This window comes from Gossypium hirsutum, chromosome D02 (genome assembly GCF_007990345.1).
Source record: "Gossypium hirsutum isolate 1008001.06 chromosome D02, Gossypium_hirsutum_v2.1, whole genome shotgun sequence".
Taxonomy (NCBI): domain Eukaryota; kingdom Viridiplantae; phylum Streptophyta; class Magnoliopsida; order Malvales; family Malvaceae; genus Gossypium; species Gossypium hirsutum.
This window is the reverse complement of record NC_053438.1, coordinates 8,950,323-9,018,517: the sequence shown is the minus strand read 5'-3', so window position 1 is coordinate 9,018,517 and position 68,195 is coordinate 8,950,323. Positions and strand designations below refer to the sequence as shown.

General features: G+C 34.1%; 3 protein-coding genes, 1 long non-coding RNA gene and 1 pseudogene across 6 annotated transcripts; 4 read left to right on the top strand and 1 right to left on the bottom strand.

The window, feature by feature from the left end:
- Window positions 1-14,480: 14,480 nt before the first annotated feature.
- LOC107910518 (uncharacterized) lies at window positions 14,481-17,575 on the top strand. Of its 2 annotated transcripts, none has more exons than XM_016838373.2 (3): window positions 14,481-14,621; window positions 14,787-15,157; window positions 15,362-17,575. In XM_016838373.2, the coding sequence occupies exons 2-3, from the start codon at window positions 14,808-14,810 to the stop codon at window positions 17,235-17,237; spliced, it is 2,226 nt and encodes a 741-aa protein (XP_016693862.2). In that variant the 5' UTR covers window positions 14,481-14,621; window positions 14,787-14,807; the 3' UTR covers window positions 17,238-17,575. The 2 variants fall into 2 exon arrangements, with proteins under 2 accessions (XP_016693862.2, XP_016693863.2); XM_016838374.2 differs by having other exon boundaries at window positions 14,784-15,157.
- Window positions 17,576-23,835: 6,260 nt separating this feature from the next.
- LOC107910519 (late embryogenesis abundant protein D-29-like) lies at window positions 23,836-25,189 on the top strand (annotated as a pseudogene).
- A 1,684-nt stretch (window positions 25,190-26,873) lies between these two features.
- Window positions 26,874-32,847, bottom strand: LOC121214499 (uncharacterized). 2 transcript variants are annotated; one of them, XR_005910117.1, is made up of 7 exons: window positions 32,566-32,847; window positions 32,342-32,472; window positions 32,159-32,204; window positions 31,975-32,060; window positions 28,792-29,224; window positions 28,617-28,640; window positions 26,874-26,920 (listed from the first exon to the last, which is right to left on the bottom strand). It is a non-coding gene; the product is annotated as an uncharacterized lncRNA (long non-coding RNA). The 2 variants fall into 2 exon arrangements; XR_005910116.1 differs by lacking the exon at window positions 26,874-26,920 and adding an exon at window positions 26,990-27,406.
- Window positions 32,848-60,838: 27,991 nt separating this feature from the next.
- On the top strand, window positions 60,839-64,277 carry LOC107910520 (50S ribosomal protein L3-2, mitochondrial). The gene is made up of 5 exons (XM_041088248.1): window positions 60,839-61,486; window positions 61,598-61,807; window positions 62,285-62,389; window positions 63,508-63,621; window positions 63,862-64,277. Exons 1-5 carry the CDS (start codon window positions 61,121-61,123, stop codon window positions 64,033-64,035), a joined length of 969 nt encoding a protein of 322 aa, XP_040944182.1. The 5' UTR covers window positions 60,839-61,120; the 3' UTR covers window positions 64,036-64,277.
- Window positions 64,278-64,836: 559 nt separating this feature from the next.
- LOC107910521 (uncharacterized) lies at window positions 64,837-66,234 on the top strand. The gene has a single exon (XM_016838375.2). The coding sequence runs from the start codon at window positions 65,226-65,228 to the stop codon at window positions 66,015-66,017; it is 792 nt and encodes a 263-aa protein (XP_016693864.1). The 5' UTR covers window positions 64,837-65,225; the 3' UTR covers window positions 66,018-66,234.
- The last annotated feature ends 1,961 nt before the right edge of the window (window positions 66,235-68,195 follow it).

Genomic DNA, 68,195 nt, shown 5'->3' with positions numbered 1-68,195 from the left:
TTCAATTTTAAGGATAGCTTACTATATTCCTCGGGTGACGATGAATATGAATTTCCTAAAAGGTTTAAGTATTTGAACCTTGACTATCTTTGTGGTTATTTGAATGATAATCTTGCAGAAAGCCTAAGCTCTAGGATGCAAAAGTCCCATAAGGATTTTCAGCAGATGGAATCTATTAACCTAGACTTTCAAGAAATTTTGTATGAGTAGTTGACGGTGTGCGGATTTGGTCAATTCAGATCCTCTCCTGCACTTTTTATTCTCTTCAATAACATTAGCTTACCAACAAGTATATGCGGAGGTGCTTCGAGCTAAATGTGGGCAACCTTCCCTTGGAAACTTTTATTACTAGCTTTCTCTAACTATCCTAAGCCACTTGATGTGCCCTTCGATGACATGACCATGCCTCTAGAATTTTCAGTTGTTCCAGACCTACCTCAGTTGCCTCTATTCTATTAGGGAAGCCTTCATGCAGCAACACTAAGTGGTCGCATAAAATGCAACCTAATGATTCACTTGTGGGTCATGTTCTTCCTCTCCCCATTTTACTTGCACTTCACGAGTTTTGTAATGGCTATCCTGATTTAGAGAAAATGTATGGATTTTCATTAGACGTGGAGTTTGGCTTTAGGTTCAATGAAGTCATGCGGGTTACTACAGAAATGGTTGTATCAGATTTTTGCTTGCTTAACAATGATGAAACTGTTTCTCTTACTTATGACAAGGACGAGATGTGGGCTAACTCTCAAAGGCCAAAACAATTCCTTTTATATCATCTAGTTGTAGGCGAGGCACGTGGAAACCGAATTTATAACGATATGAAATTTACTACCATGATTACCAAAGTGCACAAGGTTACTGATCCAAATGACACAATGGACAGTAGTGTTGGGTTAGAACTTTTTGATGATATATGTCCCATTGAATTCAAGTTTGATGTTCCTGTCATGAACTTTGTGTTGACGGATGCCTTATGCTCCATTAGTTATGGTTATCCTATTGAAAATTCAGGCACTTTTCCTCACTTTGATCCTTGAGGACAATGATTATTTTGAGGTAGAGGTATTTGATATGAGCCAAAATGAATACCAAGTAAAACGATGTGTTTTGCTTTAGTGATACGGCTCGTAGAAGACTCGATGATACGGAATGTTTCATCCAACAAATTTTTTTTTGCCATTATCTTCTCTTATATATGTTGTTTTGCTTTTGGCTGAGGTCATTGAGTGGTTAATGAAAAGTGTTGAGGAATTATTCTCTCTATTAGAAATAATTTGAGCAAGATTTGAATTTTTTATTTTTATGTATTATATATCTTTTAAATTTTTATCTATTTTATTTAATGTATATATTATTTTTTTGCATATATTTAAACTTGATGTATTTATTGATTTTTATATATTATTTTATTATAATTTCATTACCTTTTTATAATCTTCTAATTTTTTAAAAGAATTTTATTTTATAATTTTTATATAAAGTCAAGTGGAACTTGACAAAAAGTATAAAAATTAAGGATTAAATTTAAAATATATTTTGTAAATGTTTGGGACTAAGTTTATTAAAATTTTTAGAATTTGTACTAAAATGACAAATTCTTTAAACATTGACAGCTAAACTTATTATTAGACCAATAAAAATGCCCATGTCTCACTTCCTTTCACTCACCTAAGGACAAGCTAAAATATTTGATTTCAAAAAGTTTAGTAACTAAACCGAAAAAATTTAGAAATTTAATTGATTTTTTGAGTTTTTTAAAAGCTTTTTATGCTATTTTTTTTAAAAATATCACGTGCCTCAGTTTAATTAAAATTTTTTATGGAATCATCAATACAACATTCCAATTTCAATTGTTAATTTAAAGGGACAAAATTTAAAATAACATATAAACTTTAATTTAATATTTAAGTTGATACTTGAATGTTAATTTTGTGTAATTATATATATGATATTTAGTCATATACATAACTTTTTTAATTTGGTTCAATTTTATACATTTAAAAAAATACATTAATTTTTTTATTTATTAAATAAATATAATTATTTTGTATGTGGTAGGTAAACATAAAATGGTTCTATATTGATGATTATGTTAGTGATCTAAGAAAATTTAATCAAATGAAAATTTCATGTACAAAATTACACAAAATCAAAGTCTATGCATTGCACGTTTAATCAAAACTCCTATATAATTTTGAGATTTGTCTCTATATTTTTTATACATTAACCAAAGAACAAAGAGAAAAGTAAAAAAATAAAAACAAAGACATTACCATTGTAATACTCAATTTTAGCCCGGGCTCACGTATGGAAACATAATTTTTGAGGATATGCAATCTTAGATATGATATGTAACCTTAGACATTTAATTTGTAGATATCCTTTAATCTCGGCCGTTGATGTAACTGATCTGTACCGTTGGATTTGGGGAGGCTCAGCTATAAATAGAGGCCTCTCCTTTTATTGTAGAAAAAAAAAAGAGAAAAGGGAGGGAGGAGAAATAAAAAAAAAGAGAACGATTGGCAGTTTTTTAAAGGTGGCTTACTATTTTTTTCGTTCGATTATTTTTTACTTATTTACGATTTTTAAAAAAAAGGAGAAGGTGATACCACTGCGAATTTTATTTATATATTTTAATTTAGCCCCTCCGCCTTTTAATGTTTTTGTAATTAAGTTTTTTTATTATTTTAATTTACCCTTTTATTTATTTTAAATTCCAATTTAATCCTTTTGAACAGCGCCGTTTTAGAGGAGAAGGGAAAATTTTCCTTCCAGCCCCTCTATGTAACTCGCACGTTCAAATTAGTCCTTTTACTTTTATTTATTTGTGGATTTACCCCAGATTTTTTAATTGCAATTCAATTTAGTTTTTTATGTTCTTTTTATTTATTTTATTAATTAATAGTGTAATTATTATTTTTATTCTAATTTTTTTATTTATATATATTCCTTTTATATGTACACATATATATATTTTTTAAAAACGAATATTTTCCTTTTTTTTAAATGAATATTTTCATATATATATGTATATATTTACGTTTTTAAGTGATTAAATACTCACCTTTTTTTCCTTTTTTAAAATATACTTATTTTTTTCCTTATTTTCATAATTATATTATGTGTTGTATTTATATATAAATTCTATAACCTAAAATTTTATTTGTAAATTATATGTATATTTTTAATCTTCATAATTTCTATGTGTACATCTTTTGATCATTATTTATTTGTTTGCTATCCCATCCATTGTATAATTGTGTTTACATTTAATATTTTGCATGTCATGGATTACCCTTTTTTTTATTTCGTTTTATTCATTTGCTTATATTATTTTTATGTCGATGATGTATTTATTATTGTTATTATTATAGCATTTGGATGTATAAAATCACGTTACATCATTTTTTACTCAAATTTAAAGATAGAATTTTTTTTAAAATTGAGATAATGCTCGTATTTAGAATTTTCAAGGGAATTGAGCCCTAACGTATTGGGTTCCGATTTTCTTCGTTAAATCCGACAATCGAGCATTTCTCTTCAATAAAAAAAAAATAAAAACTCATTATTGGGAATTCAACACGTTGTGTCCTAACGTATTGGATGTGACGCATTGATTTCTCGAAATGAAGATTTTTTTTAAAAATAATAAAGGAAATATTCCGAGTTTGGGATTTTAAAAGAATTGTGCCCTAACGTATTGGGTGTGATTTCTTAAATCTTGGATAAGTGGATGTTCTTTTAAAGTAAAGGAAATATTCCGAGTTTGGGATTCTAGAGGAATCATGCCCTAACGTATTGGGTGTGATTTCTTAAATCTTGAATGAGTGGATGTTCTTTTAAAGTTTTATTGTACAAATATTTTGGCCCAATTCATTTTGGGGAAAATTAGAATGCTGTGCCCTAACGCATTGGGTGTGGTATCTTCTTTCTCTGAAATAATAAGGGTCTTAATACGTAGCCTTTTAAGTTTTGCTAAGGATTACGTTTTTTCCAAATTCTCGACCTTAAGATACTAATTAATTAACTAGGTACCAATTTTGGGCGTTACGAGGGTGCTAATCCTTCCTCGTACGTAACTGACTTCCGGATCCGTTTTTCTAAAACTCGTAGACCAAAGCCGTTTTTTAGGTGATCCAATCACACCTCAATAAAAGATTGGTGGCGACTCCCAAATTTTCATTTTTTTTAGAGTCGACAACCTAAATTTTTTGTTTTCAAAAAATGGTTTCGACAGCTTGGCGACTCCACTGGGGAAATTTTTTTTTAAAAAGAAGAGAGTCGAGCCACAAAGTTGATTAATTTTTGTCTTACGGTCGAGAAAAATATTTTTTTTAAAAAAAATCATAACATCCTTTCACGTTCATTATCTTATTCCTTAAATATTGTTTGCATTATACATTTCATGAGTTGAACATTTTTACCCTTTTAAGTGGGAGTGAGAAGCTATGCCTTCGTGAGGTTTTCACCTCCGTGTAGGGTAGTGGATTGTTTCCGGGATACATCCGTACTTATGTCTTCGTGAGATTTTCATCTCCGTGCAGCCATAGGGAAATGTATTCCCTTGAACCGAACTCGATCCATATGAGCCTATAATGGGTGAGGATGGAGGAATCAGCTGGTTCGGGTACCTTTACCCTAGAAGCCAAACTTCATATAATGAACCTTAGGAATCCACCCTAGGTAGAACTATACTGAACCCTAGTAGACATCCGATTAGGTGTTTTACTGTTTCTTGATTATATTTTATATTATTATATGACACTGACCTTTTGTGTTTTATTTTGTTTGCATGACATGGCATTTCATTTCATCATAAAAGGCGTCAGTTCAGATTCGGTTGCTAGATAGAAAGCTTGACATGGAAAAAGGGTTTCTTGATAAAGTGGAGGACAATGCGGCTGTCCGAACTTGGTCTAAAAAAACGTAGCAAGAAAAGGGTGATAGCCTGGCCGATGGGTATGTATCAGAATTATGGGATTTTACTCGCATCAGTGTAACTCAAAACAATTTGCAGGAGTTGAAAGAAATTTGGAATCAATGGAATAATGAGGCTAGGCAATTATTTTACGACAATTATGGGGACTTGCCTTATTTGCTTGATGTGAAGGTAGACAAACATTTGTTTCGAGCCCTCGCCCAGTTTTGGAATCCTGCTTACAGTTGCTTCACATTTGGGAATGTCGATTTGGTACCTACGATAGAAAAATATGTGGCTTTACTCCGATGTTCAAAGTTTCAAGTGGATAAAGTTTACTCGAGAACGGTAAATGTGCCAACCTTTTCAAAGAAGCTAATAGGTATAACAGGGATGAGTGAGTAGTGGGTCGCTGCACGAGTTAAGCAAAAGAGGGACAGCAAGTGCATTCCTTGGAAGAGCTAGAAACGGTGCTGCAAAATTGTGAGATCCAGATCAAGCACTTGAACGCAAACGAAAGTAGTAATAATGAACAGCTCCACCACTTTCAGAGTCAAGTTAGGAGCAGAGATCATCTTATGAAGGAAGTTGTGGTCTAGATTCGAAAAGTAGCTGATTACATACAGATTTTAGCAGTACAGGCTGACATGTTGAGTATGAAGTATGAATTAGAATCGGATCGGGGGCAAGAATTAGTTTTGTTACTTAGGAAGATCAGAGTTCTGGGTACTAGGGCAAAGTCTTACTTGTAATTCGCTTTATGTAAAGAAATTTACTTTCTAGTAAGGTTTTCTTATATGGAATTGAATCAAAATTGACGTCTTTTTGCATTCATGCATTGTATTACTTCATATGCATTTAAAAACATTAAAAGATTCTAATTAATTTACATCATTCCTCAGTTAATCTGGAAACCAACCAATCAACCGAACACCGTTATAGTACCCGAGTAAAGTCAGGAGGCATGGACCAAAGATTGGAGAGAATAGAGCAAATGCAAATACAGATGCAAAAGCAATTGATTGAATTTCAACAAGAAATGAGGAATCAGATGCTAGAATTCCAAATAAATATGAGCCAGCTAACCCAGTTATTGGGTAAAGGGAAAAGCCCAGAGGCTCACTTTGGGGATGATAATGAGGACCCTATATATTCTCCAGATTTTACCTTGATAAGTGTCCAGGCCCAACCAGACGCATGTCCACAAGAGGCACTCTTTACTATCAGATCTCGACAATATCTAACTGGTACATCGACACCAGTATATCGCCTGACAAACTCAAAATCCAATCCTGTTGCCATTGACAATTCATCAGAAATAAAATAGGTGAAGGTAGAGCACCCAGATACTATAAAAGCCTCAAGGAAGAAAGGGAATAAGGGGAAAAATGAAGGTAGATATAACAAGGGCCACTTAAGACCAATCGCTGTGGGCCGGTTAAAGACAGAAATCACCAGCCATCAGGTTCCTTTAAAGCAAGAATCATATGTGAAGCCAGGTACTGAAAAGCTCCAGTTCACGCCAATTTCAATGTCGTACAAAGAGCTGTATCAAAGCTTATTCAATACGCATGTTGTTACTCCTTTACATGTGAAACCTCCACAACCCCCGTATCCCAAATGGTACGACACAGGTGCACAATGCAATTATCATGCGGGAATTACGGGGCACTCAATAAAGAATTGCATTGCCTTCAAAAAGCTAGTTGAAAAATTCATCAACATGGGTATTGTCAAGTTGGATGACTCATCTAATGCATGAAATTCACTACCCAATCATGATTGATAATGGTATGAATGCAATATATGAAGAGGTGTTGAGAAGTGTTCACATACGGAGACACAATTGAAAAGGGACCTTGTTAGATGTCTGCCCTTATAAAATTTGGGAGTGTTCTAAGTAATTGGATTGCAGAAGAAATCTCTGTAGTCTTTAGAGCTTGTTTAGAGTAATGTTCAGAACATTCTTGTTGCTTTTAGCCTAAAAACGATAGGAATTCCTTTGTGAAATAGGCTCATGTCTGAACATCATTATTCTAATAACATACATCTTTGCATTTGAGCGAATATTTTTTCGTTCTTTGTGAGTAATTATTCTTTCATTCTTTTAGATTTTCTTCCACATAATTCTTTCGTTCATAATTATATTGTATAAATAATCATTCGTAAATTCACACATTCTTTTGTATATTCTTTTGCAATTACTATGGGTCCTCAGATATCAATGACATGAGTGACGCTGCTACTGACTCAGAATCTCCTTCTGAGCGAGACATGTGTTTAGAGGGATCTCATAACTTTGAAGATGTCATAGATCGTAGCCTATTTCTAGACCTGTTAAGGATGGTAGAACAAGTCGGAAAATGGATCTCACCCTACAAAGAATTATCAGGGTACATGACTTCTCCTTATGTGGGGCATGGAGGTTATTTGGTCGATCTCGCCAAAAGAGTCTGACAGTCATCAATTCATCTTTGTGATCGTCAATTACTTTACTAAATGTGTGGAAGCTGCTTCGTATGTCAATTCTTGAAGAATCATATAGAACGCCAAAAGGATCATATCTGACAATGTACTAAATTTGAACAACAACACAATATCAAAAGTTTGCAGTCTGTTCACGATTAATGCTATATTGCCCAAAGAAAAGATGGCAAAAAAAAAGAACTCTGCCGGGGCAATGACTTTCTCTTGGGCCTATCGTGGTTTTGCCTATTGAAGGCAAGATTCTTTCACTCTGAGTTTTAAGATCTAATTGAAGAGGAATGTTCAAAGTTATCCATCATGGTCAAATGCGCCAAAAGAAAATGATGTGAGCTCACAAAAAATGGTCCGTATTAGAGAACTCCTTGAGAGGGACCTGGTATTAAAGAGGATCTTTCCCGTACAAAAAGAATTTTAACCAAGTTGAGAAGGACCTTATATTGAGGGCCTTATCTGGAAAAGCGTCGATCAGAAGGGATAACAAGGACATGCCTAATCCTATGAGTTCAGATTCAATCAAAAAATATTTCAAAAAAAAAGAGGAAAAAGAAAAGGAAAAAGGAAAAAAGAAAAAGAAAAAGTAAAAGGAGAGGCCAATGTGAAAATCTGCAAAGGACGCCTTGAGACCAAAGGGGATTTGAGTTGAAAACCCGAAAAAGGGCGGCTCAAATATTGATCAAAATGGGGCATGAGGTGATTAGAGCGGTTCAAATTTTGATCAGATTGGGGCATATGATGATCTTGCTATACTTGAATCAACAGGAAAGGGTAGACGACATCTTGAGGCATCGACAGAGTGCTGTAGATCTCTCAAACACATGTTAAACTCAGGAGGGTCTTCAGAAAGTTTGTACAGAGAAGTTCAAGCTGCGATATTTGGGGCATCCAATTTTTTTATATTGAATTTGTTATTCTTGGAATACTTCATTCTTTTCCAAGATACACATTCCCAATCAATTTCTTTGCTATCCTTATCTACTTTTGTTGATAATTTATTCCTTTCGAGCTATGCTCAGAACCAATTGTATTCGCATCCATTGTTATACCCTTTTAGCAAACATGTTGCATTGGAATAATGATTAATGGACTAATAAAACTTTCACAAGGGAGGTTTTGCATATTACTTTAGAAGTTTCTAAATAATACAGGAACCTGAAACAGGACTATTGTTTAGAACGCACCAAGTTTTAAAAAGGTTAGAAATCTGATAAGGAAGAGTCTAAATGAAGACTATCTCTTTGGATTTTGTTGTCAAAAAACATTGATCGAACAAAATGAAAAGACGTCAGGTGGGTGACAAAGTAATGATCATCGGGCAATAGAAAGAGGTTACCTCAGGGAAGAGAGCCTTCATTTGCCCATGAGCCTTTGGTACGACACCCTGGGAATGGTGTAATAGACCAGAAAGATTTAGATCCTGTATCCTTGAGTTGTGATAGGAGAGGATTGAAGAAAAGCCACATACCCTTGGGTTACAGTAAGAGAACAATGGTATGAATTTTTGCGCCCCAATGGATTAAACTTTGAGGTTTACAGTGGGGCAACCTGACTAAATATTTCTTCAGAAAATCCAGCCAAGCAAGAAAGCGTTGTAGCACGTCAGTGTTAAAGCCTTAATAACCTTCGAACAATGACAACCCATGTGGGATCATTCTCTTAAAAAAAACATTCATGCAAACATCATTCGCACATGTCTAGTTAGGAGCATTTGACGCATTTGGATCATGCCTTCCTAATCTTAGGCATAATATAGGTTCATTATACAGGTCATGTTCCCCAGAGAACAGATCAGTGAAAATTGTAGATCTTATCTCCCTAAACAGTAGTGGAGCATATCGAAGACGGCGAATCTTATCTTTCCAAGATAGTGGGAAGCAGATTTAAGCCACCAAGCCTTGTCTCCTTGAGCAGCAGCGGAGAAGGTTGAAAATTGTAGATCTTATCTCCCTAAGCAGTAGTGGAGTAGATCGAAGACGGCGAATCTTATATTTCTAAGATAGTGGGAAGCAAATTTAAGCCACCAAGCCTTGTCTTCCTAAGCAGCAGCGGAGAAGGTTGAAAATTGTAGATCTTATCTCCCTAAGCAGTAGTGGAACAGATCGAAGATGACAAATCTTATCTTTCCAAGATAGTGGGAAGCAGATTTAAGCCACCAAACCTTGTTTCCCTGAGCAGCAGCGGAGTAGGTTGAAGATTGTAGATCTTATCTCCCTAAGCAGTAGTGGAGCAGATCGAAGACGACAAATCATATCTTTCCAAGATAGTGGGAAGCAGATTAAAGTCGACAATCCTATCTCCCTGAAGTTGCAGTGAAGCGGATTAAAATCACAAATCTTATCCCTCTGAAGTTGCAGAGAGAAGATCGCATCTAGTCTTATCTCCCTGAAGTTGTAGTGGAGCAGACTAAGTAAGCAAGTCTCATCCTTCTAAAGTTACAGTGAGGCAGACTGAAGATGGCAAATCTTATCTTCCTGAAGTTGCAGTGGAGCAGATTAAAGCCGACAATCCTATCTCCCTGAAGTTGCAGTGGAGCGGATTAAAATTACAGATCTTATCTCTCTGAAGTTACAGAGAGCAGATCGCATCTAGTCTTATCTCCCTGAAGTTGCGGTGGACAAGACTAAGTAAGCAAGTCTTCTCCTCCTGAAGTTACAGTGAGGTAGACTGAAGATGGCAAATCTTATCTTCCTGAAGTTGCAGTGGAGCATATTAAAGCCGACAATCCTATCTCCCTGAAGTTACAGTAGAGCGGATTAAAATTACAGATCTTATCTCTCTGAAGTTACAGAGAGCAGATCGCATCTAGTCTTATCTCCCTGAAGTTGCGGTGGACAAGACTAAGTAAGCAAGTCTTATCCTCCTGAAGTTACAGTGAGGCAGACTGAAGATGGCAAATATTATCTCCCTGAAGTTCCAGTGGAGCAGATTAAAGCTGATAATCCTATCTCCCTGAAGTTGCAGTAGAGCGGATTAAAATCATATATCTTATCTCTCTGAAGTTGCAGAGAGCAGATCGCATCTAGTCTTATCTCCCTGAAGTTGCAGTGGAGTAGACTAAGGAAGCAAGTCTTATCCTCCTGAAGTTGCAGTGAGGCAGATTGAAGATGGCAAGTCTTATCTCCCTGAAGTTGCAGTGGAGTAGATTGAAACACTAATTCCTATACCTCTGAAGATGCAGTAGGAAGGAATAAGGCTACTTAAAGAAGAAGAGTACTAAGATCCAGCAGGACCGGAAAAAATGAGGCATTTTTAAAGTCTTTGCTTCATTCCTGTTACACAAGAACGAGTAAAGAGGGGCAACTGTAATACCCAATTTTAGCCCAGGCTCACATATGGAAACATAATTTTTGAGGATATGCAATCTTAGATATGATATGCAATCCAAGATATGATATATGCAATCTTAGATATGATATGCAATCTTAGAGATGATATATAATCTTAGATATGATATGCAATCTTAGAATATATGATTTTGTAATCTTAGAGATTTAATTTGTAGATACCCTTTAATCTCAGCCGTTGATTTAACTGGTCTGTACCGTTGGATTTGGGGAGGCTCAGCTATAAATAGAGGCCTCTCCCTTCATTGTAGAAAAAAAAAGAGAAAAGGGAGGGAGGAGAAATAAAAAAAAAGAGAGAACGATTGGCAGTTTTTTAAAGGTGGCTTACTATTTTTTTCGTTCGATTATTTTTTACTTATTTACGATTTTAAAAAAAAGGAGAAGGTGATACCACTGCGAATTTTATTTATCTATTTTTATTTAGCCCCCCGCCTTTTAATGTTTTTGTAATTAAGTTTTTTTTAATTTACCCTTTTATTTATTTTAAATTCCAATTTAATCCTTTTGAATGACGCCGTTTTAGAGGAGAAGGGAAAATTTCCCTTCCAGCCCCTCTATGTAACTCGCGCGTTCAAATTAGTCCTTTTACTTTTATTTATTTGTGGATTTACCCCAGATTTTTTAATTGCAATTCAATTTAGTTTTTTATGTTCTTTTTATTTATTTTATTAATTAATAGTGTAATTATTATTTTTATTCTAATTTTTTTATTTATATATATTCCTTTTATATGTACACATATTTTTTTTTTAAAAAACGAATATTTTCCTTTTTTTAAATGAATATTTTCATATATATATGTATATATTTACGTTTTTAAGTGATTAAATACTCACCTTTTTTTTCCTTTTTTAAAATATACTTATTTTTTCTTTATTTTCATAATTATATTATGTGTTGTATTTATATATAAATTCTATAACCTAAAATTTTATTTGTAAATTATATGTATATTTTTAATCTTCATAATTTCCATGTGTACATCTTTTGATCATTATTTATTTGTTTGCTATCCCATCCATTGTATAATTGTGTTTACATTTAATATTTTGCATGTCATGGATTACCCTTTTTTTATTTCGTTTTATTCATTTGCTTATATTATTTTTATGTCGATAATGTATTTATTATTGTTATTATTATTATAGCATTTGTATGTATAAAATCACGTTACATCATTTTTTACTCAAATTTAAAGATAGAATTTTTTTTTAAAATTGAGATAATGTTCGTATTTAGGATTTTCAAGGGAATTAAGCCCTAACGTATTGGGTTCCGATTTTCTTCGTTAAATCCGACAATCGAACATTTCTCTTCAATAAAAAAAATAAAAACTCATTATTGGGAATTCAACACGTTGTGTCCTAACGTATTGGATGTGACGTATTGATTTCTCGAAATGAAGATTTTTTCTAAAAATAATAAAGGAAATATTCCGAGTTTGGGATTTTAAAGGAATTGTGCCCTAACGTATTGGGTGTGATTTCTTAAATCTTGGATAAGTGGATGTTCTTTTAAAGTAAAGGAAATATTCCGAGTTTGGGATTCTAGAGGAATCGTGCCCTAACGTATTGGGTGTGATTTCTTAAATCTTAGATGAGTGGATGTTCTTTTAAAGTTTTATTGTACAAATATTTTGGCCCAATTCATTTTGGGGAAAATTAGAATGCTGTGCCCTAACGCATTGGGTGTGGTATCTTCTTTCTCTGAAATAATAAGGGTCTTAATACGTAGCCTTTTAAGTTTTGCTAAGGATTACGTTTTTTCCGAATTCTCGACCTTAAGATACTAATTAATTAACTAGGTACCAATTTTGGGCGTTACGAGGGTGCTAATCCTTCATCGTACGTAACTGACTCCCGGATCCGTTTTTCTAAAACTCGTAGACCAAAGTTGTTTTTTTAAGTGATCCAATCACACCTCAATAAAAGATTGGTGGCGATTCCCAAATTTTCATTTTTTTTAGAGTCGACAACCTAAATTTTTTGTTTTCAAAAAATGGTTTCGACAACCATAATTGGGATCGTTTGGCTCTCCTTTTCGTCCACTTTAGCCTGTCATCTTCCTTGTTGGACTATGTTGTGATATTTGTTAACAGATATGACAAGGGCAGCCCTTAGCACTAACAATTTCCATACTATACCATTGTTATGTCGAATTCTTCCTTCATGCGTCTTGACAGATCTTCCATATGGGTCTCTAATGTGAAGTACCCATGCAAGTACTTCATTTTTTTTTTCTCTATAGCATCCTACTATGATGCGATAAAAGTGAGTATCCGTTGCCCCACCCTTCAATCCTTTGATATTTTTCCTTCTTGGATTGGATTAATCCCATTCCATTTAAGCTTTCCCTATTATTTTGATGTACTTCTCCACTTCCTTAATGATCGTCAACAGTTTCAGGTTGATTCCTTCATAAATAACTTTGTTTCTATGTCCCCAAATTTTCCGTAAGGTGATGACCAAAATCTCATATTTCAAGACGTGATCCCCTTCTCTAGCTACTTCTAGCATTTGTATGATCCAACCTCTCATAGATATTAAATTAGTGCTTCCCTTACAAAGGCCAAATCTCTACCCAAATTACACTGCTCCAGCCAAATCACACTGTCAGAACAGATGATTTGTTCTCCTCTTCTCCTTGGCATATAACATACCCCGAATTAATAGCGTGAATTCTCCTTTTTAACTTTGGTTCACAAGGAAGGGCATTGTTAAGGAGTTTCCGTAGAAAGATAGTCACCTTAAAATGGACTTTCAACATTCATATAAAGTTCCATATTCTCTTCAAAACATTGAGGCCATGTATCCTCAAACCTACAGAATGTGTGTTATTCAAAAGTTGAGAGTAATTTTTCCTAACCGAGAAATTCCCATGTCACTTGTGTAACTAGACCCTCGACAAAGATTTACTACTGATCAACTCAAAGATTTACTACTGATCAACTCCTGATCGCCTACTTATCCGATTTTGCCTCTAATAATACATTGAACCTGTGACTTAGTAATTTTTTGTGAACTCCATCTGTTGTCGATTTGCCAAGCGATATTATTTTCATCCACTTCCTTGCCTATTAAAATGCTCTTCCAGGTCCATGAATCTCCTTTTTTTGGCTGACATTAAAGGATGTTATCTTCGGTACAATATTTTTTTATTATAGTTTTTTTCAGAAGTTAGCTTTCCTCGTTGACTAATCTCCATGTCCGTTTAGCTAACAATGCTTCATTCATTGTTTACATCTTTCTTATGCCAAGTCCTATTGAGGATTTGCTTGAGCACACCTGATCATAGTTAACGAGATGTTTTTTTCTTTTTATTATTGTTCTCTCCCCACCAAAATTTTCTCATAAGTTGATTCATCTTATCACAAATGTATTTTGATGCTTGGAAACAAGAAAATTGATAAATGAGTAAGTTTATCAACATCAATTTAATTCGTGTAAGCCTACCTCATTTGTGTAACAATTTGACCTTCCAAAAAGGAGTTTGGATTCGAATTTATTCAAAATGGGTTGAAAAAACTTACCTCTCTTGTTTAAATGTCCAAGCTCCATCCCCAAAGTATTTACAACTTTCCTATTGATCCTATATTAAATGATAAAGAATAAAGAATTGAAATTAAACGCAGAGAGATTAATTTTAAAGATGTGAAAAGTACAGGGATCGAGAGAAAAATTAGACCTAAGATTTATGATTCTCTCACTAATGTACGAATGAATAACATAAGATCCTAAAAAGAACATTAAAAAGAAAAAATCCCTAATTCATGAATCAGTCCGTACTGTGCCTAATGTAATTCTCTTCCAAATCGATGCACTCCGAATTTTGCCCTAGAAGAGAAACCGGATTCTTGATTGACCCTTAATCAACTGGTTCTACTTCTCCCTTATTCTTCTTCCTTTAAATTTCAATTCTTTTTTTTTTCTGGTTTTAAATGTATCTATTTTCTGCAGAAACGTTATCTGGGAGTTCATGCATTATTATCATTTATAGGGTACATTGATTGATTAAAGACTAGTTTGCTTCATGTGCAGCAGGTTTCAGTTATTATAATTGCAATGGCTAATGGAAAGCTGATCGTTGTATGTCAGTCCGGTGGGAAGTTCACCACCAACGGTGACGGCACCCTTTCCTACTCCGGTGGGGATGCCCACGCTACCAGTCTCACCCTCAACACAAAATTTGATGATTTCAAGTCTGAGATTTCTGATATGTGGAAGTATGACCTGCAGTCTCTCACCATTAAGTACTTGCTCCCCAACAATAAGCGCACCCTTATCACCATTTCCACTGACAGAGACATACTCCGTTTCCTTGAATTCCATGAAGACTCTGCTTCCGCTGATGTTTATGTCATGACCCCCTCGCCTCCTTCTCCTAGCGATGCTACCTCCTTGCCTTGCAGCAGGTCAATACATCTTTGCATACCCCTTTTTATTTTTTTGTCAAGTGCTAATAATTTCTGTATTTTTCATCACTTTTGGCATCAGGTTTATTACAAAATTTATGAGGAATATAACATGGAACTTAACAGATGTTAGTGTTTGCAGTTTTGGGTATTTGATGTTTTGACAATTTGGTTCCTTAAATGGCATGATACTTGCCTGTGCAGGTCCAGTCATACAATGCCCAATGGACCTGTTTCTCCCATTGATGCTCCTACGGATTATCTTCCCGATGAGCCTATTTTTCCCGTTGATGCTCCTATGGATTTTCTTCCTGATTCAGAAGATGCTGGGAAGCAAAAAACACCTCAAATTTCATCATGGAAGAGTTGCATTACAGGCGTAGGTCAGACTTTTAATACTCGACATGAACTTCACGAGGCTTTGGACAAGTTTTCTTTAGCACACGGTTTCCATTATACTCTTAAAAATAGCGATGGCAGGCGTTTTTGCGCGAGGTGTAAAGCGGAAGGGTGTCCTTGGTTCTTTATAGCACCAAAATTGTCTACCACCAAGTTGTTCAGGATTAAGAAGATGAATGATACCCATACCTGTGGTGTAGGATCAATACGTGCAACTGCCTCAAGGAAATTGGTCGCAAGTATTGTAAAGGAAAAGTTGCGAGATACCCCTACTTACAAGCCGCAAGAAATCATTGATGATATTCGACGAGATTTGGGGATTGAACTGAATTATGCACAGGCTTATGGGGGGATAGCAGCTGCATTAGAGGAACTTCAAGGTTCACATAGAACAGCATACAATCAGTTGCCTTTGCTGTGTGAGAAAATATTGGAGACAAATCCTGGCAGTGCTGCCATTCTCAACACCAAAGAAGACTTGAACTTTCACCGAATATTCGTTGCTTTCCATGCATCGCTCTACGGATTCCAGAATGGTTGCCGCCCACTACTTTTTCTGGACTGCACATCTTTGAAGTCAAAATACAGGGGAGAACTGTTTACTGCCACTGCTTTGGATGGAAATGATGGTAATTTTCTTGTAGCTTTTGCAATTGTAGATGTACTAAGTGATGATAATTGGCATTGGTTTCTGGAGCAGCTGAAGACTGTGCTCTCCATGTCTCCTGAGATAACATTTGTGGCAGACATGAAAAAGGAGATGAGTGAATCCCTTAGCTTGGTATTTCCAAATTGTTTCCATGGTTATTGCCTGCATCAGCTAACAGAAAGCTTGAAAAGAAAGTTTAAGGGATCATTAACTCTAGAGGTAGTTCGTGTGCTAATTTCTGAATTTCATAGTGCTGCCTATGCACCAACTGCTGAAGGGTTCAAGAAGTGCATTGAGACCATAAAAAACATATCACCTGAGGCTTACGAATGGGTCCTGCAAACTGAACCTGAGCACTGGGCAAATGCATTTTTCAAGGGTGCTAGGTACAATCATCTTAAATCTAGTGTTACAGAATCATTTTGCGATTGGGTTTCTGATTTACCTGCAATGCCAATAACACAAGTAATTGAAACGATACGCCGTAAATTGATGGAATTCATCTATACACGCAAGATGGATTCGGATCAATGGTCATCAAACCTTACTCCATCTGCAGAGGAAAACCTCCAAAGAAGTCTTGTCAATTCACGTTCTCTTGAAGTAGTACTTTCACACAGTAGTTGTTTCAAGGTTCGGGATACTTTAGACATGATAAACGTTGTTAACCTTGAAAATTGGGATTGTAGTTGCAGGGAATGGCAGATCAACGGATTGCCATGTTTACATGCAGTGGCAGCAATTGAGCACGTTGGCAAGAATGTGTATGATTACTGCTACAGATATTTTACTACTGAGGCTTTTAAAGTTACATATTCAGAGTCTATAAACCCAATACCGCCGTTAGACAGGTGCATGAAAAGAGAATCATCGCTGGTGCTTGTGCATCCTCCTTGCGTGACCCGTCCGGTAGGGCGGCCCAAGGAAAGAAAATACGCACTTAAATCCAATCAAGCTGTTAAGAGAACACTTCAGTGCAGCAAGTGCAAAAAGCTTGGGCACAACAAAAGGAAATGCAAGCAATCTGCTTAGGGAGTAAAAGTTGTAGTTTATTGTATTTAGGTTGGTTGAAAGAAAGCTTGTGACGATGCAGACCTGGATGAGACATGGTGAGATATTGGGATCCTGTATGTGGATTGATTTGTCTGGAATTACAAGCTGGATGGCTGTACTGTACAGTGATATTCTCTTGGTGTAGGAAACTGGTCTGACGTTAGGTTTCCATTTTCACTAACAGGGAAAGTAAAGGCCATTCCTGCTAACATGTTGAACGAGTAACAAACATGTGGTGAATGTCTTGTTGCGTTCCTCATCCATTATTCCATTGCCAGTTGATATAATTACAGAAAAAAAGAAAGAGATTTTGATGACTTTTGCATATGTATATATATCTTTTTCCCTTTTAAGTCAACTACACTATTGACCCAACTATCAAAATTTTTTATTTTAGGCATCTAAAAAACTTGCACATATTAGATAATTCATTCATTTTGATCACTCCGATAAAATACTCTATCGAGAATCATTCATTTTGATCACTCTTAATAAAAATTTCTACCGAAAATTTCATTGGCGGCGGCATAATTTACCATATAATTGTTTATTTTAAAAGATTAAATTATGATTTGCCTAATATTAATTATTAGCTAAAATAAAAGAAAAAACAACAATTAAATAGTTGAAAAAAAAACCCAGAAATCTAAACCTTTCCTTTTACAAAAATTTTAACTTTGTAAAGTTATATGTTTTGACCCTCTTCGTTCTGCATCTTGGCGGATTGCTTAAAGGAACTAACATGAAGCTTAATTTGACGACAGTTTATGTTCATAAAAAACATGTAACAAAAGAAAAAAATCTAACCAGTTTTTAAATTGAATCCTCTCGCCAGATAAAATTCTAATTCAAATACTAAAAAGACTCAAACAAACATGTAGAAAAGCCAAATCCTGATACAATCTTGATTAATTGACTTAGAAATACAAATATCAAAGAAGAAAGAGAGGCGTAACTTGTAGAGGAAAAAGAGGGTCGTAATTGCGCTTGGGTTTAAAATTTGAGAAGAAGAGACGTTTAGATTTTTGGTTTTCTTTTCCAACTATTTAATTATTATTATTTTATTTTGGTTAATAATTAGTATTAGATAAATAATATTGTAATATTTTAAAGTAATGTGTCATATACTCATATTTATGTGGCAGATTCTGTCATATGGCATCTAATGATTAGTCTATATGTAAAAAAATTGCCATCTCATCTTCCCTAGAGCAAACTGTTTATTTTTGTTGCTATCCGTTTTGTTTACCCAAAGAAAACATCATTGTAAAAGTCTCAGTCCCAGACAAACGAAAGCCATATAGTTTTGTAGTTTGCTACTGGCTCTTAAAGTAAACAACTTGCAAAATTTTAGATGGGAAATCCTCCAATACTGTAGGACGCAACTGTGTAACATCTAGATGCCCCTTGAATTCAATGTTTAGATTAAAGGGAAACAACATAACGATATGGAAATGGAAATGGGCATAGGCTGCCCATTGTGAGTGCATGTTCTGTTAGGGACCCAAATACACTGACTGTTGGAGATGATTCAAAGTTTATTTTGTTTTCTAAATTTAGATTTGGTTGAGTTGTGTTAGTTTGTTTCCTTTATTTTTTCTGTTTTTGTTATGATTTTCTGTTGGGATATGATTTCCTATTGAGATATGATTTTCTATTAAGATTTGTTGCTCTGTAAAGCCTATATAAGAGGCTGATCTTTAGTTGAATAATGTAGCATCAGTTTTTCCAAATATACTCTTAGAAATCTTTTACCATCTCTTATTTTTAAAAGGCTATTTTGAGTTCCTTTTTCCCTTGTGCAGCTGTCCTCTTCAACATTCTTTGGTACCAGCGCTAGGTTCGATTGTTATTAGGTGCATTTCTCATGGCGACAAACAACAATACCGTGAGTGTTTCTCAATCGGCAATTCCCGTTTTCAATGGCGACAACTATGAGTTTTGGAGCATCAAAATGAAGACACTGTTTAAATCTCAAGAATTGTGGGACTTAGTTGAGAATGGGTATCTTGATGACGATGGGGAGACTAAGTTGAGAGAAAACCAGAAAAGAGACAACAAAGCATTATTCTTCATTCAGCAAGCTGTTCACGAGTCGATTTTTTCAAAAATTGCAGGAGCAGAAACTGCAAAAGAAGCTTGGACAACATTGCACATGGCGTATCAAGGCACTTCGAAAGTTGTTACAGTGAAGCTTCAGACTCTTCGTCGTGACTTTGAGACATTGCAAATGAAAAGTGGAGAATCAGTGCAAGATTATCTTACAAGGGCAGCAGTGGTTGTCAATCAAATGAAGTCCTATGGAGAGCAAGTTACGGATCAAACTACTGTCGAAAAAGTGTTGCAGAGTTTGACTCCAAAGTTTGATCATGTCGTTGCAGCTATTGAAGAGTCTAAAGACTTAGCTACTTACTCATTTGATGAACTACAGGGATCTTTGCAGTCCCACGAAGCAAGATTGAACCGCACAAATGAGAAGTCAGACGAAAAGGCATTCCAAGTGATAGGGGAGCCTTCCAAGCAGCAAGACGATTCAAGAAAGGCCACATACAGAAGAGGTTATCGTGGCAGAGGTGGTTATCGTGGTAGAGGAGGTCGTGGCAGAGGTAGAAGTGCTGGACATGATGAACAAAGGCAGATGACAGAAAAACAAAAGCAATACAGGAGCAATGTTCAATGCTATTATTGTAAGAAATATGGGCATGTGATGGCAGATTGCTAGAAAAGGAAAAGACAAGCCAACTATGCAGAAGGTGACGAAGAGATTAAGTTATTCATGGCTTATCAAGATGATGTTATAGCTTCGAAAGGCATATGGTTTTTAGACAGCGGTTGTTCAAATCATATGACGGGGATAAAATATTTGTTCAATGAGCTGGATGAGTCATACAAGGTGAAGGTGAGACTTGGTGATGACAAGCAGATGCAAGTTAAGGGCAAAGGCACTGTGGCGATAAGCAATAATCATGGTAACATAAAGCTCCTTTATAATGTCTATTTTGTTCCTACTTTATCTCAAAATTTGTTGAGCATTGGGCAGCTTATGGGTAGTGGATATCTTGTCATGTTTGATGACATGTCTTGTGTGATTAGAGACAAAAAAATAGAAAAAATTATTGTTGATGTTCAGATGGCACCAAACAAGCTCTTTCCTCTTAGAAGTCTCTAATGTAGAAAGTCAGGCTCTTGTTGTTAAAGAGAATAATAAATCTAAGTTGTGGCATTTACGGTATGGGCACTTGAATGTAAAGGGTCTAAAATTGTTGAGTCAGAAGGAAATGGTGTTCAGGCTGCCAAAAATTGAGTCTTTAGATTTGTGCGAAGGGTGTATATTTGGGAAACAATGTAAAAAACCATTTCCTGTAGGAAACTCTAGAAGGGCGTCTGAGTGTCTTGGGCTTGTGCATGCTGACATTTGTGGACCTATGAAAACTGAATCCTTGGGTGGAAGTCGCTATTTTTTGTTATTTACAGATGATTGCAGCCGCATGAGTTGGGTGTATTTTCTTTACTCCAAATCAGAAGCATTTGAGATTTTTAAGAAGTTCAAGGCGCTCATTGAAAAGCAAAGTGGAAGAAATATCAAGGCTTTGCGCATTGATCGAGGAGGAGAATTTTTGTCTAATGACTTTAACCAGTTTTGTGAAGAGCAGGGCATACATAGAGAGTTGAAAACACTTTATACACCGCAGCAAAACGGTGTGGCTGAACGTAAGAACCGAACGGTTGTTGAAATGGCAAGAAGTTTGCTAAGATCTAAGGGGCTACTAGATAAGTTTTGGGCTGAAAGTGTTGCTGTTGCTGTTGCTGTTTATTTACTGAATTTGTCTCCAACAAGGGCGGTTCTCAACCGAACACCTTATGAAGCATGGAGTGCAAGGAGACCTTCGGTAAGCCACTTGAAAATATTTGGTTGTATTGCCTATTCTTTGATAGATTCACACAATCGAAGCAAGCTTGATGAAAAGTCTATGAAATGCATCTTTGTTGGTTATTGCTCTCAATCCAAAGCATATAGGCTTTACAATCCTTTGAGTGGCAAGGTGATTATTAGCAGGAATGTTGTTTTTTGACGAAAATGCAAGCTGGGATTGGAATGAAGAGCAGGTACATCAGCAAATCTCTATGCCCATTGAGGTTTCACAAGATGAAAGACAAGAGTTAAATTCAGCAAGTTCACCTCTTAACTCACCAAGAGCTACAATTCCTGAAGAGCCTTTAACTGAGCAACTCCCGCTTAGAAGATTGGCAAGGGCCAGAAAGCCGAATCCAAAATATGCTAATAACACTTATGAATCTTGTCAGTTTGCTCTTGCTGTTTCAGATCCTATATACTATGAAGAGGCTGCTGAAAGGGAAGAGTGGCAGAAGGCAATGGAGGAAGAGATGAAAGCTATTGAGAAGAATGGAACATGGGAAATGGTAGACTTACCGGAAGACAAAAGTGCAATTGGCTTGAAGTGGGTGTTCAAAACAAAGTTTGCTGCTGATGGAAGCTTACAGAAACACAAAGCTTGTCTTGTAGCAAAAGGTTATGCACAATAATATGGTGTTGATTTCGAAGAAACTTTCTCTCCGGTAGCTCGGTTTGAAACAGTGAGGCTTGTCCTAGCATTGGCTGCACAATTGCAATGGCCTGTTTATCAATTTGATGTCAAGTTAGCATTCCTTAATGGAGATCTACAAGAAGAGGTGTATGTAGTACAGCCGGAAGGTTTCGTAAAGAAAGGCAATGAAACAAAGGTGTACAAGCTTAAAAAGGCATTATACGGACTGAAGCAATCCCCTCGAGCATGGTACAGCAAGATTGATGGGTATTTTCAGGAAAAAGGATAAGTGAGAAGTGAGAACGAGCCTACCTTATATGTGAAAAAGGAAGGTAATGATTTCATCATTGTCTGTCTTAATGTTGATGATATCATTTATACTAGTTCTTCTACTTTTCTTGTGGATGAGTTTAAATCTCAAATGATGAATGAATTTGAGATGTCGGATATGGGTTTACTGCATTATTTCCTTGGTCTTGAAGTTTATCAGGCTGAAGATGGTATTTTTATCTCACAAAGAAAATATGCCAATGATCTTCTCAGTAAGTTTGGCATGCTTAATTGTAAACCTGCAATTACACCCATGAACATCAATGAGAAATTACAGCAAGAAGATGGAGGAGAAATGGCAGATGCAAAAAGGTTCAGAAGCTTGGTAGGTGGTTTAATTTACTTGACGCACACCAGGCCCGATATTGCATTTCCTGTTGGTGTTATTTCGAGGTTCATGCAACAACCTTCAACAGTTCATTATGGAGCAACAAAAAGAGTCTTGCGTTATATTGCAGGAACTTTGGGGTATGGTGTTTGGTACTCCAAAAATTCAAATTTCAGACTGTGTGGGTTCACAGACAGTGACTGGGCAAGTTCGTTGGATGATAGACGAAGTGTTTCAGCAAATGTTTTCACTCTAGGTTCGGGAGTGATCACTTGGAGTTCGAAAAAGCAAGCTACAGCAGCACTGTCAACTTCAGAAGCTGAGTATATAGCAGCAACCTCAGTAGCTTGTCAAGCCATTTGGCTAAGAAGGGTGTTAGTAGATCTTCAACATGAGCAAAAGGAAGCAACGGAAATATTTTGTGACAACCAAGCAACTATTACCATGACAAAAAATCCAACATTCCATGGCAGAACGAAACATATAGACATTCGCTATCATTTTATATGCAATCTGGTTGCAAAGAAGGAGATAACATTGGAATATTGCAACACTTAAGATCAGCTGGCAAATATGCTGACCAAATCATTGTCGAAAGAGAAGTTTTGTTATCTTAGAGCCTTACTTGGTGTGTGCAAGTTTGAATCAAGGGGGAGTGTTGCAGAATGATTCAAAGTTTATTTTGTTTTCTAAATTTAGATTTGGTTGAGTTGTGTTAGTTTGTTTCCTTTATTTTTTCTGTTTTTGTTATGATTTTCTGTTGGGATATGATTTTCTATTGAGATATGATTTTCTATTAAGATTTGTTGCTCTGTAAAGTCTATATAAGAGGTTGATCTTTAGTTGAATAATGTAGCATCAGTTTTTCTAAATATACTCTTAAAAATCTTTTACCATCTCTTATTTTTAAAAGGCTATTTTGAGTTCCTTTTTACCTTGTGCAGCTGTACTCTTCAACACTTACTGCTAAAATTTGGCAAAGCGAGCAAAGTTTGGATAACAAACGAAACAAGTCAAAAAGGGGACATAAATTTGGAATTGGAAACTTCTAACATGTTCTACTTTAACCTGCTTTATGAGTTGTATGATTAAGAATGATAATGCCTTCTAGAGTTTTGCAGTTTATTTTCCTGATAAGCCACTTTGAAGATTGGCATGGGACATAGGGGATCGTGGCTATAACCTAACTCAACTCCTTGGAGACACGTACGAAGCTTTTACAGTAAACAGCTAGGGAGCTGACACTTGGAATGCTGAAGATGACACATAGCAACCTCAAACGATTCCCAGTTTGCCACGTTGCATGACAGCCACCCCATCACCTCCTCTCCCCCCTTAAATATAACACCCCCCAAGGTTCATGGACTTCATCAACTTTCTTCCCCCTACACTTGCTATCTTCAAAACAAGTTCAATTTCCTTCATTCCTTGAAGAAAAAACACTTTGTGGATACAATTTGTTGCTGTACTTTTTAACCATATATTCATGGCTTCAAGTTGGTTTTTCATTGTGTTCCTAGTCCTAACTGTTGCCAGTGTGAGGTGCACGACCGTGGACCACATGCCATCGACAGATGAGGATGCTAGAGATTATTCAAAGTTAAAGACGAAGACAGAAGAAGCCACTGATGAACACCACAGCAGAACTCAGCAAGCCAAGGATGAGTTGAAAAGCAAGGCGGATCATGCTGCAAATGAGGTAAAGAGCAACACACAACAAGCAAAGGATAGGGCATCAGAGGTAGGGAAAGAAGCCAAGGAGTACACAGAGTCATGGACTGAATGGGCTAAAGAGAAGATATCTGAAGGGCTTGGATTCAAGCAAGACGATGATCCTAAGGGTTCTGTCGAGAAAGCCTTTGATTCAGTAGCTGACACTGCTACCAAGACCAAGGACAAGTTACAAGACATGGCCTCAGGTTGATTAAAATTAATAATACTTTTGCCCCCGACATTTTATTATGTTATTTATTGTACTGATCACTGATTTTTTCAACATTGGGCAGGAGCTGGTGAATACAGTGCAGGAAAGGCAAAGGACATGAAAGATACAGCCTACAAGAAGACCGATGATGTGAAGAACGCGGCAAAGGGAAAGAGCAGTGAGATGAGACAAGCAACCACGGAGAAGGCCAGGGAATTGGCAGATTCTGCAAAAGAGAATGCGAACACAGCATATATTGCAGCGAAGGAAAAGGTGAGGGACATGGCCGATAGGACAAGTGAGATGACGAATGAAGCACAGGAAAGGGCGGCTCGGAAGGCGGAAGAAGCGAAGGAGGTAGCTGCCGAGAAAGCAAAGGATGCGGCGGAGGAAACGAAGAAAAAGAACGAAGAGACAGGGGAGAGCCTGAAGTGGGCGAAGGAGAAAGCTAAACAAGGATACGATGCGACGACAGAGAAGGCAAAGGAGACAGCTAAACAAGGGTATGATGCGGCCAAAAGCAAAGCTGGAGAGACCATAGAATCTGCAAAGGATACCATAGCTTCGGGCTACGAGTCGGCGAAGCAGAAATCACAAGAACTGAAAGATAACTATGTGAACGGTGGAGGGCAAGGGCGAGGACGGGAGCGAGATGAGGAGCTGTGAGTTGCTGCAATGCTAAGTGGTGGTGATGATTTTAAGATTTAAGAGTAGATGAGTTTTTATATGCTTTGTTTCGGTGGTTGTATAAATATGTTTGGTTTTGAAACTTCGGTCGACAATAATGGATGATTGCTTTCCATACCGTATGCCATAGTGGTAGAAGTAGAGGCATTTTTAATATGATTACTCCAAAACAAGAGCGAGCTAAGCTGGCATTAGGTCCATTGATCTTTTGGGGTTGGTAGGTTAGATCATGATTCATGGTGAGTGAAGCCCGAAGCCCTAAGACTGGGTGTAACTGAAATTATAACAAATGATAACCACATGCTATTTTGACCCGGTACAAAGCCCTTAAACAAAGGATTTAATAATTATAAATACATATCTTAATTTTTAAACAAGTTAAGGCTTATTTGTCTAAAATAAAAAATTATAAAAATACATATTTTAAAATTTTAAAAAGTGTCAAATAAATCTCAATATGCTATTACTAAATTATATTTTATAAAGTCAAATGCCAAATCATGAGAATTTTTTTATTTTTAAAAATATTTTATTTTTATTAAATTATATTTAATAATAATTTTTATTAAAATTTAATAATAATAAAAATCATTAATTTTAAAAAATTCTATTACAATTGCACAGTAGCATTATTAATTATAGCTCTATTTTATTACTATCCCCATTATAGTGAAGTAAATGTGATGTTAGTATGTGAGACTACTTCATTTTCCTTTCATTCACGAAAAACATTCAAAATTACGCTCAAATTTTGCCGGGATATATATAATTCTCTGGTTTCAACGAAGAAAAAAATTTACTTCTAAAATTATTTTGTCTATTTTGTTTTTCGTGCTTTACTAGATCGACGAACGGTGACAATTTGATTAGCTTCTTCCTAGATTTCTTTTAATTTTCTTTAACAAATTTGCATAAATTTTATTTGATACTGTCCTATTTTTGGTTTCTCCTAGTGTTGTTCATCGTTGTCGGCGGTGATTCTAGGTAATGGAGATTTCGTCAAAAGAGAGAGCCGCTGAAAGAATCTGCGAAGCTTCTTCTGGATCTGATCTTTATACCAAAGCTTCGATCTCAATTTCTCACATTTTTTCCGTATTTTCTAATTTATTCATAATTTGAGTTTTTTTTCAATGTTTCCTTTCTAATTTTTATGCTTGTTTCTAGTAATTTCTATATTTTTAGTTTCATATTTTTTATAAATAAATAATTTAATCATATTTTAATAAAATTATTATTAAATATAATTTAACAATAATGATATATAATTTAATAAATTTCTTGATATAATTATTATTGAAATATGAATTATTAAAAATAAAAATATATAATATTAGAAAAATAATATATAACTTATTTTATTATTTTTAAACTGCAATGTATATTTAATGTGCTAAAATATCATTAGCGAAACAAATTAATTATTCTCTAAACAAAAAAATAGAAGATTAAAAATAATAAATACCTTAAGAATTTTATTTTACATCCAAACATAATGTTCATACATTAATAAAAAGTTATATGATGTAATTAGTTTATATGTCATAATCTATATGTTACTTAAAGAATAAATTTAAAAAATCGACAATACCTGTCTTTCTCTTGTGAGACAAATGTTAAAGTACAACCAAAGAATTGATGAAATTGTTATGTTGTATATATATATTTGACATATTTTCATTAATTTACAAATTATTTTATGTTGTTGGATATGTATAATATAATAATCTCATGTAAAAGTAAAAACAAACAATATAGATTTAATGTATGTATTTTATTTATATTTAAAATTTTAACACATTTAATAAGTTTCAAGCCCTTCATAGTTTATCCCACTTCGACCCAAAACCTACACAATGGAAAGTATAACAATAGTATCATTTACAAAATGCTACATTTATAAAGAGAGTTGTCAAATATTCAATAAGCTCAAGCTTTGGAGTCAATTAACATAGCATGTTCAAGACTAATTTAAACCTCATTTTGATAATAAATAAGTAATCACAAACTTTAATTTGTTAGGGGGCTCAATGTTGAAAGGGCCAGAGGGGGTGAGGAGGCAGGCAAAAACATTATAAACTTGATTATTTAAAGGACGAATTCCCAGAGGGTGAAAACATTAATAATCTAGTATCACTCACAATTCTAATCTCCAAGTGAACTCTCATGCAACTTCATTTTTACGTGTGCCAAATCTCCATAACTAAATTAGCAGAATTCTAAGAACCCATCTAACGTAAAGCCAAATATATCCTCAATGCAACATAAAGATACTATAAATCACTGGCTAGGTTGCTTTCAGGAGCTATCAAATATTTGTGCTATGTTTTTCCACCTAAAACATCAGAAAAAGAGAAGGAAGAACCACTCGAATTTCAGCAAGTTCCTATTAGTGAAAAGAACATATAAAGCAAGTGACTATTGTAAGCAAAGACTTTACAAGGAACCTTACATATAAAAGACCTTAAATAGAAACCAACAAAACCTTAAACAGAAACCAACAAAACCTCTTGGAAAATACTCACTCAGCAAGTTAGAAAACTCGATATGTGAGACCTTATACTTGCATTATCATTCACAACATAGCATATTCTCAAGCAATCAGATTATCAATAAATGAAAAAATTTACTAGGTAAATCATAATTGAAGAATCAATTTTAAAAATGCAAATGAGACAGCTTAACATAAATACTCTATTACAATGACTACCTTCCAGTAACATCTCTATTGAAATTGATATTTCTTAACTTCTTAAAGTTTTAAAAAGAAACTATTCCTGAACAAATAAAATGATTATAAATGAAAGAAGTAGAAGAGGAAAATAACATAAAGAAAAGCAAAGATTTTTGGTAGGCCACCGCCCTCATAACTGTAGCTAGAGTTAAAGAAGCTAGAGACATCTGCTAAGAAATGGCCAAACCATTTGGTTTAAGTATAAGTTAAGCTATAGATAGACACATTTGTACAAACGTCTTTTACCATACAACTTAAACAGTTTGCTATATGTTTTTCACCTGTTATTAGCAGCTTACTAAGAAATTAATTGGATAAAAATATATCTTAGAAGTTCCCCCACTCTTTTTTTAAGCAGGTCAAGCAAAAAGCTTTGCAAGTCTCTCCAATGTATAGACATGTCAAGATTAAATTGTTTGCTATACAGAAATTTAAAGTGTAATCTTCAAACTTTCTTTTATACTTTTACAACTCTAAATCACAATCTTGATGACAATTAGTCAAGCCTTGTTACTAGATGAGGATTGCAAAACTTAATTTATTACCATTTCAAATAGTAGCAATTGAAGGAGCATCTAAATTACAACACATATGGTAAAGGATGCAAAATTCTTCGATACAGTAAATGGCGTAGATAAATGAAGAAAAACACCTACCATGTATAAAATAAATTATAATTACTAACAATTTTAAGCTCACAAAACATAAAACATGTATCACCTAAAACTGATCTTGCTCTTTTAATTCAAATAACTTAATAATTTATAATTAAATTAATTTTCATGAGAAATAAGAATGGCATGCTCATTACCTTGGAAACACCCCCAACCAAAACCTGCATATTCATTTATAGAGCAATAGTTAATATAGGTAAGGCAAGATGACATCTAGACTTGACAAATGAATTCTTCAAGATGCATAAGTTATCATTAGTCATTACCACTATTATAAAGGAATGGAAAAATGTAACCATATAGTTAACTAACCTTCCTCCCAAGCTACTATCAGTGCTCTCAAAAGCCATGACTTAGATCTTTTAGCTTCTTTTCTTAACATCTATGGAATCCGTAGAGGTAGAAATCACTATATTTTAGTAATTGTATGCACTATCATTTGGAAGCAAATGCAAGGGAAATAGTAGAATGTTAACTTATGAATTAGTATTTTAGTTTGATCTTATGTATCCAACTTCCAAACATTCCTATCAGTGATAGGTCTTTTATAACCTTGCTACATGAGCGGAGTAATCCATCCGAAAAAAATTCTTGTCGTAGCATATTGCAGAAAACTTTGAACTAGAAGCTCACAAGTTTATAGTAAAGCACCATTTACCTATGATTTGTGCAAAATTGCTGCACTGAAATATTAGACATAACCCAGTAACCTCAGTAGGAAATTTCAACACCTTATTAGCACATACTGCAGGTAAAAGTTGGCGAATCAATGTCTTAACATATATAGAAAACAACATAAGACAAAAAAGCACATTTCTATTAAATTATTATTACCCCTCCCTGTCACATCCCAAAAACTAGGTTAGAAGAAATTGTGTTAGTTAAACCAAGAGTGGTCATGTCCTGATTTTGAGTTAAGATTGTGGAAATTTTGTCAAGTAAAGTGATCTGGTTTAGTGGTTAAGTACTATGGATTGTGTGTGTGGGTTTTGGCTTCGAATTTTTTCCTTGAATTTTTATTAATTTTTCTTCCAACCTTTGACTTTAAAGAGCAATCTTATATATTATTTTTACTCAACTAATGACAAGAATGACTTTGCTGGTTCAGTGGTAAGGCTTCAGCTTACCTATAGGTCTTGTGTTGGAATCCTTTGTGTGCAAAGTGAAAATTATTTTTGTTTTTAACTCTGAGGAAAAATCTGATGTGGATAATGAATAGGTGTTAGTAGGTGGTTAATGAGGGATTAACTCGTAATTTTACTCACCAACTTAACCATCCATCACCCCACTCTCTATCATGTTTTCTCTTCTTTCTTTCTTATTCTTTCTACTTTTCTTCTTTCCTTTTTCTTCTTTGAGATCTTTTCTTTTTTCTTTATCTGTTACATTTGGTTGTTACCATTAAGCCATTGGGGACTATTTTTGACTCTTCGTTTTCGGTTGTAATCCAAGATTTGTGTAAGTAATGTCATTTTATTTTCTATTATTAAGTTTTAGTTCATTCTTGATCAAGTTTTGGGTTGTTAATGCACAATTTTCGTACTAAACTATGTTAAGTATTTTCATGGTGTTTGATTAAGAGAAGGGTGTGGGAATCGAAACCCTCTTGCGGAGTACTCACCGTTTCAAAGTTGTTTTCTATGAAGTAAGTGCTCATACGTTGATTTTAGGGACTGTTTTCCTTTAGGAATGGAGTGTGTTTAAGTGAGATTTTGGGTTAATGTGTGTTTGTAATTGACTTATTTTGGTGTTGTATGTAGGATTCTGAGTGCGCAATTGTTTAGTTTATTAGAACTCGAAAAAATTCAAAAACAGAGGCTATTTTTGAAATTGCCCTGCGTCACATGGCCGTTTGGAGCACACATGCAATTTGGGTAGGCTGTGTGGGGCACACGGGCGTGTGTGATCACATGAGAAAATTAGGTAGGTTGTGTGGGCCCATTTTTTTAGAAAATTTTCACTTAGGCCTGTTTGACTTGGAAATTCATAATTAGACCTTTCGTAGGGTCTGTTTGGCTTAAATAAGACTCAAAATGTGACATTAGTTAATATGTGACAGTATGTGATATGGTTAAGGTAATTGAAAAACGTATGTTCGTTCTGTGTTATGATAATTTTGAAAGCAAAATTACGTGTAAAAACAAGCATGACATCTATATGTAGAATAACTGTTAGTATAAACAATATAATATGTTATGATCTATAAAAATACATTTAGGTATATATGTCATACCATTCATGTGATATGTTTGTATGTTATTATAGTTATGCATGTGCATTGGGGTGGGTTTTGATATGATGGAGGAAGTGTTTTCTGGCAGTATTATTGCAATTCTAGCGGTTAAACTACAATATCTATCTGGCAGATCAGTTGCATCATTACGAGTGGCATACCATCATGACCCGATGTGATTGGATGGATGGACTCTTGTAGTCCTATTTGGTGCAATTGGCTGGACAGAGTTGATGTGTAGCGAATGGGGGTAGGATTTGTTTTGATCTGATATGACATTCTGATTTGATATATGTTTCTAAAAATATGACATTCTGATATGATATATGTCTCTGGAAATATGACATTCTGATATGATATATGTTTCTAGTTATATGACAATCTGATCTGATATTTTTATATGTGTACATTATAAGTAAAACTCTATGTTGATATTTACATTTCTGCATGTTATAAGTAAAAATTCTATTTGTGATGGGCCTAGTCACACATTGGACTTCTAGCTTATTTGTTTGTTTAATACGTTTCAGGTGATTCTCAGGCTTATGACCGGATGACGTACGTGACCTCGGATTAGTTTCTCACTTAAATTGGTTTGTTTTGATAATAAATTAAATTCCTAGACTTTTGGTTTTTGAACTAAGTTTTTGGATTTAGTTTTGGTTTTGGGTTAGTTATTTGGCTTAAGAATTCTACATGTTTCTCGTTAAGTTAAATGAAGATGTGATTTTTAAAATTAAATAAAATATGGATTTTCCACTACAAATTTGAAATAAGTTTTATGTTAGGTAACAATGGAAGTTTCAAAATATACATAAATCGGTAAATATACGTTTTCTCAAAACTGAATCGCAATTTTCAAATTAGGTATTCTGAAATTTTCGCTGCAAATCTACATATCAAATTAAGTACTTTTCAGTAAAATAAAAGACTTTTGTGTGTGATTTCATAATGAACTTGTAAGTGTTTTGACGTAAATAATATTTTTCACAATTCACGATTTCTAAGCTAGATTTGAATTTCTGTGTTTTTAAACAAACTAATGTAATCTCTCCATATTCGGTCATAATGTCTAGGTCGGATTTGGGGTGTTACACTCCCCTTTTAGAATTCTCTAATGAAGTAATTCAATAACTCATGTGATAAAAAAAAACTATCCAAAGCCAATTTAATGCATTTGAGTCATGAGCAATGTCAAATTATAAAACAAAGAGAAATATTCCACTTAAAATGTATAATTTAGGGTAAAGATATCCACAAACCTTGAAAATTGAAATCATCAGTGATCTCAAAGCATTCCAGCAAAGGATCCTCGGAAAGAGACCTACAATATAGCTGGCAAGTTTCGCTACACACACAAGTTGAAGAATCAATACAAATATCCACTGAATACAAACAAAAAATAACCAACCATACAAATAAAAAATAAACGAAAATGAAATTCACCTCTGATAACAAAAAGATAACCTTATATTCAGTCTTAATAGAATACCTAAAATAATAATTTCACTCAGTTAAAAAGGAGCCCGCCGTTAAAAAAAAACTCAAATTGTTCAAAACCCTAAAAAATATGAAATGGATACGGTAGGGAGAAACATATGCATAATTGATTAGCTTCAAATACAGTACCTGAAGAAGAATCAAATTGGATGAACTAATTCAATTTGTTAGCGATTTTACTTGAATATTTGAGAGGAGGAGTTGACTCGAAGAACGAATCAATCTTTTTGTGAACAGTTGCAGAATCCATTTTAATTCCCCTTGGACAAATCATCATAAACAAAAAAAATTAATAAAAATGCAAAATGAATCGTAGTTGATTTGAACTTACAAAAAAATCCAATTGATTTCACCTTCAAGTTGATTTGCTTCCTTTTAGGTTGATTTGAGCGTGATATTGTCGAATGGCCAAAGAAAAAAAATGTGGAACCGTTGAGAAATTTCAGTCTAAGGAAGGGTGTTTTCAGAAGGGAAAAGAAGGGTCATTCGATGGAGAGGCTGGAATAGCCAATTCGGCCCCTCCTCCCCTAAATTTCTATTCAAGGATTTTCAAAATGAACTCGAAATTGTCACTCGAAATTTTGAGCATTCAATGAACCAAACATCTATTTTCTTATAGATTTTTGAATCGTGTCATAATGGAATAACCATTACATTGAACCAAACATGGTATAAAGGTCCCCGATTTAAACACGAGCTCAGACATCTTTTATTCTTTTTTCTTAATTGATAAGATAGGTTTGAACCTCGACTCAAATGTTTTTTCACTTAATTTTAGGTTAAATTATGCAATTAGTCCCTGTATTTTGGATAAATTTTGGATTCAATCTTGAGTTTGGCTTTAATGTCCAATTTCTTACTTGAGTTTTTTTGTCCCAAATTGGTACCTAAGTTTGGATTCAATTTTCACTTTGGTACTTTAAGGTTTTCTTTTTGGTCCTAGTGAAAGTACTTGAGTTTGGATTTAACGTTCGATTTGGTACTTTAGTGTTTTTTGTCCCAATTAAGTATCTATGTTTTTTTACTAGAGCATATGTGCCAATCATTCATTTGGCTATACGATGCCATTTGGTTTAAGTGCCAAATTGAACATAGAAGTCAAACTTAGGTATCAAATTGGGATAAAAATTTAGGTACCAAATTAAACATTAAAGCTAAAATCAGATACCAAATAATATAGTAACCTTATTTTATGTTGTTCTTTCACTCTTAAAGTCATCCATTATATTTATATATAAAATAAATAAATAAGTAATACTAGAACGTTTATCACACGCGTATATGTGTGGAAATTACGTATTTAGAACATATATTTGTGTTTAAAAATAATATACAATAAATAAAGAAATGTTTTATTAATCACACATGAAATATGTATAGTATTAAAATAAAAAAAATAGATTATAAGACAAAATTTAAACACAAATACATCAAATTAAGATTACTCAATAAAGACAATCAACTACCATAGTGTTGTCATTAATTCTAAATTGGTATCGAGTTAATTTGTGAGATTATCCCAATCAACAACATTATTAATATATACAATTGATAGAGGTAATAAAGTGTGCATAATAAAATTAAAATGTAAAAAAATGTATGAAATAAAACTTTAGTTAAATGGTAAATTTAAGGATTTGTAAATGTAACACCCCGTACCTGACCCGATCGTTAGGTCCAAATTACGAGATGCTACAACTGTTGATGAAGTAAATTTCAGACCATTATGCAACATTCAATCATTCAAACATGTAAATAAATAGCATTCACATACTAATTTATTACATATTCACATACTTAAGGTTTGGAAAATTTTGGTTGATGTCGCGACTTCACACTCTCCTTGTCGTGACATCACCATCTCAGTATGTCACATTATGATTTCATATCTACCAACGTTGTGACGACATTTTGTTTTGGCACCACGTTGCGACATTGAGAGTTGGAGGTTGTGATGAAGACCTTGTTTTTAGCAGAAACACCATTTTGATTCCCATTCATCAAAGTGCAATACTACCTAAATGGTTCTCACAACCTTATACCATAAAAATGAACTCAAACCGATATAATTTCAGGCCAAACAAATCATTTAACCATTCCAATCAAAACCAAATCAAACATGAGCTCAACCTATTCAAAATCAATTTATTTCATTACATTCAATCAAATGCCAAGTTTTTCTATACTAAAACATAATAAGGTATGCCATTCAACTTCCACAAATTAACCTATCCATTCCAATTTGTACACTATGAACCTATGTGACTTTATCTTGAACAAAAAAAATAATACTTCAAACATACTTCCAAGCATCACTTTCAAATATGTCAATTCCAACCATTCATTAACTTTGCTACCTTTTCTACCTCATTTTATAACATTCCACATGCCAAACATATAAACAGATATCATCACTTATTCTAGCATGAAACATGACTCATACTATGTTGGATCTGGTGTCTTAAGTGTAGTCGTCTATGTACACTTGTAATTTTTTTTCAAAAAGATTGATTAATAAAATTATTCATGATTACATTAATACACTTTGCATAATTGTCCTCATGTGGTTCTTGTATGTAATGCAAAATAGAAGAAAATATTTGCTCATTGGTTGTCTAATCTTTAACTAATATTAATCGCTATTACGTGGTCGGATCGTAATACATAAATACAACTTATATTAGTAGACAAACCTAAAAATGTCCTTAGTCTAATCAGAAATGAAGAATTCAATTGAAAGACTAATATGCCGCCTATCAAGTCCAATTGAGGACATGCCTTGTCTTGGGCATCAGAGTGGATGACTTCCAAAAGATAAAGACATAGGTGTGACTAACTGGACTGACAGTACATCAGACTAGATCCAAGAAGAATAGATCCTGAATCTTTATGGATTTATTCACTTGTGATGTTCAAACTGTGACATACCTTAATCCTGAGTGTATAAGAGACTATGTATGCGCGACTTGTATACTTTGATGTAAGTAAAAGTCTAAGTTCAAATTGATAAGGAATCGAAAGCTAGTGCGTTAGGTATACGATTTTTGCAATATGTAGTTGTTAAAAAAAGCTGGTTTGAAAAACAGTTTTCTTGCACAGCGAAAAATAAATATTTCGAAAATCGATTCGGTTTGTGATATTTATAGCAATAAACCATCTGCCGAAATCGCACCTATGTTTTTGGGTAGACAGATCCTTATCGTTATTGGTTTTCAACTGAATGACCTTCTCCGCTATTCTTGTACCATGAATTGCTTCGAGTGTGGGCTCAAACTATTTGAACCAAACAAAAAACCAGAAATAGTTTTCTTTACTTTTAGTGTTAAAACAAAAATATCTTCTCAACATAAAACAATAGAATTGTTATTTTAGAAAATAGATTTAATACTTGAGAATAAACTCTCACTATTTTTGGATAGAGTAACAATATCTTTGAGTTGCATATTTTACCATTCCAGTATCATCTATTTATAGGGAGAAGAAGTAAAGCCCTTGTTGAATTGTAAAAGTTTATTTCAACTAGAAAAAAAAACTCTTAGTCTATCAAGAAGTATATGGGGCGACAAGCCTAGTTAATAATACTAGGGTTTGTCGTCCCTCCCTTTTAACATGATGGGCTTTTGGGCCTCTCTCATTTCGGGTCAAATTATAAGTGCTTTCTGAACTTTTAACACAGTACTTTATAATTCAATCTAACTCGATATTATTTTTCCTATTTCCCATAATAAACATCTCAAATAAATTAATTCCCAATTAAAAGTAATCTTTTCAACCCAATTTTAATTCTGTTAAAATCATGAAAACTTTACAGTAAAAGAATCTATGAAAAAATATACTTAGTATTTCTACATTCAACAGGTTTACTATGACCAAATGATTTATTTCCATTTTTGAACTTCATTTAATTCATTTTCAGGTCATTTTCATTTTAGAGAAAACCACATTCATTTCCAAATCTTTCTCATTTCCCTATTTTCCCCATTTTTGTTCATTTGATTCAACATGCAATTCATTTTTGGTTACAACGAGCTAGCGGAGAGACAAATTGGACATATGCGATTAGGGCTCAAATGATTTATAATTAAGTTCTAGCTTTTCGCCTATTAATTATAAACTCATGTAGTCACGAAGTCATTCCACTATAATATTGTGACTGAGCTCTCCCCAATGACATACCATTACGAAAACAACTCGATCAATGCTCATCCAATAACCTTGTCATAAAGGTGTTATCCTCATAGGGATTGAATGCTAGTGCACGTGCGCCTTAAAATAAGTGATTTTGGAAAACTATTTTTTTGAAGAGCAATTTTAACTACAATCGTACAGGTTAGTTGTAATATTTGTAGTGTTACAATAGAACACTGGAGTATTTCAATGTTGAACCCAAAGGATTCAATGATTTAGCAATTTCTATTCAAAATTACATGCAATGAATGAGTCTAGCTAGCTACTCACTCATTGCTATAATACGACAAACCATCAATTTAAAAGAAATTAAACTAATTAATAACCTAAAATAGAAAAGGATTAAATTATAAATAATGAAAAATATAAAACTATTAAATATGATAATAGTCAGCAGTTGGTCGATCTCCATGTTGTTGATTGACCCTCGAATTAGGATCTAAATCACTTACACTCTCAAATTGGCTCTATTTTACCTCTTGGTCTCAACTTTACCAACTTAGACAAATTAGTCCGATTTATCTTTCGATCTCATCGGCTAACTTGGGACAAAAGAATTGGTACCTAATAAGATCTCCTCTCTGTCTCACTTATCATGATTTTACCTTAGGTACGTCAATCCTAAGTTTTGAAGTTTGTTCAATTTAGTCCAGTTTTCGATTTTGTCCTAGAACCCAAAAAGTAACCAAACAACATTTCCATCAACCAACCACCTAGGGTTTAGTTACTCATTACCATATTAAAGCTAACAAACATGAAAGAAACAACTATGGAAGCCATTAACATAAACTTAAACAAAAAGATGAAAACTTTGATTTTTTTTACTTAATAATCTTAAACGAAAAGCAGCTAATACAAAGATAAAGAAACAAGAACAATAAAGATGAGATTTTTAACACCTAAAAATAAAGAAAACTGAAATAGCATTGAGCTGAAGGTTAAAATGTGATTACAACGAAGTTTAAAGTACTAAACATGTAAATAAACCTAGCTACAGTAATAATTAAACTAACTACCATTAATACTAAGAAGAACAAGAAAATGTGCAGGAAAAGTAAACTAAAAGATGCAAAAAACCCTAAAACTAATGCGCTTCCTAACCTAAACTAAAGCCTATTTTCTTAAGTTAATTTTTGGCTTTTTAAAGTTGATTACAACCTAATTTTTAGTGACCAAAATGCCCCTAGGCGTCTAATTTGATTGGTGTTGGACAAAAACTACCCCTACAGTAATTTTTTATCCACATCAAATAGTGGTATCGCGATACCCACAACAGTCTTGAAATGGGGGATCCTTTGGGAGTTGGATATCGTGATACCCATGCTTGGATATTGTGATATCACTGTGAACTGCCTTGATCTTCTTCAGCACTGTTAGGGGTATCACGACTTTTATGCTTCGATGTGGCGATACCCCATTCTAGGTGATGTTTTCACTCACGTTCGGGACTTCGATGACTCTCTACAACAGTCAATCGATCATTAGGGTCCAAATAACGCATTTGGCCAATTTGGGTCTCAAAATAAGCATAAAACACAATATTTCATTTATTAAGGTAAAGAACGAAAACTAAATAAAAACACAATAAAAACATAGAAATTGCTTGAAAACAAACTCATAAAGTGTAATGAAGAGCTTAATTTAACATATCAAATTATGACAGATTAGATATCATTAATCTTTTTGGGATAAATCTATTCTCCCAATATGATCATATTTTATCATATGGTAACCATTACATCTTCCTTCATGAAAATTCAATTACTATCAAATAGTTATCAAGTCATTCATGCTTACTTTTCATCAACCATGTAATGCCATTGAGAGGGTATCATTTACCCATGTCTTGGGCTATGAATTCCACTATTGTGAATAAATAGAGAGTTACACACTTATGACAAGGTTATTGGATCAGCACTAATCGAGTTACTTTCGTAATGGTATGTCATTGAGGAGGGCTTAGTCACGATACTATAATGGAATGACTTCGTGACTAAATTAGTTTATAATTAATAGTAGAAAAGCTAGAACTTAATTATAAATCATTTGAGCGTAAATTGCAAACATCTAATCGGTCCCTTTGCTAGCTTGTTGAAACCAGAAATGAATTGCGTGTTGAATCAAAATGAATAGAATGAAGAGAAATAGAGAAATGGAAAAAATTCAAGGAATGATTACGATTTTTTCTAAAATGAAAATGAAAATGGATAAAATTGAATCATTTGAAAATGAATGTGGTTTTCTCAAAATGGAAAAGAAAATGATAAATGAATTCATTTACAAATGAATAAGGATTTCTCAAAAATTATTGGAAGATCTAGTTTATGTTTTTGAGCCATTTTAAAGCCCAAAAATAAAAATAAATTATACGATCTTGGTGAACAAGTTAAATGGTGATATATTAAATATATTTTCTCAAAAATTTTATCAGGGGTAAAATCGTCATATTTTTATCAGGAGTAAAATTGGGATGAGAAAGTTATTTAATATAAATATTGAAGTTTATTTTGGGAAATAGAAAAAAAAATTAGGTTGGATTAGATTACAAAGTACTAGGTTGAAAAGTCTGAAAAGTACTCATAATTGGACTCGATGTGAGAGAGACCCAAAATCCTGTTTATTGAATATGAAGGGGGGACAAACCTAGTAGGAATACTAGGGTTATGCCTCCCACCCTTATCCTACTGTAAGTAGGAAGTGTTTTTCTATTTGAAATAAACTTCTCTAATTCAACAAGGGTTTTACATTCTCTCCTTATAAATAGATGACACTAATAAGGCTATTAACACACAACTATCAAATATCATTATTTTGCCTGAAAATAGACAGACTTTTATTCTCTAAGAATTAAATATATTTTTCAGAATAACGATTCTACCGATTTCTATTTGAGAATAGAATTTTTTTTCACCCCAAAAGAAAAGAAAACTATTTCTAATTTCTGTGTTTGACTCGAGGCGAATCGTTTGGTTAAAATCTAGGAATGACAAGGATCCTTTTACCTGAAAACATAGGTACAATTTCAGTCTAGGGTTTATTGTTAAAAATATCACAAACCTAGTTGGTTGTAAAAAATTTTATTGTTTTCAAACCGGATTTTTTTCTAATAATTGGTATCAGAGCCAGTTTGTGCTATGTTTGTAATGTAAATCGAGTCTAAAACTCTCTCTCTTCTTTATGTATGTTTATATTAGATAAGATGTGTCATCCTCATAATTATATGCTTGTTCAGGGGAATGTATGCAAATGAATGTATGATATTAACTTATTATTTTATTATTATGGGTGATAAAATAATTTTACCAAAGTTGTGATTCCTAGACATTTATCGAGTATGTATATTTTAGATCGTGGACTATCATCTCCATGCAGAGTTTTATTTTATTATTTATTTAGAATAAAATATGTGAGCTAGAAACGGACATAGAAAATTTTTAACCTAATTTTTCTTAGCGAAGCCTGAAAAACCAAGACACATTGATACGAGCAACTCAACCCAATTCAAAGGCCATAATAGAGATGGACTTAGTTTTCCTTAAGACCCAATTATGAGATCCAAATCCAAATAGATAAAGCCAAAACTCAACTTATTCGTTCAAGACTTTATCACGAAAAAATTTCGAGAAGAAGAGTTGAAGTTTCAAGATGATGAATTTTAGAGTAATGTTGAATTAGAAGGGAACAATTTTGTTTGTAGGACTAAACTCTCAATCTATGATGACAAGCCCATGTGGAAAATGCTAACAAGCTTAGGCACTTTACTTCAAGGACTCCAATTGATCTCACAAGCCTAGATGTTTCATATTGCGTTCGAGTTTTAGGCTTAATTTTTATTATATATGAGCCCAATATTGTATTTATCATATCTCATTATTTTATTATTATTTTATTCTAATTTTTTATAATTATTAGGTATTTTAAGTTATTTAGGATTTTATGTTAATAAAAAAGTTTAGTTTAAAACTATTTCTTTTATAGATTAAATTAGGGTTCTAATATACTTAAGAGTTTTATTTAGATTTATTTAGTTAGCCTATATATAGGCATTTGCATTGTACACAATTCATTCAATTCATTATTATTCTATTTATCTTTTGAGTTAATAAATTCTCTCTGAGTTTTTCTTTTCAAGAATTTATCTTGATTTTCTTTTAGAAGAGTTTTAAAAATATTTTTAGATTGTGGGGATCATTTTTAAACTTTTCCTTTTCAAGGTTTCTATCTTGGAGGAGAAATTAGAGACGCTTGAAGGGGGTTGTGGATTCATCGTGTTTCCAAAGCTTCTTAGAACTTTTACAAGCTATATTTTATCTTTCCATTTATCTTTTTTATTCGCTTCCTTATTATTCTAATCTTTGATTTATTATTTTGTTTTAGTTATTTATTTTAATTTTTTTATCTGACTTGGATTTAATTTTGTTTTAGGTTGTGTCAAAATCCAATTTTCTTTCCGAACGTCTAGAGCCCTAAGTCAAATCCGCAACTTTGACAAACTTTACGATCCGCTTGCGCATTCATCCATTTCATTCTTTATCATGTGGTATTAGATTTGGGCGTTTTAGGTGTTCTTTTTGTTTTTATAAATTGATTTCTAGCAAATAGCCTCAAAACAATTTTTTTACCCCGACAGTTTTCGAAAAAAATATTTTTCAGTGGGTAAAATATTTTGAAATGATCTAAAATTTTACATATTATTTTATCCACTATTTTAGAGTATAAAAAAACGTTTTCCACAAAAAAAGTGATTAAAAAAGGACGAAAAAAAGAAAATATGAAAAAAATAAAAATTAAAAAATATTATGTGGGTTGAATTTTGTGCTAAAAAATTTTAAATCAGATCTACATTATTTGAGGCAGCTCCAGTTTAAATTTCGTGATTTTTGGAAATTGGGAACACCTCGAACGAAGTTTGTCAAGTTGCTTCGCAATTTTTTGGGTTTTCGGGTTTCAGCAATTTTCATTGAATCTTAGTTTTAAGTTTTCATTTTTTTTTACTTTTTATTGTTCCTTTATGCATTCTAACACTTTCTTGTTTCTTGTGTTATTAGGTTAAAGCACGTTGCATATTTCTTCATCCGTGCAACAGAATTCTTTAATGTCTAGCCGATTTTGGACTCATAGTGCTATTAGGTTTACTTTGTTAGTTAGATTCTAATACATTCTGATTGATTGATATAGACACTTTTTGAAAGACTCATAAGATTAATTCTTACCTCATTGAGTATTTTTTTTTGAATGGATATAGGTGAAGTTTGCTTAATTCTTTTGAAGTGTTGTGCTTTTTTAGGCTTTCACCATGACTGGTGGCACTCGTACCTATAAAAACCATGATGAGATACCATCTGGTGACAAAGAACAAGATGTTACATTGGAGAATATTTGATGGTAAAATTTCAACATCAATAATTGAACGAGGCATGTGATACATTTGAGGCCAATTTGACTAAGTGTCGAGCGGAACTACAAGAGAACATTAATCAGATTTCCAATCAAATTCAAATGCTAACTCAAGTTGTTGCTTGTTTGGAGACTTCTTTGAATCGACGCTCTCGTGCTCGTGATAGTGATGATGATAGGGACAATGAACAACTTCGTATTCATTCTAATACTGGTAGATGTGAATATCGTCACATTGATGAAACTTTGGGCATTCCTAATCGAGGCCAGCCTTCTGTTGCTAAACCAAAATCCAATGTTCCACTATTCCAAGGAAAGTATGATTTAGATGCATATTGTGATTGGAGGAGGAGAAAGTTCCATTGGCTATATTGGCATTTTCAGATTATGCATTGAGTTGGTGGACTCAACATGTGTTGAACAGCCAAAGGAATCATGAACGAGATGTTGATTTGTGGGAACAGTTGACACAAATCATGTGAAAATGTTTTATCCCACCTCACTATTATAGGGATATTAAACAGAGACTTCAATGCATTTTTCAAGGTAATCGATCTGTTGATGAGTACTTTAAGGAGATGGAGATGCTTATGCACAAAGAAAATGCCCAAGAAGATGAAGAAACTACCATGGTGTGGTTTGTAGATGGCTTGAACGTTTCGATAGCTAATGTTATTGATTTTGAAACCTACATTGATCTTGAGGACACGGTACGCAAGGCGATTGAGATTGAGCGACAATAGGGCTCCTTATGCTACTAATAAGTTCACAATATTATAGAGGTACAAGTTCTAATTCTACTTTCAAGAATTCAAAAACTCCTTATGCTACTAATAAGTTGCTGCCCAAACATGATCAGACTAAATCTTTTGAATGGAAAAGTAGGGCTCCTACAAAACCTTCTTCTTCATCTTCTAAGCATCCCACTTCTACTACTTCTTCACCAAAACAACAAAAAACTTGTGAAATTGAATGTTTTAAGTGCAAAGGGCGTGGGCATATAGTCGTGATTGTGCCAACACGATACTTTTGTTGATCAAAGAAGATGGTGATTATACCTCTGATTCCGATAAAACAGACCCATATATGCCTAAATTAATTGATGATGTCGATGATGGAGGTAAGTTTTACGGTGAAAAAGAGTTGGTGGAACCACTTACGTATCCCCGTTGTCTAGTTGTGAGGCGCACCCTCAACATCCAATTGAGGGATGATTATGATCTGCAAAGGAGTAATATATACCATTCGAGGTTTTTGATTAAAGGTAAACTTTGCTCATTTATCATTGATAGTGGAAGTTGTACTAACGTTGTGAGGAGCTACCTTGTGGATTCTCTTGCTTTTCCATGTAACAAACACCCTACACCATACCATCTTCAATGGCTTAACGAAGGCTCATAGGTCCGTATGGTAAAACAGTGCTTGATCACATTTAAACTTTGAACTTACATTGATAATGTTTTGTGTGATGTCGTTCCCATGCATGCCGCCTACTTGTTACTTGGTAGACCATGACAGTACGATCATGATGTTATTCATCATGGTAAATTAAATTGATATTATTTTATTTTCTATGAGAAGAAGTACACTTTCACCTTTTTGAATCTGGAAGATATTCAAGATAGGATTATCATGTGAATATCATTGAGGAGATTTCCTAAAAGTAAGTGGAACTCTTTGTGACCGTATAATAGTTGGATCAGCCTTTTTGGTAGGTACTATCATGTGATATTTCAAGAAGTTTTATCTTCAAAGAGGACAACTAGTCACAACTTGCTACTCAGTGAGATTGTCCTACAATGACTCATTTGTGGTGCATGATTTGGTAGGTTTTGAGTTGATGGTTAATTGAAATATGATACTTGCAGTTGTGTACAAAGATATCAAATGACTTCCTCAAGGCGAAGACTTGGTGTCCATATAATTGTTTCTTTTACGGGGAGAGGAAATATTATAAATCATTAAAACAAGGTGTCGTAGGGGGATTCGGTGGAGAGGAAAATGGCAACAGACCATTAAAACCAAGTATGGTGGTAGTATTTAGATTGTAAGTGATGAAAGATTGTGAAGGTTACAATGATTGCGGTACTTTCAAAGAAAGTAACCCTTGAAGAATAATTTGCTACGCACTGAGTGTTTCGATCATGTGCATTTATTATTGTGCATTACAACCTATCATTGGGTTAACTTTTTTATTTTTGGTTAAGCAGTTAGTTAGTTAAGTTTACTGTAGCTTGATGCTAATTGTTATTTAGTACCTTAAACTTTCTTTGTATTTACAATTTAATCTTTGGTTTAAAACAACTTAGCCTTGTTTTATTGTACCTGAGAAAAATATTATATTTTGTGCTTTTATTCGCTACCATTGCTGTCATTGTTGTTTTCTTCAAGCTTTTGTAAGAAAGCTTAAGTTTTTCTTCTCAAATTTTCTTTGAGTTTACTTTGATGCATATTTTGCTTAAATTTTGGATGTTTACCTGTTTAGAAATAAATATGAGTAGATAAATCCTAGGTGATTGGTTGATGAAAATGTTATTTAGTTAACTTTTAGTTCAGGGACCAAATCACAAAATCTGAACTAAATCGAATAAACTTCAAAAATTAAGATTGACACCCCTAAGGGAAAATTTAGATGAGTGAGATCGAAAGGAGATCTCATTGAGCACCAATTTGATAGTCCCGAATTAGTTTGGCAAGTTCGAGAGATAAACCAGACTAATTTGTCGAACTTGGTAAAATTGAGATCGAGAGGTAAAGATTAGCCAATTTAGGAGTGTAAGCGATTTATATCCTTAATTTGAAGGTTAATTAACAACATGGAAGTCAACCAACCGCTGTATGTTATTGATTAGTTAATTTCATAATTTTGCTTGTTTTATAATTTAGCCATTGTCTGTTTTAGGTAATAATTAGCATAATCATCCTTAACCATGAATTGTTGTAATATAAAACTTAGCGAGTAGTTAGCTAGGTTCCTCAATCGCATGCTAATTGTTTAGGAATCACTTAGTTTAGGAACTCTCTAGGGTTCAATCTTTGAAATACTCGGGTGTTTCATTAAAACACTATAAATATTACAATTGACCTGTCACACTTGCACTACACCGCACATATATTTAGGAACTTTTAGTCTTGGTACACACATACCGATGGCGGACAATCACTCTCTCCAATGACACAACATTACGAAAGTAACTCGATTACTGTTTGTTCAATGACCTTGCTATAAACGTGTTATCCTCATAGGATATCATCAATATGTAACCTCCCAAACCCGATCTAGACATTATGGTTGAAATATAAGGGCTACATTGACCACCAGAATGGCACAGAAAAATTTTCATATTTTCAAACATGTTTTAAAACCATTTGCTTTTCTATTAAAAACTAGTGAAATCAAATATTTTTTTTATATTGTGAAAAATATTAATTTCAGAAGATTGATTGATTTTAGAATTTCATTTGTAAGGAATAATGATTTTAAAAATAATAGACATGTTTTAAAAATACGACCAAAGACAAAATAATGACATGAATTCCATGTAATCGGTAAAACAGTACAATAAGCGCATTTAATGATGCTTTTAGAATTATTTGTATCAAAATTCACATTTCTATTATTTGACTAAAATTTCTATAATAGTGTACACGACAATCAGTATCAGGGCTTTGGTGTCGGTTGTATGAGGGAAAAATTAGTGGTTTCAGCCAATTTTAAAACCAAACTCTGGAAGTGGATTGGTAATCACCTTAAGTCCTATTCGATTATAGCTTCATTGATTCATACCATTTTTTTAGAAATAAAATGGGTTAATGTGGTAGTTTGGTTCTTAGGCATAGCCAAGATCGACGGTTGGGAGAGGGAAGGAAACCTCCCTTAAAAAAATATGTCCATGCATGAACATTTTAAACATGGTGGAGTGAACTTTTTGTTACTATGTATAAATATTTTTCTATTAACACAAGTTGGTTTTGTTAGCTACAGGAGAAGGTGAGGGCTCTAGCAAAAGGGAGAGGGAGGACGACCAAAGCTAGGTGCAGCGAGGGAAAATTTTTGGTGAGCTTCATGGGCTTTAAATTGTTCTTTTACATTTATGTTTATGAATTTATTTCAGGATTGTGGTTAGTGCGAAAACATCTTGAGTTGAATTGTTTCGTTCCGAATTAGCTGTTGTTTTTAATTTTGTACATGTTACAACTGTCCAAATGGTGGATAATTTCCCTTTAATACTGAATTAAACTGTCTAAATAATGTATAATTGTTTTTTTCCAAATGGAGTTAACGCCAAACTTAAGCTGGCCAAATGGTGAGTCTTTCAAAGGTAACTTTGTTAAATTCTCACATTTAATTTATGGTTACATATACAGGTAATGTTCGGTTATATGGAATGTTAAATCGAGTTGAAGCAGCTAGGATTGTATGCTATTTTTACTAATTTACTACTGTCCGCAATGAAGGGAAATTCAACTTTGAATTTGCTAAAATTGATGTTGTGCGGAAGTTACATATATAGCATAAATGTTATGCTAATGTATCCAAATTATGTTATTAATATATTTTGTTTATGCTTGCATAGTTGATGTTTTATATCGTCCATGTGGACAAAGTAATTATGTTATTTGCCATTAAGTACTCTAGATTTAGTGGCTGTTACATCTTGACCAAGGTAAGACGTATTTATTTCACGTTGACACCTAATGATCTATGTTATTGTTGTTTGTAATGTCAGAGTTGAGTATTGGGGATCGATAATAGAACTCCCTCCTCTTTAAGTTTTATTGGAGTTTAAACATGATGGTAGTTATTTTAAATAAAATGAATGCTGCAAATTATGAGGATTGAAAGTTGGAAATTTAGGTAGTTAAGTGTTCCAATTTATCTTGTTTTGAAAGCTGAAATTTGAGATGCTAATGCTGTAACTTGTGATGTCTAGAGGATACTACTTTGATGATTAAATGTAGTGCTAATGTGTTGATTAATCGATGATTATTTTGGTATAAACGAATGAACTTTTAAGCTGTTGAAATTGGTCAGCTAGAATTAAATTTTGCTAATTTTAGTCAATGTATGCTAGAAAGTAAAATGTTCAAATGTTTTGCTTAAGTGGATTAATGTGTCACAAATTCCATTCTATCATTTCACTTCAAAACAAGACAAGAATTCAAGTGCTTAAAACTAAATTAGTACATTGCATGATCTTGTGTGAATATTGATGTAAAATACTGGTGGTATTGATGTATCATTATCAACTTAGAAGCCAAATTTATATATGAGTACTGTGTGTATGAAATGTTTTAATTATATATATTGTATTGATTGTTTTGGGGATATAAAATGAAATGTTTTGCGAGTAAGTCTATGAACCTTGAACTATTGATTTTTCATTTAAGTCGCCATTTGATAGTTATATGCTATCCATTTTTTTAGTAAATAATGATGTTGTTTGAATGGTGATGAAATGATGTTTATTTTGGACATAACAATGTTGTCCAATATGTATAATTAGGATTGTCCATTTTGTGCATAATGTGGTAGTCTGAATAAATCTATATAAATGTAGTTTGACATTTCATGTTTAATTATTTGAAAAATAATAATAATTGAAAAATTAAATTTTTGATTATCTAAAAATAAATACTAAGTTGCTGCTGGAAAGTGTTTGGCCAGAAGTCAACCGAATAAATACATTTAATTGTTAATCAGATAGCATGCTTGACTGCTGCCCAATTGGTATCTTAATGGTTTTAAATGTTTATTTTTATGCTAACCAAATGTTGTTTAATGGATGTTGTCTTAACCACTTCAAATGTTCATTATTATGTTGTTCGAATGCTAATAACTTGATGATATCCAAATGGCTTCAAATGTTATTTTCCATGATGTCCGAATACAACTAAATAATATTTGAAATTTTCCCCTGATGATTTGGTGAGTTTTCTTTTGATCTTTGTCAATTTTAAATGTTCAAATTTTACTACTTCAATCTTGATCTTCCGGTTGGAGGAAATGCATGGAAAGATTCTGTTTGAAGGCTATTGTTTTCATGATTTAATGCCGTCCAATTAAAGCATGCTTAAGCTATTCCAAATGGAGGAAATTCCTATGGTTTAAATTCTAAACATGATGTTGTTCATATGATGGATTTACAACAATTATTTTTACGTCAGTGAGTCTTAACTAAGCTGTAAATGCATTTAATTGTGCCTTGCATTGTTGGTGTTTGTGTGGTCCAATGAGAGGCATATTGATTTGTTCTGTTGCCTAATGTCATATGATATTGTTGTCTACATTGCCCGTGTTAAGTCAAATTAAATGTTAGATAGTTCATATGTTATATTTATATTTAAATTGTTATGTATTCAAATTATGAATCACAGGTATATAAATGTGTTGTGATGTATTGGAATTGTGAAATAGTATTGTTGACTAAGATAGGATTAAAGTTGTTAATAGGTAAGTGGAAAGAATTGTTATGAGATCTGGGCACTTAACATGCTTAGATTGAATACTTATAGCTTAGTAACTTTTAGTATTAAGTATGTGGTAGTTATATATATATGTAGTTATACATGTTTTACTTGGGGATAGTATTGGTTATATTAATATTGCATGCTTAAGTTATGGAATTACCACTAAGTACTTCACTTAACGTATGGTTTGTTTTCTTCGTGTACAAGTAAGATTTATTTCGAAATTTTTTAAGTATCGACCTCGGTATTGTTGGGTCGTTCCACTCTTAATTATTATTGGCGTGTACATAGTGGTTAGGTTTCACGATATTTTATAATATTATAATCAGACTTTAATCTCATAGTCTAGTACTAATATATATACATGGTCGATCATGTGTATATTATTAGATGCGTATATAAATGAAACTCATATTTACTTGAGTATGTCTAAGGAATGTAAATTCATTGATTTAAAAAAAAAATTGGCTGCAAATTATTCGTAGTTTCTTCGGCAATGGTTGTGACACTATAGCTCGGACTTGACGGTCAGGTCGAGTACAAGGTGTTACAAATAAGAAAAAATATGCAAACATTATTAAGTCATAAATCAACATACATTCATGTATATCATCATAGATTTATCAGATCAAAGGCACTTACTTGATATCATACTATGGAAGGATTTATCAATCACCAAAAATACATAGAGAATTTGTTAGCCAAATTTCCGGGCCGGATGTTTAAATAGTCACATAGATTATTTTAATATAATCTTTCTAATCAACTATACATAACATCATTTGGATAAAACTCACACCTTTGATTGGAATTCCAATTTCACTACTTTTGTCTCCAATATTCCACTAACACAAACTTTGGAATTAAAATACACGAAGCCACACTTATATGTTAGTTTCAATTTTCTTAGTCTAAATTAATCCTTTATAAAGCCGCATGAATAGTAACTTACTTAATCATTATAACAATATAGATCCAAATGATCCTTTTTGTGCTAATAGAATTTCTAGTTGTCTGTGAGGAATCCTTCAAAGAAAACGTAATAAACGTAAGGTATATATGTATATATAAGTTTCAACATAAGAGAGAGAAAAAAATTTGAGATTAGATTATAGTAACTTTATTTACTATTTACCGATTGAATAACAGGATTTTGATTCAACAGAATATTTAAGTAGGAGAGTAGATAATGTCTATCAAGAGCAAAAAAGTGAGAATAAATAAAACAATAATATATCAGTATGGAAAAAGGAGAAAGAACAAATGAGTTTCATTTACAATTAAGGGAGAAGAAGAAAGGAGAAGAAAAGAATAAGAACGATGACGATGGCAACCGCGGTTTGATGGTGGCTAAAAAGAGGGAAGAGAGGGTAGGGACGATGGTGATATGGTGGTTGGTTAGTGCAATCGGTAGCTCAAAGGAGGTGATTTGGTGGCAAAGTGTAAAGGAATAAGAAAGGAGGAGGAGGAGCCAGAGAAAAATGGGTGGCACAAATGGTTTTGGAGAAAAAAGATGACAAAAAAAAAAGTGAAAGTTGATGGCTTTCTTTTGGTAAAATGGGTATTGTACGAAAGCGTGTAAAAGAGTAAAATTATTGTACTAAAAAAGTACACTAAGTTCAATTCCCAGGAAAGAGAGGTGGATTATAAGGATCGCTTAAGTACCAGGTATTTCCTAGCCAGAATATCCCTCAATCGTAATTTAATAGCACAATAAATCACTACAATCACAATCACAATTTATGCAGAATAATACAATAAAGAACACAAGAATTTAATGAGGTTAAGCAAATTTTGTCTACGTCCTCGGGCACTACCAAATATATTTCACTCCAAAATACAAGTGAGAATTTACAAAGAGAGAGAGAGAGAACAATGTCTTAAGTAGAGAATGGCAAATATGAGATACAGAATGAGAGATGGTTATGCCTATTTATAGTTGAGGTTCAAGGATCAACTTGCAAAGTCACTTTGCAATTAGGGACCAAATATTGCAAATATCTTAGATTTCTTATGCCAATATCTCGATACCCATATCTTTGATTTTCCAATATTTGATACCCATATCCTTGACTTTCCATTATTTGATAACCATATATTTGACTTTACATAAATACGGATGATTGCCAATAATCTCCACCTTGAAGATTTGATTCGAATAATCTTATCTTCACACAATTCTCTCTGCCTTTGTCAACAACACTTGATAGTGCCTTCTTCAATTGTTAAACATGTAGAATATTGATCAAGTTCAAATAATGTTCGAACTTGATTGTTGTTACCACCTTGGTCATCATATCTGCGCGATTATCTACAGGCTTAATCTTCTGAAGGTGAATTTTCCCCTCATCAATAATTTCTCGCACAAAATGGAAACGTACTTTGATATGCTTTGTACGTGCATGATAGACTTGATTCTTTGCTAAATGAATAGCAATTTGACTATCACAATATATGTTAATATGCTCCTGAACCAATCCCAAGGTTTTAACCATACCTTGTAACCAAATAGCTTCCTTTACAGCCTCTATTACAACCATGTATTCGTCTTCTATGGTTGACAACGCAACTGTAGACTGCACTGTAGACTTCCAACTTATTGGTCCTCCAGCAAGTGTAAACACATAACCAATAGTTGATCTTCGTTTGTCCAAATCATCGGCATAATCATAATCAACGTACCCAATAACACCTTTACCAAGTGTAGTATCCTGCTTGAACAGTAATCCAATATCCATGGTATTCTGAATATACCGTAGAATCCATTTCATAGCTTGCCAATGTTCTTTTCCAGGATTAAGCATATACCTGCTCACTGTACTAACTGCTTGTGAAATGTCAGGTCTTGTACACACCATTGCATACATCAAGCTACCTACTGCATTAGAATACAGAACTTGTAACATGTATTCTTCTTCCGTATTCGTCGAAGGAGATAGTTGTGTAGAAAGCTTGAAATGAGAAGCCAACGGGGTACTTACAGCTTTTGTCTACTCGTTCATGCCAAACTTCTGTAGTACCTTCTTCAAATATTGCTTCTGAGACAAACTAACTCTGCCATGAGCTCTATCCCTGCATATTTCCATGCTAAGAATCTACTTAGCTTTACCTAGGTCTTTCATCTCAAACTCAAGGTTGAGTTGAGTCTTCAATCTCTCAATTTCAACTTTACTCTTAGATGTTATCAACATATCATCAACATATAAGAGCAAGTATATGAAAAATCCTTCTTGTAGCATCTGAATATACACGCAATGATCAAATTTACTTCTTGTGTACCTTTGCCCTTTCATGAACTGATCAAATCGGTTGTACCAATGCCTCGGAGATTGTTTCAATCCATAAAGTGACTTTGTCAGTTTGCAAACCCAATTTTTTTTATCAGCAACCTTGAATCCATCTGGCTGAGTCATATAGATTTCCTCTTCCAAATCACCGTGTAAAAATGTGGTCTTCACATCGAGCTGAACTAGTTCAAGATCATATTGCGTAACCAAGGCTAGCAAAATTCGAATAGACGAATGCTTCACAACTGGAGAAAACACTTCATTGTAGTCTATTCCTTCTTTTTGAGCATAACCCTTTGCTACCAATCTAGCCTTGTATCGAACTTCATTTTTACCAGGAAATCCTTCCTTCTTTGCATAGACCCATTTGCATCCAATTGCCTTCTTTCCTTTGGGTAGTGTTACCAACTCCCAAGTCTTATTTTTATTAAGAGACTGCATTTGTTCATTCATAGTTTGCTTCCACTTTACACCATCAGGGTTACTTCTTACTTTTGTGTAAGTAGAAGGAACATCATCATCTGCAATTGGAAGTGCATAGGCCACCATATCATCAAAGCGAGCAGGCATACGAATCTCTCTTCTTGGCCTCCTATATGCAATTGAATCATATTGCTGTAGCAGTTCTTGGACTGAAACTTCTTCATCATTTGTTCCTTCAATATTAACTGGATCATCATTAACCTTTTCAAGCTCCACCTGCTGCAAAGTGCCACTGGTTTTGTTATCCTTTTGTGAATCCTTGTTCTTCATCATGGTTGATTCATCAAAAGTCACATCTTTACTGAAAACAATCTTCCTTGTATCAAGACACCAGAGACGATATCCTTTTACTCCACCAGTTATACCCATAAATAATGCTTTCTTTGCTCATGGGTCTAACTTAGATTCTTTTACATGATAATATGCAGTGGAACCAAAAACATGTAAAGAATCATAATTAGTAGCAGGTTTACCAGCCCACCTCTCTATAGGAGTTTTTCCATTTATTGCAGTTGATAGCAACCGGTTAATTAGATGGCACGCATATGTAACTGCCTCAGCCCAAAATTCCTTGCCCAATCCAGCATTGGAAAACATACATCGAACTTTCTCCACTATAGTCTGATTCATACGTTCTGCCACCCCATTCTATTGTGGTGTATCTCGAACAGTGAAGTGTCGCACGATGCCCTCATCTTGACATACTTGTAGAAATGGATCATTTTTGTACTCAATACCATTATCTAATCGAAGTCGTTTGACCTTTTGACCAGTCTAGGTCTCCACCATATTCTTCCATTTCAAAAATGCATCCAAAACTTCATTTTTCCTTTTCATTAGATACACGCATATTTTTCTTGAATAATCATCAACAAAAGTAACAAAATAGTGCATACCTCCCAAAGAAGCCACTTTAGTAGGTCCCCACACATCACTGTGAACGTAGTCCAGAATTCCTTTTGTATTGTAAATTGCTGAACCAAATTTTATCCTCGTCTACTTGCCCAGAACACAATGTTCACAGAATTCCAATTTGTAAGAATTTGCACCTTTCAACAAGCCTTGCTTCGCCAAACTCTGCAAAGCTTTTTCACCAGCATGTCCCAATCACATATGCCATAACCTGGTAGCCTCTAAATCTGCATCTTTCGTAGAAGCTGTTGATGTTGATCCAATAACTGTACTTCTATTTAAATAGTACAGGTTATTCCTTCTTGTGCCTTTCATCACCGTCAATACCCCAACTACTACCTTTAGTAATCCATCTCTCAAAGTGATTGTGAGCCTTTTAGATTCTAGAACCCCTAATGAGATGAGATTTTTCTTCAAGCTAGGTATGTAGCGAACATCTGCCAAGACTTGAATTGAGATGTCGTGATTATTCAATTGGATTGTACCTACTCCTATTGTCTTAGAAACGCTGTCATTGCCCATAAAAACAACTCCACATTCTAGTTCCTTAAGACTAGAAAACCAATCCTTATTAGGACACATATGGTAAGTACATCCTGAATCCAAAATCCACTCATCTGTATGACATGCCATTGCCATGCCAACCGAGCTAAAGTCTACTCCTCATCATGCTCCGCTACACATGCATCAAAAATAGCCTTACCCTTTTGTAACTTAGGACAATTCTTTTTCCAATGCCCTTTCTCACGACAAAAAGCACATTCATCTTTGGCAGGTCTCCCTTTTGACTTACTCCTTCTGCCAGATTTGTTGCTGTGCGAACGGCCTCTTACTGTTAAAACTTCTGTAGTTGTATCTCTGTGATCTTTTTTATCTTTCTTTCAAGTCTCAGATCTATACAACGCACTACGGACTACATCAAATGTGATTGTATCCTTCCCATGAAGCAATGTGGTGGTAAGATGATCATATTCATCAGGAAGAGAATTCGACAACAGTAATGCCTTGTCTTCATCTTCAAATTTCTCATCCAAAATTAGCAAGTCTGCTAAAATTTTATTGAATGAGTTCACATGGTCATTCATCGACATACCGGGTGCATACGTGAATAGATAAAGTTTATTTTTCATATAAAGCCTATTTACAAGACTTTTTGTTAGAAACTTTTCTTCCAATGTATCCCACAGCTTCTTCGCTGATGTCTCCCTTATGACAGAGTACTTCTGCTCTTTGGCCAAACATAGGTGAATTGTTCCACATGCCTGTCTATTGATCTTAGCCCACTCCTTATCATCCATCTTGTCAGGTTTTTCTTCAAGGGCTATATCCAGCTCTTGCCGACATAAGACATCCAAGATCTCACATTGCCACATACCAAAATTATTGGTACCATCAAATTTCTCTACTTCAAATTTTGCATTGGTCATAGTAATCTTTGTTGATGATGATATCTTTTCCATTTTTCTCCTCAATCCCAACTACTGTACGTGAGTGGTACCGTGAACGATCGTATTCTCCAAGTACGAATCTAGCTCTGATACCAATTGTTGTGTGAAAGCGTGTAAAAGAGTAAAATTATTGTACTAAAAAATCACACTAAGTTCAATTCCCAGGAAAGAGAGATGGATCACAAGGATCGTTTAAGTACCAGGTCTTTCCTAGCCAGAATATCCCTCAATCATAATTTAATAGCACAGTAAATTACTACAATCACAATCACAATTTATGCAGAATAATACAATAAAGAACACAAGAATTTAACGAGGTTCAGCAAATTTTGCCTACGTCCTCTAGCACTACCAAATATATTTCACTCCAAAATACAAGTGAAAATTTACAAAGAGAGAGAGAGAGAGAGAACAATGCCTTAAGTAGAGAACGACAAATATGAGATACAGAATGAGAGATAGTTATGCCTATTTATAGTTGAGGTTCAGGGATCAACTTGCAAAGTCACTTTGCAATTAGGGACCAAATATTGCAAATATCTCAGATTTCTTATGCCAATATTTCGATACCCATATCTTTGATTTTCCAATATTTGATACCCATATCTTTGACTTTTCATTATTTGATAACCATATATTTGACTTTACATAAATACGGATGATTGCCAATAATGGGTGTCACAACTAGTTAAAGGGGAAGAGAATGAATGTGAGGTAAATAAAGGAAAGAAAAGGAAAGGGGGAGAACACAAGGAAAGAAGAGAAAGATAAGGGAGTAAAGAATCTCTATTGCATGGCAACAATTTTTGGGCAACAAGGAGGGGTTTGACCAAGCTTTTAATGCTAAAAATGTTAAAAAAATAAGGAAGAGAGGGAATTGAACTTGGGTCACTTGGGAAATTTAGCTTACTCTTAACCACTAAGCTAAAACTCACACTTATTCATGAATTAACGATAACTAAATTTAAATGGGGCGTGACAACTCTAGGATTTAAAGGAAAATTGCACAAAATGAAAATGATGCGATGGAAGGATTTGAACTTTGATTTCAATGATGAACTTCACTTAATCTTAACCATCCCTGATTCTGCTAACTCGATTTTTCGAATGTAACACAATATCTTTGGGAAAATATTCATTCTCCCAGTATGACCCTATCTTATCTCATGATAACAATTACATCTTTTTTCATGAATAGTCAATTACTATCAAATAGTAATCAAGTTATTCATCAGTAAGACGAACGACATGTGGTCACATTTATTTTTCATCAACCATGTAATACCAAGGAAATGATATCATTTACACATGTCTCGGGCTATGAATTCCATTATTTTTAATGACACTACATATTGTAGAAGTCATATACTGTAACACCCCGAAAGTCACTACAGTAAGAAAGTGAGATATTATCTTTGATACAGTAAAATAAGGAAATAAAGTGAAAAAAAGGGGAAAGTTTGACTTATATCAACAAAATCTGTTTAGGAAATATATTATGAAGTATTAATTCAAGAAAAGACTAAATCGTAAGAGTGAGAAAAGTTTTGTGACCCAAGAGTAAATATTCAAAATTTGAGGGGTTAAAGTGTAAATATGAAAAATTTGAAGGACCAATAGTGCAAATATTTTAAGGGTGGAAGGATCTAGAAACTAAAGAAAATGGATGAATTAAGACCAAATTGAATAAATGGAAAAAAGTATGAGGGGTTAAATCACAATTTTACTAAAATGAATGATGATTCAATGGAGGAATTTTGAAGGATCATAAGGAGCAAAATGATCATTTAGCAAGGAAGATAATTTTGAAGAGTAATAATGATGTTGGTGATATTTTAGATTAATTAAATAAATATTAGTTTGTTAATATTTTGATTTGACATTTATTTATATTTTATTATTTTTTATTTAGTATATAAGGAAAGAAAGATGAAGAGAATTCTTCATCTTTCCATGCTACTAACGTGAGAGGAAGAAAAGAAAGAAAGAAATTTTCTTTTCTTTACAATTTGGTCCTTTTACCAAAAATCCATCATTTTCACTTAGAAATCAAAAGAATTTCCATAGCCATCAAGGAGAGAAAAATATTAAGGAGACTATGGGGAGCTAGAATATCAAGTTAGATTCAAGAAAATAGAAGTTGGAGGGGAGAGAAAGTTAAGTTAAAGTTTGATTTCAAGAGAATAAGGTATGGATGTTAAGGTTTTACGTTATTTTAAAGCTTAATAGTGATAGAAAAGCATAAAAATGATGTTAAAAGTAAAGATTTCTCATGAGGAAATATTGTGTTTTTGACATGTTGATGAAGAGAGAAGTTAAGTAAGTGAATCAAGTGGTAGGAGAAGAGAAAAACAAGAAATTTTGATAGAAAAGAGGTAAGTACTCATGAACTTTCTTGTTATTTAAGGATTAAAAAGTGATTTTTGTAAAGTGGTAATTAGGTAAAATATATATAGTGTGAAATAATTTCTTAAGTGAAGGAGGAAATTATAATAAAAGTATAATAGTTGGGTTATGTGTTAGCAAAAATATACAAAGTATTAGATAAGTGAAATTATGGGAAAATGTGAAATTTTATGGAAATAACAACTAAATTGAAAAGACTTGAGAAATATATGTGGTAGAAATTAGAGGTGATCATGAGTTAGGCTACCCAGCCCGGCCCGACGGTCTGCCCGAAAAATGGGAGGGTTCGAGTAAAAATATAGGCCCGCCATATGGGTTTGGGCAAAAAACGAGGCCTGTTTAAAAAACGGGTCCGGCCTCGGGTAAAACTTTTTTGGCCCTGGTGTAGCCCGAATTATATATTAAATATATATTTTTATTTTTAATCAAATATACTTTTTAAATTTTAATATGCTACTTTCTTTTTAAAATATGCTATTTTGGTGTTGTAAAATTTAATATGGGCCGGGCCAGGCCGGGCTCGGGCTTAGTAATTTTCTTTTGGGCTAGGCTTGGACAAATTTTTAGGCCCATATTTCGGGCCGAGCCGAGCCCGGAGCCTAGAAAATAGGCCTAAAATTTTGTCTGGGGCCCGGCCTAGCCCATGATCACCTCTAGTAGAAATAATACAAGTGAAACATATAGAAATTTGATGTGGAAAATGAGATAGTGGAATTAATTATGTGAATTAAGTGAGATGTCAAAGAAAAATTGTGTAATAATGAATAGAGAACTTTTATGAAAAAAAGGTGATTAAATTGGAAAGTTATAAAAGTTTACAATGAAATATTGATAATAAAGTACATAGTGAAAAATAAAAGAATATATGAATTTTGTAATCCAAACTACAATTATTTCCTAAATTGTGGAAATTAAGGGTTAAATCGTAAATTTGGGAAAATTTATATTAGAAATAGAAAAGTGAAGTGCATAACACTTAGAATGCGAAAAAATGATGTTGTAGTGAATTTGGGAATATTAACAAGTATTAAATTATGTCATATGTGTTATTAAAAATTTATATTAGAAATATTGCTACACGAAATATTGTGCTAATGACTAAATTACAAAATATATAAAAGTGATATGTAAAATACATGATAAGGATTATTAGTGAATTATGGATGAATAATGAATTTAGAAATATATTACATGTATTAAAGATAGTGAAGATATAAGTATACATATTATTGGTACAAGGATTAAATTGTAAAGTACGTAAAAACATTATGCGAAAAGTGTAAAAGTGATATGCATGCATGATATAATTTGCCCAAGTAGACTAGATTAGAACTACTAGGATATTAGTGGCATGCCATTAAGGAACCCTAGCACGTTCTCCAATTATTAGCACATTAGTGCTCTTCGTTTAGCACATTTGTGCTCTCTGTATAGCACTTTAGTGCTCTCTGTTTAATAGTGCATAATAATGCACCTCTGTATCAGGTTCGTATATCCTAAGTGTTCTGTTTAGTCTACTGGGTCTCTGCTAAAAAGGTAAATAATTTTTGTTACAAGGTAAAGGTTTATCTCTGATTCATATTTGAAATACTGAATTAAAAATAATTGTGAAAGAAATAGTGAGAAAATCATGAAAATTTACACTAAATGGCGAAATATGATACATGTATAAAAAGAGTAGTAATTTTTATAAGTTGATTTGAGGACTAAAGGATTAAATTGTGAAATAAGTAAAAAGTTACAAATGAATATGATAAATAAACAAAGAAACGATATATTGGAAATTAAGAAATTTAATAGAATTTAAATATCATGGGTATTTACTAAGTCTTCATCGACTTAACGTGTTTATTTTCAACGCGTAGGTACAGTGATTTTGAAGAGTTGTAATTAAGGTTTTAAGCATCCATCTCATCACATCTCCAAGTGCCAAGAGGGTATGTTTCAAAATTTTGAATAGAATGACATGTACTTAGGAAGATCAAGTGTGTTCCAAGTAGTAGGGACTAAAATATAAGTTATGAAAACTTTATTTTTTTAATGTTCTAATATATTAGTGATTAGCCAAAATCACTTTGGCACCAAATGTAATATTCCTATATCAGGTTCCTTAGGTCGAACCGGGTATAAGGTGTTACATATACCCAACGCATCAACTTTGATTCCTTATCTATTTGAAATCAGGCTTTTACTTACATTAAATTAGACGAGTCACGCATACATAGTCCGTCATCCACTCAGGATTTAAGCATGTCACACTATGAACATCACAAGTGAATAAATCCATAAAAGAAATTAGGATGTATTCTCCTTGGGTCCAATTTGATGAATTGTTAGTCCAGTCAGTGACATGTATGTCTCTATCTTCTGACAGTCATTCGCTCTGATGCCTAAGATAAAGCATCTCCCCAATTGGACTTGATAGATGACATATTGGTCTTTCAATCGATTTACTCATTTCTGATTAGAATAAGGACATGTTTAGGTTCGCCTACTAATATAAGTTGTCTTTTTGTATTACGATCCAACCACGTAATATTGCTTAGTATTAGTTAAACATTAGACAACTAGTGAGCAACATTTACTTCTATTTTGCTTTGTGTGCAAAAACCATATAAGGACATTTATACAAAATATATTAATGTAATCAATAAAATTTTTTTATTAACTAATCTATTCGAAAAAATACCAAGTTTACAAGCGAATATACTACACTTAGGGACCCATATCCAATAAGGTTGAATGTGAGATGCTTAACATTGCACCCTTTATTGGTAATTTTTTTATACCCTTCGTATTTACTATTGTGAAGGTATTAAGGGAATATTCTATGTTTGTAGGAGATGTTGGATTGCCTATTCCCCCTCTTGTTAGTACTAGGTTGGAGCGTGTCGATGTTTCAACTTAGGGACAACATCTTTGCTGCCTCCATAACCCGATTTTATATAGAATTGGATGAATTGCTCGATCATTATCTAGCCTTCGATGAGGAGGAGAAATTAAAGCATGCCCTTGAAAGTGTTGCTTAAGAGGTTAAAAATCTCAAGTGGGGGGCCTAGGAGAAGTAGATGGATGAACTGTGAAGGGCCAAAAATGAAGTCCGTCATAAAAGCTCTGGATGGTGTAACTTCTCGAAGGGTTCACATTAAATTCTTTGAAAACACTATTAATATCCTAAAGAGTGAGAAATAGGAGCTAAATGAGCAATAGAATGTATCAAAAACAACAAGATGCTGATACTGCTCAAATAGCAGAGCTAGGGGAGACCTTTCGAAAAAGGTGGGAGAAATTATAGTAAGAGAGTTAGGAACCATTCGCAGACTTGCCATATTTTTTACGGTAATGGGACATACCAATGACAATTATATTAATTTTGGTAGAACCATAAAGCTTGTTCAAACAAGAATTAAAAAGAATTTAAAATATGCATTAGATATTAGGATTATTTCATTAAACGTCTTCAAACTATGATCTAAATTCTAAATTGATCTTTAAATTTTAACTCATTTTAGTTTAATTTTTAAAGCATCAGTATTATATTAATTAGGTCCTATCAACTTAACCATTACTTTAGGTGTTAAATACTAGTTTATATTTGACATGTAACATCTAAAACATATGGATCAGATTGTAAAAACATATGTACTTACAATACGGACAACTTAGATTTGACGTGTTAAAAAATAGATAGTGCCATTAAAAATTAAGAAAGCTTATTTTTTTAACATGTGAGATCTAAGTTTTTCATATGATAAGTATATACATGTTTGCAATCTGACCATGTGTTTTAAATATGCTCCACACTAGATTTAAGTCAATATTTAATGTTCAAGTTAATGATGAGAAACTAATGAAAAGAACTGGTTGATATGATGATGATACTTTAAGAATTTAATTAGAATGTTTAAAATTTAGAAACCAAATTTAAAATTTAGATAATAGTTTGAGGATATACAATAAAATTAACCCTAGATACTAATATTCCAAAACTGGATAATGGACAGATAAAAATGGGCCGGACTAAAATAGAGCCCAAATGCCCCACCACTAAAACCCTAGAGCTACGAAAAACAAACGAACCCCTTTCCTCTGCTCAACTCAACTCTGTTCATCAGATCAAAAACCCTACCTTTGTTTTAGTTATTAGGAAAGGGTGATCAGTTTTTTTTTTCTTTCACATTGGCTTTTGCCCAATGCCTAAATATCAATGGTGGAGTCCCTTTACCTCTCCCTCTGCAATGGTGCAACCTTAATCTATAACTAGTAACTAAGCGTGTCATTAGTTAGTGTTACCTTGGTGTGTTGAACTCGCAGGCATGGCGGCCTTATCAACACGAGGCCTCGTTTCTCGTCTCCACCAGCACTTCCTTTCCCTATCAAGGCCATTCGCAGCAGCCCCAACATCCCTCCCTTTTCATGCCTTAACTAGAAGATTATTCAGCTCTGATGCTTTGATGGATGGCTCCCAGATCCTCCATCAACCACCCACCCGCATCATCCAGGCCACTCCAGCTATCATGACTCCCAACTCCAAGCGAACTGGGATCATTGCCGTCAAGTGTGGCATGACTGCTCTTTGGGACAAATGGGGTGCTAGGCTTCCCATTACTATCCTCTGGGTTGATGACAATATCGTCTCTCAGGTCAAGACTGTTGAAAAAGAAGGAATCTTTTCCCTTCAGGTATTCATTGTATTTTCTTTAGTTATACTGGTCAACAACCGTCTATTAGGAAGTTTAATCAAATCATGATTGAACAGTCACTCAAGCTCTGTGATTTGTGGTGTTGCTTAGATCGGTTGCGGCCACAAAAAGCCTAAACATTTGACAAAGCCTGAGGTGGGTCATTTCAGAGCTCAAGGTGTTCCCTTGAAGAGGAAATTGAAGGAGTTCCCCGTCACCGAAGATGCTCTTCTCCCTGTTGGTACATCGCTTGGGGTACGCCATTTTGTTCCAGGCCAATATGTAGATGTCACTGGAACCTCTAGAGGGAAAGGTTTTCAGGTGATTTTAATTAATTATTCGATCAATTTTCCTTTTACTTTATTTTCTCATTGATGAATTCATTCTTAATGTGTTAGCACCTAATGATTAATATATTCTGTACCAGTTGTTTTTAGCTCTAGCAGGTATTCCATCCTTGAACTATTTGCTTATAGAGAGACTAGTAGAGCTAGCAAGTGTAGTTCAGATTCTTTGAAACCTATTTACAGTTGATTGTGCAGAAGTGCAAATTTTACTAGTGATACATGAATTGCTGGTGGATGATGGTCACATGTAAAACCAGTGATGTTAATTTAGGCATCAAGCATGTGCATGCCAAATGTTCTCATGTCTATTCTATCTAATTCTTGCACTTGAGGTGTTTGGTGGGGACGCAGGCGATTTGTGGTTCATAGTTCCAATCCTTCTGCATGATGGAGTTAGTATTTGTTTCGGACTTGAACAATCGAATGTCTTATGTTTCTTTTACTTTCCCAGGGTGCAATGAAAAGGTGGGGATTTAAAGGAATGCCGGCATCTCATGGTGCATCATTATCGCATCGGAGTCCTGGTTCTACTGGTCAGAGGGATGCTCCTGGAAAGGTTTGTATAGCTAGTTTGGTTTGCAATGCCTTAAGGATATTCTGGAATACTTGATGTAATCTGCTTCTTTTTTTCCTTTTTAATATATATATAGCTAGGCCTTGGGATACAAAATAGGCACTAGCACTGTACTTGAGCCTCCAGGGTAAAAGTCCCAATACTGTTAAGACGCCTTCTTGGAGGCATCTGAATTCTTTCTACTTTAGAAGTTTATTATTTTGCCTTGTTTATACTTTATTGCATTGATGTGGTCGTATGATGAGATAGTTTTTATCTCGTAGATATTCAATTATATGCTGTTTTTCTATTTATACATGTCCTCTTTTTAATGGAAATATTCTAACTGGTAGATGTGCTTGTGGATACTTTTTTGCATATTATTTCCATTCAAGATGATAACTTCTTAAGCTTTAGTGAGACAAATATCTTCAATTCTAGCTGACATTCTTGTTCATCATAGAAATTGCTAGTAGAGCATATTTTTAGGTGTTTAAGCATGATAAGAATAAATCCCAAGATAGTTGGATAAGTAATTACTTCTTTCCCATATAGCTTAAGCTTCTTTATTTGTGAAGCTTCCTTGTGGACACTTCATCCAGTCATGTTCATTTGATTGGTTCATTCTTGTAACAATATTTGTTTTTCCCCTACACCTCTTACTATTTGAGCAGGCTTTTCAATTATATTTCTCAAAAACACTGAAGCAGTTATGTTTATCTGAACTAATAACTTCATTGTTGGAAACAAAATCATTAGGCCTATTACAGCTTTCCGTGCAGGATTCTTTTCTTACCCTTGTTGATATGATTGATTCAATTCAATAATGTGATTTTATTCTGCATAGTTATTTTTGTGTAGACTTTTTGCTGATGTTTTTGACTGATGTAATTAATTGAGGGGAAAAATAGTTTTACAAACTCTGTAGTTGATTACTACTCAGTTCTAATTATCAAGTCATTGATGTTGTGGTTTTACTGTACTTTTGCATGGAGCCAGGTCAAGGCATTGATGCATTGTCAACCTAATCTTCATTACAACTCTTGTATTCATTTGTTCATCAGTCTTTACCATAAGGAATGCCCTTGAGTCATAATTGACAATCAATTATTGTTATGTAGGTATTTAAAGGGAAAAAGATGCCTGGGCACATGGGTGCGAAGACAAGAACAGTTAAAAATGTGTGGGTATACAAGATAGATCCTGCAAGGAATTTGATGTGGGTGAGGGGTCAGGTATGGTTTTCTTATTTTAAGTGCTTAAGCATTTTGAATGGAAAAAATCAGGAGGCTATAGCCTTTGCACAACAGTTGCAAGCTTCCAAATCCGATGTTTGTCATAAAAATAAGGGACTAACCCCCTTCAAAGGATGGGAACAAATTACATTGCATCCGAAGTTCTTAACCATCTAATCTGTTGTATTTGTATAGCTTTTTATCGGCAGTATTGTTTAGGGATTTGGTTATTGTTTACAGGTCCCAGGTGCTAAAGGGAACTTTGTCTTCATAAAGGATTCTGTTTACAAGAAACCCGATGTTTCAATGCTTCCGTTCCCGACTTATTTTGCAGCAGAAGATGAGGATGAAACAAATATAGGGCCTCTGGTTGCTGATCTTGGAGAGGTAGATCCGTTTATGGTAGCTGATTGACGTGGGGCGGAGTTTGAGTTGGTTGTGGGATGGCAGATTAATTTCCGGACCAGTTAACTTGCGGAATAGTAAGAAGTTGGTTTGTGTCCTAGTTATTTGGTTTTAGGAAGGAATGTAATATGAGATAATGGTTATAGAGTTGAAGGTTGATGTATGAATTTTTGAAGCAAATTGAGCATTGATTTTTCTGTAACAGGAATGGAGTTATTTTAAATAAATGAAAGGAAACCTGAAATTTTGCTTTTGCGAGTACAAACTTATAGGACATTAGATATAATAACTGTTGATAACATCTTTTTTATACTTTTAAATGGATGTTAAACTTGAATTAAATAGTAATGCAAGATTTTGAACTCATTTAGGCTAACATTACATGCTATGAAAACTTTCAAGGAGTATGAAATACTATCAATAAATGAGACGAGTTCAAATGAACAAAGTTTTGATGTATTTGTTTGTTTATTTTTGAAGTTATTCGTGTTTGTTTAAAATTTTAATATTATGTTCTTAACTCAGTTTATTATTTGATGTTTGATATGTTTAGTCTAACTAAATATAAATGTAAAAATAAAGGGAAAATGCTATTTAAGTATTTTCCATAGGAAATATTATCTTCAAATAAGCGAGTTTATAAATAAACAAGTTGGTGAACATAAATAGACTGTTGAAACTTATTCATTTAATAAATAACCGTATGTTCATTCACAGCTGAATCCATCTGCAACTCATACCCGGTCTTATTTACATGCCTGATGAAAAGGCCGTAGATAAGCATTGTATTATAGTTGTTTAGGCTAATGGGCCTCTATCCCATATTGGGCATTTCTTTCCATTACCAAATTCTGAAGACAGACATTATTATCCTAGTCACTTTAAGCAAAATCAAACCAAGTACCCAATTGCAGCATCTCTCTCTCTAATTTCCAATCTCCCCCCTCTTCCTCTCTGTATGATGTACTGTAGTGTGTACTGTAACAACACAATTAAGTTGGGTCTTTTCCGACAGACAGACAGACAGACAGACAGGCAGACAACCAAATGAAAATCACTAATCTGCTTTGAGTCTTTTGACCACCCACACTCAAAACCCCTTCACTTTCCCTCTTCCTACATCCTAGCCTTGTCAAGGAACTTACTTAGTGTTGGATATTATCCCCCACATTTGGGATTTTTCATTTTGCCTTCCGGGCATGAAGCGGGATCAGCTGTCCGAATGCGGGGGCTGCGGCGCCCCTGAGCGTTTCCTACTCCACAACCTCCGCCACAGAGCCAGCTATCGACGTCTCTGCACCAACTGCGTCCTCAAGAACCACCAGGGCCTCTTCTGCCCCATTTGCCTCGAAGTTTTCAACGAGTCCCCTCCCCCTCACCAGCGCCTCATCTGCCTCAAATGCCCTTCCATTTCTCACCTTTCTTGCTCCTCCTCTTCCCTCTCGCCTTCCTCCTTTACCTGTCCCCCTTGCTCCAACCCTAATTTCTCTTTCTTCAATCTCACCCCCACTAAGAAACCCAAGTCAACGCCCGATCATCCTCCCGGATCTACCCTCGACGGCGACGACGACAACAACAAGACGACGAACACGAGGGTTATTGACAAGGAAGCGGCTAAGGCACTTCTAGCTGCTGCTAAGATTGCTGCCGCCTCTATGACCAAAGCTGCCGCTGTTGCGAAAGTGGAGGCTGAGCGGAGGGTCAAAGAGGCTACTTTGGCAAAGAAGAGAGCCAAAGAGGCTCTCGAGAGACTCGCCTTGTTGGCCCGGAAGGATAATGATAGACATAAGTCGTCCCTCGTAGGCATTCCCAAATCTAAACCTGATGCTGCCATTGCTGCTGCTGCTGACGCCAAAGCAAACTCTTTATCCCTTCCATCTCCTATTCCCGATAAGGGAAACAATGGGTCGTATTCAGTTTCTGCTGCTAATGTATCCATTTCAATCCCCAAGTTGCAGCGTCAACAAAGCACTCATGGTATGCCTAATTGATCATTGGTGATTCCAACAATCTCAGTAAAGTGTTTGTTTTCGTTTGTTGGTATTTAGCCTTTCTGTTCATGGGAACCATATGTCAAATCTTTGTAGAGATGATTTAGGAAGAGAGTAGCCTGTTTTTCTGTATTCAGTAAGCTTTTTGTTTGCATTCAATTGTAGCTTTCTCTATTGCCCTGTATGTATTTTTCATTAAGCTCGTTGTTTCTGTTTATTTGCTTCACCTTTAACCCTTCTTATGCCAAAACTAAAGCTCTCTGGACTTTCTGTTCTTACAAAATTACAAGAAAAAGAAGTGTCAAAATTATCTTTAGATGCTTTGCACCCTTGATATGTCCTTTAATTAAGTGAATCATGATGGCATACCTGGGATTATCTCTCACTTTAGAATGCTATTATGCTGTATTTTCAGGGGAGCAGGTTATGCTATTGCTTCCCATTATGTAAGTGCAGTTAGTCCTGGAATAAGTTGATCAGGACTTGAGCCTTCATTGTTAACTTACACAAAATCCTATATCTTTTTGAATTTTATTGCGATTTTTTCTTTGTTGTCTTGCAAGCTTTGTTAGAAAGGCATCAATTTCTAGTAAAAAAGTTTGGTATTATCCTTTTCATAGGTTTGTTTTTGTTGCTTAATTCTTATATGATTACCTAATTCTACACTGCATTGGAGAACAGAAGCATTCAATTCTCCCACCCTATTCCTCCCATTTCTTTGTATCTATTAAATGTTATGTGGCGACAGTGAGTTGATTTTAGCAGTTATTGTTGAAGAAGAAATCAGTCGCTTTCTAAATTGAGTGCTGATTCCATCGGATTGTATATTGCCTCAATGGATTAAAGGTTCTTTGGGGCTTTGGTTCTGTCGCTCTAGTAAAATCTCAGATAATGGGCAAAGGTCACTCCTGCAGTAGGAGAGTACTACGGGTCAGGGGCATGCTGAGTTTAAAAACTTTTATGGGCTTATGGCATTAGGATGAGGATGAGGGTCACTGTTTGCCGGATGTTGACTTACATACGGGAGCCTAGGTAGAGTGTTTGTTTTTCAAGGATACATGCATGGCAAGGTTCGAGACCGGAGATAGGCTTGAAGCTGATAAATGGTTTGGTTGCAGTACTTCAAAAAAGTGAGGGACCTCTCTCTATTTAGGTTGGCAAATGCTTTGGAATTTGGGGATGTTGAGGAGAATGTGCATGATGCATTTGATGACTTGTTAGCATCTCTTTATTCTGCCATCAAAAGTGAAATTTGCTTTGTATGGTTACTACAACTACAACTACAACATGGTTAAAGAACATGCTCATATCGTCAAGATGTGAAGCAAATGCAAATGTTTGAAAAGGTGACAAACAACGAATCAATGGCCGACGTTTGGCAATGGCAATGTCACCCCCATGTATTGACTGTAATGTCTGTTTATTTGGTTGGATTGAGGTAAACATTCAATCATCAATATCATTGCACCGAGCCAATAGAGCTAACTCTTTCAGTTTACTGCCAGAAACCAAGGACAAGGAATAAATGTGCAGCAGAGCCTTCCACCACGCGTGATACAACTGCTAGAGCTGTATCTAGCTACGTTTGTCAACCGACATGTTCATTCATTTTTTTTTTCATGTGATGCATTGTACCCTTTTAGAGGCAGTTATTTGCTGCTGATCAAGGAGTATTTGGGGTGCCTGCCAATGCAGTCTATACCTGTTACATGTAATTTTTACATTTATCACGATATCATTCTTCTTGTTACGCGCAAGCCTGAAATACCTAAATGAACGTCAACATAGTTATGGTACAGGATCTTGAATGGTTTACCGTGATGGCTCCAGTTTAATTCTCTTGTGTCTACTATCCTATTTAGGGTTTATTTAACTTAAATCGTATTCTCACACAACATTGAAGGCATATTTTATCATATCTAATTATGTTAAAAGGCATGTTTTATCATATCTAATTATGTTGTTCGTCATAAGTATTAGAGTAAATTAAACAATTGCATATTTAACAATTTTAATTGACAAAAGACAAGCATTCAATTGAATACGAGTTTTATATTCAATGAACTTACATATTTGTAATTAAACTAGAAGACTTGCAAACACTAAAGAACAATTAGATTTCATAAATTACTTAAATCAAACTTCATAGTTTCTTTTACCAGAAAAAGAGTTTAAAAA

Bases quoted from the DNA above. Each gene is read 5' to 3' on its own strand.
- LOC107910521 (XM_016838375.2), top strand. From the start codon at position 65,226: ATGAAGCGGGATCAGCTGTCCGAATGCGGGGGCTGCGGCGCCCCTGAG.
- LOC107910518 (XM_016838373.2), top strand. From the start codon at position 14,808: ATGGCTAATGGAAAGCTGATCGTTGTATGTCAGTCCGGTGGGAAGTTC. The intron at 15,158-15,361 runs GTCAATACATCT...TTGCCTGTGCAG, and splicing joins ACCTCCTTGCCTTGCAGCAG to GTCCAGTCATACAATGCCCA.
- LOC107910520 (XM_041088248.1), top strand. From the start codon at position 61,121: ATGGCGGCCTTATCAACACGAGGCCTCGTTTCTCGTCTCCACCAGCAC. The intron at 61,808-62,284 runs GTGATTTTAATT...TTACTTTCCCAG, and splicing joins CTAGAGGGAAAGGTTTTCAG to GGTGCAATGAAAAGGTGGGG. The intron at 62,390-63,507 runs GTTTGTATAGCT...ATTGTTATGTAG, and splicing joins AGAGGGATGCTCCTGGAAAG to GTATTTAAAGGGAAAAAGAT.